Raw genomic sequence first — 72,089 nt, 5'->3', positions numbered from 1 at the left:
TAAAGGATGGAAAGGAAACATGCAAAAGTGGACAGTCATACGTTGCTCTATCGGATGTTCTATCGGATGAATCTTGGCGTGAAAAGAACTTTACTGATCAAGAAAAAGATGATCAACTTGTGCCTGCTACTGACCCAGTTAAATTTGTAAATCTTTACTGTGAACTCAATTTTCCGGTCTTTGCGGAGAAATGACACCTCTACTTGGAAAGGACGCTCAAAATACCAACCGAATTAAGGAAGTACAGTGAAGATCAGATCAAACAGAGTGGTTGGGTATTTCCGGATAGAGATCTGACAGAGGTAAACGCATCATGGGTCCGTGAGTTCTATTGTAACTATTACAAGACGACCTTTGATGCAATGCAGCTTAGGGGAAAGCAGATCTTAGTCACAGAGGAGGTGATAGAGGATATCCTCCACTTTCAGCCTAAAACAGATGATACAGATGGTTTTCAGAAGGCCGAGGAGTCTATTAGATTCATGAGTTTTGATTAGGATGCTGTCTGGCGTACCATAGCCATTGATCCTGATGTTCCGTGGGCTATGGGAAAGTCAAAGTTAACTCCACGGGGTATAAAGATTATTTATCTCAATGATGAGGCTAGGCTGTGGCAACAGATACTGAGTAATTATGTTATGCCTAGTACTCACGAGTCAGAAGTGCTAGCTGCCATGATCATCTTTATTTGGTGCGTCATGGAAGGAAAGGACCTATACCTTCCACGGCTCATCAGAAAGTACATGTCTAGAGTTCATGTCAGAGGCACCCTGCCATTTTCTTATTTGATCACCCAGATGGCTCGTCGAGCTGAGGTGCCTTTGGAGCTAGAGGATGAGAGACCACCGATTGCCGATTGCAAGAAGGTTATTCCGCACGGCAAGCGGTTCGGACCTCTAGGCCACAGACCACCTACTACTACTACCTCTACTGATGCAGCCACATCCTCAGCAGCACCTTCAGCACCACCTGCTTCCACAGCACCATCATCCGCTTCTCAGCCAGTCTACCATCTTGCGCACCACCTTTTTGAGCGCCTTGATTAGATGGAGCGCCGTAATCAGCGGCATTATGAGCAGTCTGAGCGTCGCAATAAGCGACGCTATTCACATCTGAAGCTGATTGTGACGTCGGGGCGTATTGACATCCCCTCTGAGCCTGACACACCCTTGGTGCACTCTGAGGAGGAGGAGGATGAGCAGGAGGCGACTCAGACTGAGCACCCTACAGAGCCACAGGCACCTGCACAGCCAGAGCCGATGGAGCCAGCGGCACATCCTTCGACAGGAGACCATAGAGATGCAGGCGATGATCCTTCACACCCAACTTGACTGAGAGCATCGAGGATGATCCTGCGCTTTAAGTGTGGGGAGGTCGCCGTCTCCGGCAGATTTTATTTTGGTGAACCATTTCAGACTTTTGTTCTATTTTGCTTTATTTTGTATGTTGCTTTATTTTATTTTTTTTTCTTTTAGTACTTGCACATTTCTATTTTATTGTACTTCTGTTTATTTTTACTTTGTTGCATTTTGCACTTTTGGCTTGTATATATCTTAGATATTTAGCTTGAATTGCACTTTTAGTCTATTAGTTGTGATGTGGAAAGACATGGATTATTAATTTTAGTTTACCCTTTTGGCATATGAGAAATTGATTTGATTGGAAATAGGGATAAAACTAAAAACTTTTAGCTTTTCATAATCACAACATCTCATTTAGTATATATATATATATAATAATAAATGTTGGTCAATTGATGAAATTTTCAAGGAATGTATCTTTTTCTTAGAAAAGGCATTTAAGATTCACATTGATTTGAGTTAAAACTTTTTTTTGTAACTTGCATGATATATATATAATTGGAATATGGTTTTTGAGCTAAGAACACACAACCCGTGAGTTTTTGAGCTTAATTGCATGGTTACATTATTTAACCATGATTTTTTTTCTTGTGTGTTTCTTCTCTATGATTGTAATCTTTGGTTTGTTCCATTCTATATGTCCATTATTTAGTGTATTTGCATGCATACATATGATTGAGGCCATCATTTGTTATTAGCTCACTTATCCCAAATAGCCTACCATTTCAATTACCTTTGTTTGCCACTTTGAGCCTTTTAATCTCCATTTGTTCTATATTTTACCACATCACTAGCCTTAAGCGAAAAAATAATTAATTACCTCAATTGAATCTTTGGTTAGCTTAAGATAGAGATTGTGTGTTAACTAAGTGTGGGGAATTGTGGAAACTTAGGTTGATGAGAAAGTGTTGAGTTTTATTGACAAGATATTGGGAATTTGGGTGCTTACTCATGTGAAACCAGAAAAACTATATGCATTGAAATGTTATGTTTGCTTTCATGTGCATAAAAAAAAAATTATTACAGTATAAATAAATAAATAAATAGGGGACAAAATTACCCCAATGTTAAGTTTAATAAAAGATCAATGCATATGTGGTGAAATTAAAGAAAATTTGATACATGAGTATGTGATGCAAAAGTGGGAATTTTGGGTAGCTAGGCATGATTTTAGAATTACATAGAGTGTGTGTGTGTGTTAGGTGAGAGCTAAGGTTAGTCAAAGATTCATATTATAGCTCACTTGGCCATACATATATCCTCACCCTCACCTTAGCCCCATTACAACCTTGAAAAGACCTCATGATGTTTGCATTTGTATACTAAATATTTGTTGATTGGTTAGATGAAGAACAAAGTTTTAGAAAGCATGACTAGAGAAGAGTAGAGTGATTGACCCTAGACACTTGAGAGATTAGAGTGCATATACAAATCCAGTGAGGGTTCAATGGCTCATTTCCATATGTCCATATTTGATCATTGCTTGTCTTGCAAGTTTGTGAACTCTTTTGATTAACTCAACTCAATTGTAAATGTGTTTCGATATGATTGATTTAATCCCTGATTGTGCATATATGATTTCTTAGAAATTTGACTCAATTTGACCACACACACACACACACACACACACACACACACACACACACACATATATATATATATGTATATAGTAAGTAGAATAGCATGATGCATGTAGGTGGCTCACATCTAAATAGGTTGCATTGCATAAGTCCCACCATTTTGCCTTCACTCTTTTGGTTCTCTTGAGCTTAGCATGAGGACATGCTAACGTTTAAGTATTGGGAGATTGATAAACCGCTATTTTACGGTTTATCTTGTATTGAATTGAGCGGATTTTATCTATTATTCTCACATTTATGCATATAAATTGCGTGTTTTACATTTTTCTTCCTAATTCTGTGACATAGTTGAAAACATGTTTCCTAGGCCTATAAACTGTCAATTTTAATTATCCTTTATTACCATTCGATACCGTGATCTGTGTGTTAAGTGTTTTCAAGCTTTATAGGGCAGGAATGGCTTAAAGGATGGAAAGGAAACATGCAAAAGTGGAAGGAACGTGAGAAAATGAAGTTTTGAGAAGCTGGCAGTGACGCGTATACGTAAACGACGCGTACGCGTGACATGCGCCACGTGCAAAAATTGCAGAAAATGCTGGGAGCGATTTCTGGGCTCCATTTGGGCCCAGTTCCAAGCCCGAGAACACAGAGTAGAGGCTGTAGAGTGGGGGAATCAATGAACATTCATTCACACAACTTTCATTCACATAATTTTAGGTTTTAGATATAGTTTTCTAGGGAGAGGCTCTCTCCTCTCTCTAGGTTTTGGGTCTTAGGTTTATTTCTTCTCTATTTCAGATTTCTATCTTAGTTTAATTTAGTTTCTCTTCTACTTTTATTTACTTTTGCATTCTAGTTTATTTATTTTTCTTGTTGATTATTCTTTGTTGCCAATTTAGTTTATGAATTCTCATGTTAGATTTGATATTCTATTTAATGAAATTTGAGGTATTTCATATTTATGATTGCTTTCTTCAATTTATGTTATTGATGCTTTCAATTGGTTGTTTGGATTTTATTATCTCTTATTGTTTGTCTATGCTGTTATGTTGTGCCTTCCAAGTATTTGATAGAATGCTTGGTTGGATTTTAGAGTAGGTTTTTCTCCTTTTGGCTTTGGTAGAGTAATTGGAGACTCTTGAGTTATCAAACTCCTTGTTGATTGATAATTGAAAGTTGCTAGTTGATTTGGATCCCTCTAAAGGTAGTCTTTCCTTAGGAGTTGACTAGGACTTGAGGAATCAAATTGATTCATCCACTTGAATTTCCTCCATAGTTAGAGTTAACTAAGTGAGAGCAATGGACAATTGATGTCACAATTGATAAGGATAGCTAGGATAGGACTTCTAATTCTCACACCTTGCCAAGAGCTTTCTTAGCTATTAGTTTACTTTCTTGTCATTTACTTTCCTTGTTCCTTATTTCAAAAACCCAAAAAGATACAATCTCATAACCAATTATAAGTAACACACCTCCCTGCAATTCCTTGAGAGACAACCCGAGGTTTAAATACTTCGGTTTAATTTTATTGGGTTTGTTTTAGTGACAACCAAATTTTTGTATGAAAGGATTATTGTTGGCTTAGAAACTATACTTGCAATGGGAATTTATTGTGAATTCTTTACCAGCAAAAACCCGTTCATCACTCATTAACAGAAAATATCTAATTAAGTTACTTAACCCTTCCTCACTAGTCTCATAGCCTAATTACTAGCTAAAAGTCTTAAATAGTAATTAAAGAAGTTTAGAAAGCTAGAGGAACTGTTAAACTTTCGAAAAAAAATAAGTTTTCAGTAAAACAGGGGGTCATGCATATGCATGCTCCCGTCCGCGTACTTATGGGTTAAAATGTGACAAAGTCGCGTACGCATACTGATATACCACTATTTTATGGTTTATCTTGTGCTAAATTGAGTGGTTTTTATCAATTCTTGGCACACTTATTCATATAATTTGCATGATTTTACAAATCCTTTCTAATTTTTTGATATAGTTGAAACATGTTTCCTGGGCCTTTAAACTGTCAATTTTAATTACCCTTTATTACCATTCGATGCCGTGATCTGTGTGTTAAGTGTTTTCAGGCTTTATAGGACAGGAATGACTTAGAGGATGGAAAGGAAACATGCAAAAGGTGGAAGAAACGCAAGAAAATGAAGTTTTAAGAAGCTGGCAGCGACGCATACGCGTGGGCGACGCATACGCGTGACTAGCGCAGAAGACAAGCGACGCGTACGTGTGATTGACGCGTACGCGTGACAAGGATCTTTCTCAAGCGACGCGTATGCGTGGACGACGCATACGCGTGACATGCGCCACGTGCAGAAATTGCAGAAAGCGCTGGGGGCAATTTCTGGGCTCCTTTTTGGCCCAGTTCCAAGCCCGAGAACATAGAATAGAGGCTACAGAGTGGGGGAATAATTCATTCATCCCACACAACTTTCATACAGATAATTTTTGGGTTTTAGATGTAGTTTTCTAGACAGAAAGGCTCTCTTCTCTCTCTAGGTTTTAGGGTTTTTAGCTTTAATTCTTCTCAAATTCAGATTTCTATTTTACTTTCATTTAGTTTTCTTCTACTCTTATTAGTTCTAGTACTTTAGTTTATCTATTTCTCTTGTTGACCTCTTTATGTTGCTATTTTATTTTATGAATTCTCATGTTAGATTTGATTTTCTATTTAATGCAATTTGAGGTATTTCATATTTATGATTGCTCTCTTCAATTTATGTTATTTGTTCTTTCAATTGGTTGTTTGAATTTTATTATCTCTTATTAGTTTCCTATGTTTTTATGTTATGCCTTCCAAGTGTTTGACAAAATACTTGGTTGGGTTTTAGAGTAGATTTTCCTCCTCTTGGCTATGGTTGAGTAATTGGAGACTCTTGAGTTATCAAACTCCTTTGTTGATTGATAATTGAAAGTTGCTAGTTGATTTGGATTCCTCTAAAGCTAGTCTTTCCGTAGGAGTTGACTAGGACTTGAGGAATCAAATTGATTCATCCACTTGACTTTTCTTCATAGTTAGATGTTAACTAAGTGGGAGCAATAGACAATTGATGTCACAATTGATAAGGATACCTAGGATAGGACTTCTAATTTTCATACCTTGCCAAGAGTTTTCTTAGTTATTAATTTAATTTCTTGTTATCTACATTCCTTGTTCCACATTTCAAAAACCCAAAAAGATACAATCCCATAACCAATAGTAACATACTTCCCTGCAATTCCTTGAGAGACGACCCGAGGTTTAAATACTTCGGTTTATTTTATTGGGTTTGCTTTAGTGACAACCACATTTTTGTATGAAAGGATTCTTTGTTAGTTTAGAAACTATACTAGCAATAAGAGTTTATTGTGAATTCTTCACTAGCAAAAATCTGTTCATCAAAATGGCGCTGTTGCCGGGGATTTGCAAACGTGTGCCTTATTATTGGTTATTGTGAATATTGTGAATAATTTTGCTTTTTTGTTTCTTTGTTAGTTGTTTCTAATTTTAGGAATTTATTCTCATTATTTTCTTATTAGTTTTTGTTTTTACTTTCTTTTGTTACTATGAATTTTCACCACTTTGGTTATGAGTTTGATTCAAATTATGTTGTAGGGAATGGAAGCTATAATGAAAACATGCATCAAGGTTGGAACAATCAAAGATGGGAGGAGCCACAAGGATTTGATCAACCCTTTCAGCAACAACCTCCTCCAATGTGCCAAGAGCAACAACCATTCTACGATGCAACCCAAGAAAATGGTTATGGTGGACCTTTTCGTGACAACCAACCTCCACCAAATTACTATGGTCAAAACAGCCATTCCAAGGTGCGTACCAAGACAATAGATATGGTGGATCCCCTTGTAGTTACTAACAAGCCCCACCATCTGCCTATGAACCCCCTCCTCAACATAGCTTTGAACCACCATACTCACAAGTCCCTTACCACCAAACACCCTCATATGATCCTAACCTATATCCACCATATCAACCACCCTATGAGCCATATGAATCATACATAGAACGACTACAATTCCAACCCAATTACTCCCAAGAACCAACACCTCCATATACACCATGTCCATATCCGTCAACCAAGAGCCATATGATCCTAATCATGCAATCCGAGCAGAACAAGAATCAAAGGATCGTTTCAAGGAAACAATGGATTGATTTCAAGCAACCATTCATCAATTGGAGCGAGTGGTATGCCGAAGAGCACACGAAGCTCTTATAGCTAAAGAATCTCAACTTGAGAACAAGGAACTGAAGTGCGTTGTGCAACAAGTGGAAAAGATGGAGAGTGATGAACCACCACATCCTTATTATGATAAACCACCCTCTTATCATGAACCTTTCCTCCCAAGTAATGAGCCCTCATATCCACCTCAATCTTCAATGCATGACACTCTAAGTGTTCTTCTTCAAGGGCAAAGAGAGATACAAAGGACGACACAAGAGTTCATAGCTACCTTGACCGAGGTAGTAGGTAATTTAGCCTCCCTGCGCTTCGATACTCAAAGTACTCCCATGGCTACATGTGGAGAATCAATAGAAGAGCCTAGCATGAAGGAGACACTAGAAACTCTGTTGGACAATAAGGAACATGACTTTGTATTGGAACAAGTGGAGGAAGCCATAATAGTTGAAGAGAAAGAAGTGGTTGAAGACTTAGGAGATGCTGAACCTCCATGGGAATCTAGATTTGCAGAGTATTCCTCCAAGAAGATTGAAATTGATGTCAAGAAGGCCAGTGCACAACCTCCATGGCATATTCCTTATGAAGACTTGGATGGGATAGATCAAGAAGCAAGTTCTCTTCGTGATGAGGATCATGAATCAAGTCATCCTAATGATGAATCTACATCCGTAAATGAACTCCTTGAATATGAAGACCCTTCCCTGATTGAGTCTGAGAATGATGTGGAAGCAGAAACCCTTCGGAAAGGGTAGACGGGAGTTGAGTACGCTTTGTCAAGAACATTGGAGACTTCTCTACCTAGGTGGCCATCTACTCCTTCATTTGAGTGGGTAAGACTTATCTCTATTCACTTTACTGTCCCACTTGAATATGGTATTCTTAAAACGGATGGCCAACTTAGGAGTCTTTGTGGCATTAAGCGTAAGAGAAGGATGTTCAGTGGTTGGAGTTGCAAATCAAGGCTCATCAAGGTCGATACTTCAAGAGCTAGATACAAGAGTAGAGATAGTAAAGATTTGGTTGGGGATCTAAGAAAAGAGTTTGGTATTGCATTGGGAATTCGGATTGCTTGCCACTCGATTGGGACAATAGTGACCTACTTCAAGACGGGTGTAGAAACAAGATTTGGGATCCGGGAAAATATGAGGATCAACTTTGGGAGCTCAAAGCTTGTGAAGAACTCCATCAAAGCTTGGGGAATTTACGTGGAATAGATAGAGCTTATTGGAAGTCCAAGCACTGGTGGCAGTTTCAAAATGATTTCAAGCACAAGCCACCATGACAAGGAGCCCACCAAATGTCCAACTTAAGGACAATAACTAAAAGTGCTAGGTGGGAGACAACCCACCATGGTACGATCTTTCATTTTTATTAGTCATTTTATTTTATTTTATTTTTATCAGTGTTCATTCATAATTTCTACATAATTACCTGCATTCTGTATAAATATATAAAAAAGGGGCAACCCACGCGAACGCGTACGCGACGCGTGGGCGTCAATGCAAATCTCGCTCTCCTATCTAACGAACAGAAAGTTGTGATGGAATCGTGTGGTTGGTGTGCAAAAAGCATAATTTGACCCACGTGCACGCGTCCACGACGCGTCTGCGTCATGTTCAATTCTGGCACACCACGCGTGGGCGTGCCTGATGCGTACGCGTCGCACCTAAATTTAGCCCCCTTCAATCTGAACAGAGAGTTGCATGAAAATGATGCTGGAATTGTACGTTTCGCACAATTTTGGTCGACACATACGCATGCGTCACGCGTACGTGTCATCTTCATTAAGCTATCTTCGTCTATGACGCTTATGCGTCGATGCATTATTGTCTCGTCCATGCTCAAGCGTGATCCACGCGTACGCGTGGATTTGATTTCATTAACCCCAGACGCGAGAACCCTACTCATTCGCATGCCCTCTCTTCTCCTCTTCCCTCCAACGTCTCCTTCTATTCTCTCTCTTCCATCCATGCAACATTCACTACTCACCACCATCACCCTCATACTTCCGCTCAGTTCCGGCAACCCCGAACCGCCGCCGACCACCCCTCCCTCTCCTTCCTCTCTTCTTCTCCTTCTTCTCTATTCTCTTAACCCTTCCCGCCTTCACCAAGCACCGCCGCGGACAGCCACTGCGCCGCTGTGCTGCCGCCATCTCTGGGTGGCACTACCCTTTCCCTTCCTTTCCAATTCTGTTACTACACCACCCAGGTTCCCCTGTCTTCCTTTGTATTTCTTTTCTTGCTTTATCATTCTATTTAGGTAGTTTTGTTAGCTTTTTTAAATTCTGCTTAGTTTAGTTAGATTAGAGATGCATGTTCTTAGTTGATTTTAGGTGGTTATGTAGCTAGGATGTGGTTAGTGAATTTAGGTCTGATAATTGCTCTATTCTTGCTATCTGGGAATGGTTAATTCTTCTTTGTTTGTGCTGCTGATTTGACCCTGTGCTTAATCGATTTATTGACGCTACTGGCTGCTCTTTGGAATACACAAAGTCTGAATTGTGTTTGTAGTGACGATGATGATCTGTAATGATTTCCATGCTGCATATGTAGTGCACGAAATTACAATCACACTTTTGCAACTTCGCACAACTAACTAGCAAGTGCACTGGGTCATCCAAGTAATACCTTACGTGAGTAAGGGTCGATCCCACGGAAATTGTCGGCTTGAAGCAAGCTATGGTTATCTTGTAACTCTTAGTCAGGATATCAATAATTCTCAGATTTAATTGTAAAAAATAAAAGAACATGAAATAAATACTTGTTATGCAGTAATGGAGAACAGGTTGAGGTTTTGGAGATGCTTTGTCTTCCGAATCTCTGCTTTCCTACTGTCTTCTTCTTCATGCATGCAAGGCCCCTTCCATGGCAAGCTTTATGTTGGGCATCACCGTTGTCAATGGCTACTTCCCGTCCTCTCAGTGAAAATGTTCCAAATGCGCTGTCACCGCACGGTTAATCATCTGTCGGTTCTCGATCATGTCGGAATAGGATCCATTGATCCTTTTGCGTCTGTCACTACGCCTAACACTCGCGAGTTTGAAGCTCGTCACAGTCATCCCTTCCCAGATCCTACTCAGAATACCACAGACAAGGTTTAGACGTTCCGGATCTCAGGAATGGCCGCCAATAATTCTAGCCTATACCACGAAGGTTCCAATCTTAGATTAGAAACCCAAGGGATACACATTCAAGCTTGATTGCATGTAGAACGGAGGTGATTGTCAGGCACGCGCTCATAGGTGAGAATGATGATGATTGTCATGGATCATCACATTCATCAGGTTGAAGTGCGAATGAATATCTTAGAATAGAAGCAAGCGTGATAGAATGGAAAACAATAGTAATTGCATTAATTCATGAAGAACAGCAGAGCTCCTCACCCCCAACAATGGGGTTTAGACACTCATGCCATAGAAGATACAATATGAAACGTGTAAAGTGTCATGAGGTCCAAGATGAATCACTAAAAGCAGTTTTTATAGTAAACTGGTGACCTAGGGTTACAGAAAATAAGTAAGCTAGGGTGTTTAGTGTAAAAATCCACTTTCGGGGCCCACTTGGTGTGTGCTTGGGCTGAGCATTGAAGCTTTCATGTGTAGAGACTTTTCTTGGAGTTAAATGCCAGCTTTTGTGCCAGTTTGGGCATTTAACTCCAGTTTTTATGCCAGTTCTGGCGTTAAACGCCAGAATTCTTGAGCTTACTTGGAATGCCTATTTGGGCCATCAAATCTCGAGCAAAGTATGGACTATTATATATTTCTGGAAAGCCTAGGATGTCTACTTTCCAACGCAATTAAGAGAGCATCAATTAGGCTTTTATAGCTCCAGAAAATCTACTTTGAGTGCAGGAAGGTCAGAATCCAACAACATCTGCAGTCCTTTTTCAGCCTCTGAATCAGATATTTGCTCAGGCCCCTCAATTTCAGACAGAAAATACCTGAAATCAAAGAAAAACATACAAACTCATAGTAAAGTCCAGAAAAGTGAATTTTAAATAAAAACTAACAAAAATATAATAAAAACTAATTAAAATATACTAAAAACATACTAAAAATAATGCCAAAAAGCATCATCCAAGCTCTTTAGTTCTCTATTAGAGACTTCAGCCTGCCCATTTGTCTGTGGATGATACGGAGTTGCTACTTTGTGGCTAATTCCATATCGAACCATAGCAGAGTAAAGCTGTTTATTGCAGAAATGGGTGCCCCATCACTGATTAGTACTCTGGGAACACCAAATCTGCTGAAAATATGTTTCTGGAGGAACTTTAGCACAGTCTTGGTATCATTAGTGGGTATGGCAATTGCCTCCACCCATTTAGATACATAGTCTACTGCCACCAGAATGTAAGTGTTTGAGTATGATGGTGGGAAAGGACCCATGAAGTCAATACCCCATACATCAAACAACTCAATCTCTAAGATCCCTTGTTGAGGCATGGCATAACCATGAGGCAAGTTACCAGCTCTTTGGAAACTGTCACAGTTACGTACAAACTCTCGGGCATCTCTATAGAGAGTAGGCCAATAGAAGCCACATTGGAGGACTTTAGTGGCTGTTCGCTCACTTCCGAAATGTCCTCCATACTGTGATTCATGGCAATGCCATAGGATCTTCTGTGCCTCCTCTCTAGGGACGCATCTGCGGATCATTCCGTCTGCGCATCTCTTAAAGAGATATGGTTCATCCCATATGTAGTACTTTGCATCAGAAATTAGTTTTTTCTTTTGCACCCTGCTATACTCCTGGGGTATGAACCTCACAGCTTTATAATTTGCAATGTCTGCAAACCATGGTGCTTCCTGAATGGCAAAGAGTTGCTCATCCGGAAAGGTTTCAGAAATTTCAGTAGAAGGGAGGGACGCCCCAGCTACTGGTTCTATCCGGGACAGGTGATCAGCTACCTGGTTCTCTGTCCCTTTTCTGTCTCTTATTTCTATATCAAACTCTTGCAGAAGCAACACCCATCTTATGAGTCTGGGTTTTGAATCCTGCTTTGTGAGTAGATATTTAAGAGCAGCATGGTCAGTGTACACAATCACTTTTGATCCTACTAAATATGATCTAAATTTGTCAATGGCATAAACCACTGCAAGTAACTCCTTTTCTGTGGTTGTGTAATTCTTCAGTGCGTCATTTAGAACACGAATGGCATAGTAAATGACGTGCAAAAGCTTGTTGTGCTTTTGTCCCAACACTGCACCAATGGCATGGTCACTGGCATCACACATTAATTTGACTGGTAATGTCCAGTCAGGTGCAGAGATGACTAGTGCTGTGACTAGCTTGGCTTTCAGGGTCTCAAACGCCTGCAGACACTCTGTGTCAAACACAAATGGCATGTCAGCAGCTAGCAGGTTGCTTAGAGGTTTTGTAATTTTTGAAAAATCCTTTATGAACCTCCTATAGAATCCTGCATGCCCCAGAAAGCTTCTGATTGCCTTAACATTGGCAGGTGGTGGTAATTTCTCAATTACCTCTACCTTGGCTTGATCCACCTCTATTCCCTTGCTTGAAATTTTGTGCCCAAGGACAATTCCTTCAGTCACCATAAAGTGACATTTTTTTCCCAGTTTAAGACCAAGTTAGTCTCTTGGCACCTTTTCAAGACAAGCGCTAGATGATCAAGACAAGAGCTGAATGAGTCTCCAAATATTGAGAAGTCATCCATGAAGACTTCCAGGAACTTCTCTTCCATATCAGAGAAGATAGAGAGCATGCACCTCTGAAAGGTTGCAGGTGCATTGCACAGACCAAAAGGCATTCTTCTGTAAGCAAATACTCCAGATGGACATGTGAATGCTGTTTTCTCTTGGTCTTGAGGATCCACTGCAATTTGGTTGTAGCCTGAATAGCCATCCAAAAAGCAGTAGTATTCATGGCCTGCTAGTCTCTCTAGCATCTGGTCTATGAATGGTAAAGGAAAATGATCCTTTCTGGTGGCTGTATTGAGCCTTCTGTAGTCAATACACATACGCCACCCTGTAACTGTTCTTGTAGGAACCAGTTCATTCTTTTCATTATGAACCACTGTCATGCCTCCCTTCTTGGGGACAACTTGGACAGGGCTCACCCAGGCGCTATCAGAAATAGGATAAATAATCCCAGCCTCTAGTAACTTAGTGACCTCTTTTTGAACCACTTCCTTCATGGCTGGATTTAGCCGCCTCTGTGGTTGAACTACTGGCTTGGCATCATCCTCCAATAGGATTTTGTGCATGCATCTTGCTGGGCTAATGCCCTTAAGGTCACTTATGGACCACCAAAGAGCTGTCTTGTGTGTCCTTAGCACTTGAATTAGTGCTTTCTCTTCTTGTGGATTTAAAGCAGAGCTTATGATCACTGGAAAAGTGTCACCCTCTCCCAGAAATGCATATTTCAGGGATGGTGTTAGTGGTTTGAGCTCTGATTTAGGAGGTTTCTCCTCTTTCTGAGAGATTTTTAGAGGTTCTTTTATTTCCTCTGGTTCCTCCAAATCAGGCTGAACATCTTTAAAGATGTCCTCTAGCTCTGATTCAAGACTCTCAGTCATATTGATCTCTTCCACCAAAGAGTCAATAATATCAGTGCTCATGCAGTCATTTGATATGTCTGGATGCTGCATAGCTTTGACAGCATTTAACTTGAACTCATCCTCATTGACTCTCAGGGTCACTTCCCCTTTTTGTACATCAATAAGAGTTTGTCCAGTTGCTAGGAAAGGTCTTCCTAGAATGAGAGTTGCACTCTTGTGCTCCTCTATTTCCAGCACTACAAAGTCAGTGGGAAAGGCAAATGGCCCAACCTTGACAATCATGTCCTCAATTATGCCTGATGGATATTTAATGGAGCCATCAGCAAGTTGAAGACATATCCGGGTTGGTTTGACTTCTTCAGTCAAGCCAAGCTTTCTGATAGTGGATGCAGGTATTAGGTTGATACTTGCTCCAAGGTCACATAGAGCTGTCTTGGTACAAGCACCCTCTAATGTGCATGGTATCACAAAGCTTCATGGATCTTGAAGCTTTTCTGGTAAACTTTTCAGAATGACTGCACTGCATTCTTCAGTGAGAAACACTCTTTCAGTTTCTCTCCAATCCTTCTTATGACTTAAGATCTCTTTCATGAACTTAGCATAAGAGGGTATTTTCTCAAGTGCCTCTACAAACTGGATCTTTATTTCAGGAGTCCTGAGATAGTCTGCAAAGCGGGAAAATTGTTTATCCTGTTCTGCTTGGTGGAGCTTCTGAGGATAAGGCATCTTGGCTTTATATTCTTCAACCTTAGTTGCTGCAGGTTTATTCCCTGCAGAAGTGGTTGGAGAAGCCTTCTTAGAGGGGTTACTATCAGCACTTGCAGGTGTCTGATCCCTTTTTGGCGTTTGAACGCCAGGATTGGGTGCTGGATGGGCGTTCAACGCCAGCTTCTCACCCTTTTCTGTCGATTGAACGCCAGAACTGGACAAGGAATGGGCGTTTAACGCCAACTTTTTCGCTTTTCTGGCGTTTGAACGCCAGAATTATTCCTCTTTGGGCTCTTAATGTCCTCAGAGGGATTTTGGGCAGTGGTTTGGTCATCCTCTGTCATTTGTTCCTTTCTTAACTTTTTGCTACTTTGAGCTGAGTTATTCAATGTCTTCCCGCTCCTTAGTTGGACAGCTTGACATTTTTCTGTTATCTGTTTAGATAGCTGCTGTCTTGTCTGATTCAATTGTGCTTCTATATTCTTGTTAGCATTTTTAGTGTCTTGGAGCATCTCTTTGAATTCTGCTAATTATTTTGTCATAAGGAGTAATTGATGATTAAGTTCAACAATCTGTTCTTGAGGATTAGGATCAGTAGTTACTGCCATAGCCTCTTCTTTTATGGAGGACTCACTGTTTGAGTACAGATGTTGATTTCTAGCAACTGTATCTATGAGTTCTTGAGCCTCTTCAATTGTTTTTCTCATGTGTATAGATCCACCAGCTGAGTGGTCTAGAGACATTTGAGCTCTTTCTGTAATTCCATAGTAAAAGATGTCTAACTGTACCCACTCTGAAAATATTTCAGAGGGGCATTTCCTTAGCATCCCTCTATACCTCTCCCAGGCATTATAAAGGGATTCATGATCCTCTTGTTTAAAGCCTTGGATGTCCAGCCTTAGCTGCGTCATCCTTTTTGGAGGGTAAAATTGATTCAGGAATTTGTCTGATAAGTGTCTCCATGTTTTTATGCTTGCTGTGGGTTGGTTATTTAACCACCTCTTAGCTTGATCTTTTACAGCAAATAGAAACAGTAATAATCTATAGACATCCTGATCCACTTCTTTATCACGTACTGTGTCAGCAATTTGTAAGAACTGTGCCAGAAACTCAGTAGGTTCTTCTTGTGGAAGACCGGAATACTGACAATTTTGCTGCACCATGATAATGAGCTGAGGATTTAGCTCAAAACTGCTTGCTTTGATGGGAGGCATACAGATGCTACTCCCATATGCAGCTGTAATGGGGTTAGCATATGACCTCAGAGTCCTTCTGGACTGTCCACTTCCACTTATGTCCATGATGGAGAAAAGGGAATTGATATGAAATTTTTTTTATTTAATTAAAAGTAACCGAAAAAAATAAAACAAAATAAATGAAAAATAAAATAAAATTTTCGAAAATTTAAGAAAAAGTAAAAAGATAAATAATTAATTCGAATGCTAAAATGGCTAATTAATTAAAAAAATTTGAAAAATTTTGGATATGGTTCTCGAAAATTAGAGGAAAATGAAATAAAAGCAAATTGAAAACTAAATTAATTAATTAATTAGAAAGATTTTGGAATTAGCAATAAAAAAGATATGATTGAAAATTATTTTGAAAAAGATATGATTGAGAAGATATGATTGCAATTTATAAAAAAGATATGATTGAAAAGATATGATTGAAGAAATTAAAAAGATTTGATTTTTGAAAAAGATTTGAAAAGATCAATTTTTGAAATTAGAATATTGACTTGACTAAAAAAAAGATATGATTTTGAAAATCTTTGACTAAATTAATGCAAAATTTCGAAATTTATGAGTAAAATAAGGAAAAGATATTTTTTTAATTTTTGAATTTTAATGAGGAAAGAGAAAAACAACAAAATGATACTAAACTTAGAAATTTTAGATCAAAACAAAGAGAATAAACAAGAAAACTTTGAATGTCAAGATGAACACCAAGAACACTTTGAAGATCAAGATGAACACCAAGAACAAATTTTTGAAAAATTTTGAAGTAAATAAAAGCACAAAAATACCAAACTTAAAATTTTTTAGAAAATCAAACACAAATTTTCGAAAATTTAAGGGAAAACACAAAGAAGACATCAAACTTAGAATTTTTAAAGATCATGAAAGAACTAGGAACATGCAAATTCGAAAAAAATTAAAAGAAAATAAAAGCATGCAATTGACACAAAACTTAAAATATGAAACTAAACTCAAATAAAAGACTCTAAACCAACAAAAATAAAATATTCCTAATCTAAGCAACAAGATAAATCGTCAGTTGTCCAAACTCGAACAATCCCCGGCAACGGCGCCGAAAACTTGGTGCACAAAATTATAATCAGACTTTTGCAACTCCGCACAACTAACCAGCAAGTGCACTGGGTCGTCTAAGTAATACCTTACGTGAGTAAGGGTCGATCCCACGGAGATTGTCGGCTTGAAGCAAGCTATGATTATCTTGTAACTCTTAGTCAGGATATCAATAATTCTCAGATTTAATTGTAAAAATAAAAGAACATGAAATAAATACTTGTTATGCAGTAATGGAGAACAGGTTGAGGTTTTGGAGATGCTTTGTCTTCCGAATCTCTGCTTTCCTACTGTCTTCTTCTTCATGCACGCAAGGCCCCTTCCATGGCAAGCTTTATGTTGGGCATCACCGTTGTCAATGGCTACTTCCCGTCCTCTCAGTGAAAATGTTCCAAATGCGCTGTCACCGCACGGCTAATCATCTGTCGGTTCTCGATCATGTCGGAATAGGATCCATTGATCCTTTTGCGTCTGTCACTACGCCCAACACTCGCGAGTTTGAAGCTCGTCACAGTCATCCCTTCCCAGATCCTACTCAGAATACCACAGACAAGGTTTAGACGTTCCGAATCTCAGGAATGGCCGCCAATAATTCTAGCCTATACCACGAAGGTTCCAATCTTAGATTAGAAACCCAAGAGATACACATTCAAGCTTGATTGCATGTAGAATGGAGGTGGTTGTCAGGCACGCGTTCATAGGTGAGAATGATGATGATTGTCATGGATCATCACATTCATCAGGTTGAAGTGCGAATGAATATCTTAGAATAGAAGCAAGCGTGATAGAATGGAAAACAGTAGTAATTGCATTAATTCATGAAGAACAGCAGAGCTCCTCACCCCCAACAATGGGGTTTAGAGACTCATGCCATAGAAGATACAATATGAAACGTGTAAAGTGTCATGGGGTCCAAGATGAATCACTAAAAGTAGTTTTTATAGTAAACTGGTGACCTAGGGTTACAGAAAATGAGTAAGCTAGGGTGTTTAGTGTAAAAATCCACTTCCGGGGACCACTTGGTGTGTGCTTGGGCTGAGTATTGAAGCTTTCATGTGTAGAGACTTTTCTTGGAGTTAAACGCCAGCTTTTGTGCCAGTTTGGGCGTTTAACTCCAGTTTTTATGCCAGTTCTGGCGTTAAACGCCAGAATTCTTGAGCTGACTTGGAACGCCTGTTTGAGCCATCAAATCGCGGGAAAAGTATGGACTATTATATATTTCTGGAGAGCCCAGGATGTCTACTTTCCAACGCAATTGAGAGCGCATCAATTCGGCTTCTGTAGCTCCAGAAAATCTACTTTGAGTGCAGGGAGGTCAGAATCCAACAGCATCTGCAGTCCTTTTTCAGCCTCTGAATAAGATTTTTGCTCAGGTCCCTCAATTTCAGCCAGAAAAGTCCAGAAAAGTGAATTTTAAATAAAAACTAACAAAAATATAATAAAAACTAATTAAAATATACTAAAAACATACTAAAAACAATGCCAAAAAGCGTATAAATTATCCGTTCATCAATATTCTTGATTGGTTATGGAATAAATGCTTATTGCTGTCTTGTTTGCTCATTTGCTTAATTTTTATGAATTTACATATGGTTTTGGTGTTTTTAATTATTAATGAATTCATAGGAAATTCGAATTGATTAATCGAGTTTGGGAAATAGCCAATTCGTTGCTATGCTGATCTGGGCTGTTTTATTCTGCTTAATGATGCCTGAGTCACATGAATTTCCTTGTTCTTCATGCTAATTGACATATATTGAAATTCATGAGTTTGAAATTGCTGCTGCTGATTGAAATTGCTAGCTTATTGAATGGTTTATGTTGTTGTTTTTCTGAAATTTACTTTGAATCATCAATTGCTCTATTTCAATTTCCATTTCAATTCTGCACTTCAGTGTTTGAACTCAACTGTGCTTGCTATTGATTAACTCAGTGTTTTAATGCTGTTTTGGTTTATAATCTGCCTTGAGTTTATATTGATTGAATGGTCTGCTCATGTTTAAAAATACACCCATTGCTTATCTGATAGTATAGTTACTGGTTTTGCATGAATCGTTCTGAGATTCATATGAGTTGCTGATTCTATTTGAAATCGAGCTTAAATTGTTGATTTGATGCTGTTTATTTACTTCGGGAACGCTCACATTACTACCAGAATGCTACCCAATTTTTCTGAAAACTGTTTTACTCAACTTTCACTCATGAATTGACTTTAGTACTTTTGAATTGTGATTTATTTGGTTCCAACCAAAGCCAATTCATGGGATGATGGGTTAGTATTTCCATTCCTTTTGGTTCCCTTTCTATTTGAAATGCATTGTTGATGATTTTAATTCTTTTTATGCTTCTTTCATTACATGTTTTATCATCAATGACTTGCATTGTATGCTTGAATGTGAGCTTGCTTGTTCTTAAACCTTTTAAACTTCTTTTAGTTAGGAACTACATTACCATGCCACTAATTCTAACTTAATTCTCTAACTTTTTACTAAATTAACTTTCCCACTTTTCTTTTTTGTTTTCACCCTTTTCAAACTAACTCTTTTAATTCCTTTCAAGGCATGATACCTGTTGTTTCTTAACAAACAAGCATTCTGAATTTCATTGTATAAAGTCTTGGATTGTGATTTCTGATTAATTTCTCTGAATCCTATTTTTCATTCATTCCAAGGATTTATCTCTTTATGCCTCATTTCATTCTTTGGCCTTCACTCCTCTGTTGCCTATCTCCTGTTTGTTTTGCTTACATATTGCCTAGCTACATGATTTAGCTTTATTTGATAATCTATATCCTGGGAATTCTATTTTTTAGGATGTCTGACAGGAAAGGATAAGGCAAGGCTACGGCCAGCTCCGGTAAGAGGAAGAGAGGACAGTCATCCGTCGCTCTGTCGGATGTTCTATCGGATGAATCTTGGCGTGAAAAGAACTTTACTGATAAAGAAAAAGCTGATCAACTTGTGCCTGCTAATGACCCAGTCAAATTTGCCGATATTTACTGTGAACTCAAGTTTTCGGTCTTTACGAAAAAATGGCACCTCTACTTGGAAAGGACGTTCAAAATACCAACCGAGAGGTTGGATATTTTTGGATAGAGATCTGGCAAAGGTAAACGCATTATGGGTCTGTGAGTTTTATTGTAACTATTATAGGACGACCCTTGATGCAGTGCAGCTTAGGGGAAAGCAGATCTTAGTCACAGAGGAGGCGATAGAGGATATCCTCCACTTCTAGCCTAAAACAGATGATACAGATAGTTTTCAGAAGGCCGAGGAATCTATTAGATTCATGAGTTTTGATTGGGATGCTGTCCGACGTACCATAGCCATTGATCCTGATGTTCCGTGGGATATGGGAAAGTCAAAGGTAACTCTACGGGATATAAAGATTATTTATCTCAATGATGAGGCTAGGCTGTGGCAACAGATACTGAGCAATTATGTTATGCCTAGTACTCACGAGTCAGAAGTGCCAGCTGCCATGATCATCCTTATTTGGTGTGTCATAGAAGGAAAGGACCTATACCTTCCACAGCTCATCAGAAAGTACATGTCTAGAGTTCATGTCAGAGGCACCCTGCCATTTCCTTATTTGATCACCCAGATGGCTCGTCGAGCTGAGGTGCCTTGGGAGCTAGAAGATGAGAGACCACCGATTGCCGACTGCAAGAAGGTTATTCTGCACGGCAAGCGGTTCGGACCTCTAGGCCACAGACTACCTACTACTACTACCTCTACTGATGTAGCCTGGTGTGGAAAATTGTGATTCACACTTTTCACAACTTCGCACAACTAACCAGCAAGTGCATTGGGTCGTCCAAGTAATACCTTACGTGAGTAAGGGTCGATCCCACGGAGATTGTCGGCTTGAAGCATGCTATGGTCATCTTGTAAATCTCAGTCAGGCGGATTCAAATGGTTATGAGGTTTTGATTATTAAAATATAAATAAAACATAAAATAAAATAAAGTTTCTTATGTAATTCATTGGTGGGAATTTCAGATAAGCGTGTGAAGATGCTTTGTTGCTTCTGAACTTATGCTTTCCTATTGTCTTCTTCCAACCATGCGTGCTCCCTTCCATGGCAAGCTGTAAGATCCTCTCAGTGAAAATGGTCCTCTACGGTTTCTGCACGGCTAATCAACTGTCAAATTTATCGTCTCGGATGAAAAATACCAGGCACAGCTACCGCATGGCTAATCATCTGTCGGTTTCCGCTAGCATCGGAATAGAATCCATTGATCCTTTTGCACACTGTCACTGCGCCCAACATTCGCAGGTTTGATGCTCGTTACAGTCGTCCCTTCCCGGATCCTACTCGGAATACCACATACAAGGTTTAGACTTTCTGGATCCCAGGAATGCTGCCAATGATTCTAGCCTATACCACGAAGATACTAATCTCACGGACTCAGTCCGTATATTAGATATCCAATAGATACGCACTCAAGCTGTCACCCAATGACTACGTTGAGCTCAGATAGAACGGAAGTGGTTGTCAGGCACGCGTTCATAAAATTGAGAATAATGATGAGTGTCACGGATCATATCATTCCCCAGATTGAAGTACGAGTGAGTATCTTAGAATAGAATCAAGCGTGATTGAATAGAAAATAGTAGTAATTGCATTAATTCATGAAGAACAGCAGAGCTCCACGCCTTAATCTATGGGGTGTAGAAACTCCACCGTAGAAAATACATAAGTGAAAAAGGTCTAGACATGGCCGAATGGCCAGCCCCCAAAATGTGAACAATGGTCTCAGCTTCAAAGTATGAAAACTGGATATGAATACAATAGTAAAAAGTGCTATTTATACTAAACCAGTTACTAGGGATTACAGAAAATGAGTAACTAAGTACAGATAGTGCAGAAATCCACTTCCGGGGCCCACTTGTTATGTGCTTGGGCTGAGCCTTGAGCTTTACATGTGCATAGGCTGTTCTTGGAGTTAAACGCCAGCTTGGGTGCCAGTTTGGGCATTTAACTCCAATTCTGGTGCCAGTTTGGTCGTTTTACGCCAGAAAGTTTTACGCTGGCTTTGAACGGCAGTTTGGGCCATCAAATCTCGAGTAAAGTATAGACTATTATATATTTCTGGAAAGCCCAAGATGTCTAATTTCCAACGCAACTGAGACTGCGCCAATTGGGCTTCTGTAGCTTCAGAAAATTCACTTCGAGTGCAAGAGGGTCAGAATCCAAAAACATCTGCAGTCCTTTTTCAGCCTCTGTCAGATTTTTGCTCAGGTCTCTCAATTTTAGCCAGAAAATACCCGAAATTACAAAAAAATACACAAACTCATAGTAAAGTCCAGAAATGTGATTTTTTGAATAAAAACTAATAAAAATATAATAAAAAGTAACTAAAACATACTAAAAACTATGTAAAAACAATGCCAAAAAGGGTATAAATTATCCGCTCATCACAACACCAAACTTAAATTGTTGCTTGTCCCCAAGCAACTAAAAACAAAATAGGATGAAAAGAAGAGAAAATACAATAAATTCCAAACTTATCAATGAACTTAGTTCCAATTAGATGAGCGGGGCCAGTAGCCTTTTTGCTTCTGAACAGTTTTGGCATCTCACTTTATCCTTTGAAGTTCAGAATGATTGGCATCCATAGGAACTTAGAATTCAAATAGTGTTATTGATTCTCTTAGTTCATTTTGTTGATTCTTGAACATAGCTACTTTATGAGTCTTGGCCGTGACCCTAAGCATTTTGTTTTCCAGTATTACCACCGGATACATAAATGCCACAGACACATAACTGGGTGAACCTTTTCAGATTGTGACTCAGCTTTGCTAGAGTCCCCAGTTAGAGGTGTCCAGAGCTCTTAAGCACACTCTTTTTTGCTTTGGACCACGACTTTAACCGCTCAGTCTCAAGCTTTTCACTTGACACCTTCACGCCACAAGCACATGGTTAGGGACAGCTTGATTTAGCCACTTAGGCTAGGATTTTATTCCCTTGGGCCCTCCTATCCATTAATGCTCAAAGTCTTGTATCCTTTTTTTTACCCTTGCCTTTTAGTTTAAAGTGTTATTGGCTTTTTCTGCTTGCTTATTCTTTTTTTTTCTTTTTTTTTCTCCTATTTTTTTTCGCAAGCTTTTTCTATTCACTGCTTTTTCTTGCTTCAAGAATCAATTTTATGGTTTTTTAGATTATCAATAACATTTCTCTTTTTTCATTATTCTTTCAAGAGCCAACAATTTTAACATTCATAAACAACAAATTCAAAAATATGCACGGTTCAAGCATTCATTCAGAAAATTAAAAGTATTGCCACCACATCAAAATAATTAAGCTAATTTCAAGATAAAATTTGAAATCATGCACTTCTTATTCTTTTGCAATTAAAAATATTTTTCATTTAAGAAAGGTGAAGGATTCATAGGACATTCATAGCTTTAAGACATATAGACTAGACACTAATGATCATGTAATAAAGACACAAACATAGACAAAACATAAAGCATAGAAATCGAAAAACAGAAAAATAAGAACAACAAAATTAAAGAACGGGTCCACCTTAGTGATGGCGGCTAGTTCTTCCTCTTGATGATCTTATGGAGTGCTTGAGCTCCTCTATGTCTCTTCCCTGCCTTTATTGCTCCTCCCTCATGGCCTTTTGGTCCTATCTGATTTCATTGAGGATAATGGAGTGCTCTTGGTGCTCCATCCTTAGTTGCCCCATGTTAGAACTCAGTTTTCCTAAGGAGATGTTAATTTGCTCCCAGTAATTTTATGGAGGAAAGTGCATCCCTTGAGGCATCTCAGGGATTTCTTGATGAGGAATTTCCTCATGCTCTTGTTGAGGTCCATGAGTGGGCTCTCTTGTTTGCTCCATCCTCTTCTTAGTGATGGTCTTGTCCTCATCAATGAGGATGTCTTCCTCTATGACAATTCTGACTAAATTGCATAGGTTACAGATGAGATGAGGGAAGGCTAATCTTGCCAAAGTAGAGGACTTGTCCGCCACCTTGTAGAGTTCTAGAGGTATGATCTCATGAACTTCTACTTCCTCTCCATTCATGATGCTATGGATCATGACAGCTCGGTCTATTGTAACTTCAGACTGTTGCTAGTGGGAATGATAGAGCGTTGGATGAACTCCAACCATCTCCTAGCCACGGGCTTGAGGTCAAGCCTTCTTAGTTGAACTGGCTTACCTCTTGAGTCTCCCTTCCATTGAGCTCCTTCCACACAAATGTCCCTAAGGACTTGGTCCAACCTTTGATCAAAGTTGACGCTTCTAGTGAAAGGATGAGGATCTCCTCTCATCATTGGCAAGTTAAATGGCAACCTCACATTTTTCGGACTAAAATCCAAGTAATTTTCCCGAACCATTGTGAGACAATTCTTTGGGTTTGGGTTCATACTTTGATCATGGTTCTTAGTGATCCATGCATTGGCATAGAACTCTTGAACCATTAAGATTCTGACTTGTTGGATGGGGTTGGTGAGAGCTTCCTAACCTCTTCTTCGAATCTCATGTCGGATCTCCAGATATTCACCCTTTTTGAGCATAAAGGGGACTTCAGGAATCACTTTTTTCTTGGCCACAACTTCATAGAAGTGGTCTTGATGGACCTTTGAGATGAATCTCTCCATCTCCCATGACTCGGAGGTGGAAGCAATTGCCTTTCCTTTCCTCTTTCTAGAGGTTTCTCCGGCCTTAGGTGCCATTGATGGTTATAGAAAAACAAAAAGCAGAGCTTTTTCCACACCAAACTTAAAAGGTTTGCTCGTCCTCGAGCAAAAGAAGAAAGAAAGGAGTAGAAGAAGAAGAAATAGAGGAGATGGAGGGTAATAGTGGTTTCGGCCAAGGGGGTAGTAGTGTGTATGATGTGTGAAAATGAAGGTAGTGAGGAGGGGTATTTATAGGGTAGGAGAGAGAGGGAATTCGATCATGAAGGGGTGGGTTTGAGAGGGAAATGGTTTGAATTTGAATGGTGAGGTAGGTGGGGTTTATGATGGATGGATGTGAGTGGTGAAGAGAATACGGGAAGAGGGTAGGATTTGATAGGTGAAGGGTATTTGGGGAAGAGTTATTGATGGGATTGGTCAAGGGTATTTGGGGAAGAGTGTTATGGAAAGGTGTGAAGAGGAGAGAAGAAGAGGTGGGGTAGGTGAGGATCCTGTGGGGTCCACAGATCCTGAGGTGTCAAGAAATTATGCTTCCTGCACCATTCTGGCATTCAAACACCCTCTGTGTGCTAATTCTGGCGTTAAACGCCAGCTCTGCTACTTTTCCTGGCGTTAAACGCCAGTCTGCTGCCCCTTTCTAGCATTTAACGCCAGCCAGACACCCTTTTCTGGCGTTAAACGCCAGTCTGTCTGTCATTTCTGGTGTTTAACGCCAGCCAGACGCCAGACACCCTTTCCTGGCGTTTAATGCCCAGAATGCTGCCAGGTTGGGCGTTAAACGCCCATTTTGCTATCCTTACTGGCGTTTAAACGCCAGTAAGCCTGTCCTCCAGGGTGTGTTGTTTTTTATGCTATTTTTTATTTTGTTTTAATTCTGCAGTTGTTTTTATGACTTCACATGATCATCAACCTAAAGAAAACATAAAATGACAATGGAATATAAATAAATATAATTAAATAACATTGGGTTGCCTCCCAACAAGCGCTTCTTTAATGTCAATAGCTTGACAGTGAGCTCTTAGAGAGCTTCACAGAGACTCAGAGCTTGATGGTGGCCTCCCAACACCAAACTTAGAAGTTGAGTATGGGGGATCTGCTTGACTCTGTATTGAGAGAAGCCTTTCATGCTTCCTCTCCATGGTTACAGAAGAAGATCCTTGAGCCTGAAATGCAAGGTAGTCCTCATTCAATTTAGGGACTAACTCTACTCTGTCCACATCAATCACAGCTCTTGTTGTGGCTAGGAAGGGTCTTCCAAGGATGATAAATTCATCCTCTTCCTTCCCAATGTCTAGGATTGTGAAATCAGCAGGGATGTAAAAGCCTTCAACCTTCATTAAGACATCCTCTACAAGTCCATAAGCCTGTTTCCTTGAATTATCTGCCATCTCTAGTGAGATTCTTGCAGCTTGTACCTCAAAGATCCCTAGTTTTTCCATTACAGAGAGTGGCATGAGGTTTATACTTGAACCAAGGTCACACAGAGCCTTCTTAAAGGTCATGGTGCCTATGATGCAAGGTATTAAGAACTTTTCGGGATCCAATTTCTTCTGAGGTAATTTCTGTTGAACTAAGATATTTAGTTCATTGATGAGCAATGGAGGTTCATCCTCCCAAGTCTCATTACCAGATAACTTGACATTCAGCTTCATGATTGCTCCTAGATACTGAGCAACTTGCTCTTCAATAATATCTTCATCCTCTTCAGAGGAAGAATACTCATCAAAGCTCATGAATTGCAACAGTAAGTTTAGTGGAATCTCTATGGTCTCTATACGAGCCTCAGATTCTTTTGGTTCCTCAATGGGGAACTCCTTAGGGGTCAGTGGACGTCCATTGAGGTCTTCCTCACTGGAAATCACTACCTCTTCCTCCTCTATAGGTTCGGCCATGTTGGTTATATTGATGGCCTTGCACTCTCTTTTTGGATTCTCTTTTGTATTGCTTGGGAGAGTACTAGGAGGGATTTCAGTAACTCTTTTACTCAGTTGAAGAACTTGTGCCTCCAAATTTCTAATGGAGGACCTTGTTTTAGTCATGAAACTGAGAGTGCTCTTAGATAGATCAGAGACTATGGTTGCTAAGTCAGAGAGGCTCTACTTAGAATTCTGTGTCTGTTGCTCAGAAGATGATGGAAAAGGTTTGCTATTGCCAAACCTATTTCTCCCACCATTATTATTATTGAAGCCTTGTTGAGGCTTCTGCTGATCCTTCCATAAGAAATTAGGATGATTCCTCCATGAAGGATTATAGGTGGTTCCATGGGATTCTCCCATGTAATTCACCTCTTCCATTGCAGGATTCTCAGGGTCATAAGCTTCTTCTTCAGAGGAAGCTTCTTTAGTACTTCCGGATGCAGGTTGCATTCTAATTAGACCCTGGGAAATCATATTGACTTGTTGAGTCAATATTTTGTTCTGAGCCAATATGGCATTCAGAGTATCAATCTTAAGAACTCCTTTCTTCTGAGTCATCCCATTATTCACAGGATTTCTTTCAGAAGTGTACATGAACTGGTTATTTGCAACCATGTCAATGAGTTCCTGGGCTTCTGCAGACGTCTTCTTCAGATGAAGAGATCCACCAGCAGAGTGATCCAATGACATCTTGGACAATTCAGACAGACCATCATAGAATATACATAGGATGCTCCATTCTGAAAGCATGTCAAAAGGACACCTTCTGATCAATTGCTTGTATCTTTTCCAAGCTTCATAGAGGGATTTACCTTCCTTATATCTGAAGGTTTGGACTTCCACTCTAAGCTTGCTCAACTTTTGAGGTGGAAAGAATTTGGCCAAGAAAGCGTTGACCAACTTTTTCCAAGAGTTCAGGCTTTCTTTAGGTTGTGAGTCCAACCACATCCTAGCTCTATCTCTTACAGCAAAGGAGAAAAGCATAAGTCTGTAGACCTCAGGATTAACCCCATTGGTCTTGACAGTGTCACAGATTTGCAAGAATTCAGCTAAGAACTGATGAGGATCTTCCAATGGAAGTCCATGAAACTTGCAATTCTGCTGCATTAGAGAAACTAATTGAGGCTTAAGCTCAAAGTTGTTTGTTCCAATTGCAGGAATTGAGATGCTTCTTTCATAGAAGTCAGAAGTTGGTGCAGTAAAGTCACCAAGCATCTTCCTTGCATCTCCACCATTGTTGTTATTTTCGGCTGCCATCTCTACTTCTTTTTCAAAAATTTATGTAAGGTCCTCTCCAGAGTGTTGTGCTTTAGCTTCTCTTAGCTTCCTCTTCAGAGTCCTTTCAGGTTCAGGATTAGCTTCAACAAGAATGTTCTTATCCTTGTTCCTGCTCATATGAAAAAGAAGAGAACCGAAAAGAAGAGGAATCCTCTATGTCATAGTATAGAGATTCCTTTATGTGAGTAGAAGAAGAGAAGAACAAAATGAAAAAGGGGGAAGAAGAAGAATTCGAACACAGAGAGAGGGAGAGGGTTCGAATTTTAAGAAGAAGAGTGTGTTAGAAAATAAATAAAATAAATAGAAAGAGACGAGAGAGAGAGAGAGAGAGTATTCGAATACTAATTAAAATAAAAGAAAAATATTTTTATTTTTATTTTAATTATTAGTTAGAATTCAAAATTTAAGAAAAGAAATAAAATAAAATTAAAATTAAAATTTAAAACAATTAGTTAAATAAAAAGAATTTTGAAAAAAAAGGTTAGTAATTTTCAAAAATTAGAGAGAGAAAAGTAGTTTGGTGGAAAAAGATAAGAAATAGTAAACTTTTAAAATCAAACAAAAAGTCAAGTAGTTAATTGAAAAAGATTTGAAAATCAATTTTGAAAAGATAAGAAGTTAGAAAAAGATTTTGAAATTAAGTTTTGAAAAAGATATGATTGAAATCTATTTTGAAAAAGATTTAAAAAGGAAATTAAAAAGGTTTGATTTTTGAAATTAAAGTTGATTACTTGACTAACAAGAAACTAAAAGATATGATTCTAGAATTTAAAGATTGATCATTTCTTAATAGGCAAGTAACAACTTAAAAATTTTTAAATCTAAACATTAATTGTTAGCATTAATTTCAAAATTATGAAATAAAAATAAGAAAATTATTTTTGAAAAATTTAATTTGAAGAATTTTCGAAAAACAGGAAATAAAAATGAAAAAGATTTGATTTTGAAAAAGATTTGAAAAGATAGAATTTTTAAATTGAAATTTTGACTTGACTAACAAGAAACAACCAAATTTTAAAAGTTTTTACTAAATCAACTCAAAATTTCGAAAATTATGAGCAAAATAAGGGAAATATATTATTTTTTTGATTTTTGAATTAATGAAGGAAGAGAAAAAAAAAAGATATCATTTTGTTGTTTTTCTCTTTTTTTTTTTTAAACAGCAAAAATGAAACAAAACATAAAAATTTAAGATCAAAACAATAAATGCATGCAAGAACACTTTGAATGTCAAGATGAATACCAAGAACACTTTGAAGATCATGATGAACATCAAGAACATATTTTTGAAAATTTTAAGAAAAGAAAAATATACAAGATACCAAACTTAAAAATTTTTAAACTTTAGACACTAATAATTCGAAAATGCATATGAAAAATAAGAAAAGACACAAAACAAGAAAATTCAAAGATCAAAAACAAGGAAAATCATCAAGAACAACTTGAAGATCAATGAAGAACACAATGCATATATTTTCGAAGATTTAAGAAAAATTAAAAACAGGCAATTGACACCAAACTTAAAATTTGACACTAGACTCAAACAAGAAACGAAAAATTTTTGGTTTTTTTATGATTTTATAAAATTTTTTGTATTTTTTTGAAAATTATTTTGGAAAAAGAAAATAAAGAGATACAAAATTTTTAATAAGAATTCCAGGATTCGTGCAATGCTAGTCTAAAGCTTCGGTCCAAAAGAATTAGACATGGCCAAATGGCCAGCCAAGCCTTAGCAGAGTATTACATACAACAACCAAATTGATGGGAATCAAAAGGCTCTTGCAAAGATAAGTGGAAACCTCGGTCCAAAAGATTAGACATGGTTTAACAGCCAGCCAGGTTTCAACATATCTCATGAAACTCTAGAATTCATTCTTAAAAATTCTGAAGAACATATTTTTTAATTTTTTTTGAATTTTTCAAAAATAAAAATAAAAAGCTTAAACATAAAATAAAATTACCCAATCTAAGCAACAAGATGAACCGTCAGTTGTCCAAACTCGAACAATCCCCGGCAACGGCGCCAAAAACTTGGTGTGGGAAATCGTGATTCACACTTTTCACAACTCCGCACAACTAACCAGCAAGTGCACTAGGTCGTCCAAGTAATAGCTTACGTGAGTAAGGGTCGATCCCACGGAGATTGTCGGCTTGAAGCAAGCTATGGTCATCTTGTAAATCTCAGTCAGGCGGATTCAAATGGTTATGAGGTTTTGATTATTAAAATATAAATAAAACATAAAATAAAATAAAGTTACTTATGTAATTGATTGGTGGGAATTTCAGATAAGCGTGTGAAGATGCTTTGTTGCTTCTGAACCTCTGCTTTCCAACCATGCGTGCTTCCTTTCATCGCAAGCTGTAAGATCCTCTCAGTGAAAATGGTCCTCTACGGTTTCTGCACGGCTAGTCAACTGTCGAATTTTTCATCTCAGATGAAAAATACCAGGCACAGCTACCGCATGGCTAATCATCTGTCGATTCCCACTAGCGTCGGAATAGAATCCATTGATCCTTTTGCACACTGTCACTGTGCCCAACTTTCGCAGGTTTGAAGCTCGTCACAGTCATCCCTTCCCGGATCCTACTCGGAATACCGCAGACAAGGTTTAGACTTTCCGGATCCCAGGAATGCTGCCAATGATTCTTGTAACAACCCTAGTCTTTGAAAATCAAATGATTAGCTATTTGTAATTTATTATATTTGTTGACAATTATTTGGTATAATTGAAATTATAATTTTGGTAATTAAAAAATAAGAAAGAATTGTATAATTTAATTTAAATAAATTCTATTTTGAATGAATTATGTTATTAATTTGAACTCTTAGGAATTAATTTACTAGAAATGATTAGATTATTTTTTATAAATACTTTAAGTTTAAGTCAATTAATATTTATGTATAATTTTTATTATAATTAGTTATTTTATAAATTGAAATTAAAGTTTCGGTGATAGAAAAATAAGGGAAAGTTATATCATTCAATTTGAATAATTAATATTGAGTTTCAACTATATTTTATGAAAATGTGATTAATATGCTTATTTTATAATTTATATTAGAAATAATTAATTTAACTTAGCAATATGATGATAAATAATGTTCCTAAATATTTTTAATAGAGTATATTTGATTTTAAAATTACTCTACCCTTCAATTTTATCAAAATATCTATTCATACCTATCCTTATTCTTTTATAAAATCCAAATTTCTAACCCTAAATTCCCAAATTGGAAATCAGAAACCCTAACCTACCCATTTTCTTCTCCCTTCAGCCGCCGAACCCCACCCCCCTTTCTTCCTAAACACAACACACAAACAAAAGAAAGAAACGCAGAGAGAAAAAGTACGAAGAGCAGAGAAAAGAGAGACGGAAGGGATGCTGCTCCGCTGCCGCCGTGATGTGACCGCCGGACCGCCGTGCGCGAGAATCTCGTGCCACCATCGTCAGCATTCCCCAACCTTGCCCGGACTGCAGTGCCTCCCATCGGCCGTTCGTGGAGCTGCGAAGAGTATCGCCGTCGAAGTCACACCATCGCAGAAGGAACAAGGGGAGGGAGACGAGCCCAAACCAGAAGCGGGAGGAAGAAGGCGTTGCTGTGGCTCCCGTCGCCGTCGCCGTTCGTGCTCCGTCGTTGCTGCCGTTCCATGGAGATGCATCGCCATCGCTGAGTGATGGAGGAGGAAGTTGCTCTGCCACCATCCGAGTTTGCTGTTGCAGTTGCCTATACCGCTGCCGTAGCTTCTTCGTTCTGTTATTACTTTCTAATTGTTGTAAGACATTCTTGCTGTTATATCAATTTGAATTAGCCTTGAATTTCCATAATTGTTCCTTTTATCCGTTTTGAATTCAACGTTCTTGCTTGCTGCCGTGGCCACCTCACGTTGCTGCTGCCTCTATTTCTGCCGTAGATGCCCTCGGCGCTGCCACTAGAAGGTCATCGGGGTTAGTTAGAGCTGCCGTTCTGATTCTGCCGCAGCTTGTCCGGATTCCTGCTCGTTCCTGTTCTCTGTTCAGCCTTCGCCAGAGCACTGTCATCAGAGAAACACTACTGAAACCGGGCCAGATTCACTGGTAATGCTACTTATTGTGGTTGCTGCTGTTCTGATCTCTGTGGGTTTCGACATTGAGGTAGGGGATTTATTTTTAAAATTAAACGTTTTTAATTTAGAATGCCTACAAAGTTAATTGGATAATTGCAAATAGTTAATGATGGTTAAGAATTGATTAATTGATGTGAATTACTTGAAATGTGTTTGAGAATCGTTAACGGTTGTGATTACTGTGAATGTCACTGGGTTTTGTTATTGTGAGTAATTAATTTGACAAGATTAACTTTGGTTAATGCTGTGACTGATATTGGTTTTTCTAATTTTGATGGATTTGTTGGAAATTCTGATCTTATGTGTCATTGCTGAATTGGTGGAAATCTGGTTGTGAATTGTATTTGGAATTACTGATTTTTGTGATGAGTTGACTGAGATTCTGATCTTGAATGAGTTATTTTGAATTGTTTGATATTGAATTGGAATTTTAATATACTGGAATGGCTGTGAAATGGACTCGTGACGGGTTGGAACTGGTTGAAATGTGGCTGCAAGTGGTGATTCATTTAATGTTATATGATGAGTTAATTATTGAATGAAATGTATTTGAGAAAAGTCAGTTGTGGTGATTATTCTGAGTTATGATTAAAGTTGGATGCAGATGTGAATTAAGTTTAGGTTATGGCTATGATATTGAATGGCTTCGTTGTCGTGAGTAATTAACTGATAAGATTTACTTTGTTTTGAGGCTGTGATTGTTATTGGTTTTCTGATTATTTTAGAATTGCCGGAAATTCCGAATTTAGTCGATTGTGCCAAGTTGGTAATTATTGTTGATTTACGTTTAATTAGAGTTGATTTTGAGAATGGTTAAGGAATTAAAGGTTGACCACTGAACTATTTTCTTAAAACAAGATCTTTAGAATAAAATGGTAACTTTGCTAATAACTAAATTACTTTAAGAATAACTAGGAATATGAAAAAGTTTGTGTTTCAAATATTAGTTATGAATTCTTGAAGCTGAACTAGTTTACCTTTAAAAGAATGGTTTATGGAAACTCTGATTTTAATTAATGTTAGGATGTTGGTTGTTAAACTGATTTATGATGAGATGGTTATTGAGATTCTGTTGTCGTGATAATTGCTGATAAAAGAACTGGAGATTTGTTGAGAAAGAAGGAACCCGTAAGGGTGGCTAAGTCCGAGTTTTAGGGAAGGTGTTGCTGAAATGTTGTAAAATTTGAGATTTTACTTGGAAACGTTATTTTATAAGAATTGGATTTGGAAAGTTATATTATTTAAGTTTTATCTATTGATTAAAGTATTATGTATGGGCAGAATTTATTACGAAAACAATTTTATTTAGAGTTGATTCATTAATAATAGAACGAATTATGTCTTGAATCTTATTTAGGTAAGAAAAGAATTATACTATTTTGAATTTGAATTACTAAGGAAAGGCTTATGTCTCAAGTTTGATTTATTTAAGAAAGGAATTATATTTTTAATTCAATTTAATATGAAAAGAATTATGTTTTGGGCTTGAAGTAGAGGATTACTTTTCAGAAGTTTGGTGAATTTTATAATATTTGCATCCGAATGATAAAGAGAAATGGTTTGAGCTAAGATGTTGTAGAAGTGAAAGATGTAAAGTTTGTATATTATGATGGAATTTGTATAGTATAATTGAACAGAGACAGAAAGAGGTAATGCATAAGAATGTGAAAGTGATAATGAATAATGAGAATGATAATGAATGATGATAATGAGAATGATTATGTGATGATCTGCTGCGTAAAGGCAGTCAGATAGATGGTGGTGCAACCACCGAGAGCGCTTCCCTGGGATACTTAGCCATAATGCTATTCTGTAAGTTAGAGGACTCTTACAGAGGTATCGAGAAAACACATAACTAGCATATGCTCCTGTAAGTCAAAGGACTCTTACAGTGAGTGTGTGTGTGTGCTCCTGTAAGTCAAAGGACTCTTACAGTGAGTGTGTTGGGCAGTTATAAGTTAACTAGCTCCGCCATGCAAGTCAAAGGACTCTTGCAGTGGTTTGCCTCACAAGTCAAAGGACTCTTGCGAGGGACATTGCCAACAGGGAAGCCTTACCTGGTCAAAGGACTCCGGGTAACATCGGGAGCGGGTATGTAACCGACAAATGAGCTCATTACCTGCACTAGGGCTAGACATGCATCATTCTTGTTTGCGCATTTGCTTTTGATTGGGTTTGCTCATTGTACTTCCCTGTGATTGTGCTGTTTGTCTTGCTGTGACTTGTTTGTATGTTGAACTGAATCTCTTGCTTGTACTATTAGTTGTGAATGTATTAAATTGATTAAGAATTGATGTTTTGATTAAGAATTAATTATGTGACTAATAGATGGTTAATGTGACTAGTTTCATATTTAGAATTTGTTTTGAGTTTAGAGATTTTGAAGGAGGTAATTAATTAGCTAAAGTAAAACCAAAAGTATTTTCAAAAAGGTTTGATAAAAATATAGTTTCCTTGAGTATGTTAATTATTTGCATGTTAATCATTACTTTTATGGCATTCCCATTCCCTACTGAGAACGTGTGGTTTGTTCTCACCCCAAAATCTTCCACCCTTTCAGTGACACAGGTTCGAAGACTCAGTTTGAAGCTGCGGGCGATTGTTAGACCTTATTTATGAGTTAAGTTTTTGAATTGAGTTGCTTTCATAGAATTCCCTCGCCTTTGTTGCTTAAGATTTTATTTTATAAAGAGGGATAGGAGTTGTATCTAAGTTACACTTGAATTTTGTTTGTATAATATTTAATAATAATTATATGATTATTATTATTTGGTGATGCTTGATATATGATTTGATAAATAAAAACAAAATTTTCGGGCATTTTCTACTAAAACTGAAACACGATATCGAACTAAAGGCTCAATATTAAATAGTTAATAAGGAAAACATGTCAGTAACGCCTTACTTTTGGTACGATCATGACGTATTAGAAGTTAGGTCATTACAATTCTAGCCTATACCACGAAGATACTAATCTCACAGACTCGGTCCGTGTATTAGATATCCAAGAGATACGCACTCAAGCTGTCGCCCAATGACTACGTTGAGCTCAGATAGAACGGAAGTGGTTGTCAGGCACGAATTCATAGAATTGAGAATAATGATGAGTGTCACGGATCATATCATTCTCTAGATCAAAGTACGAGTGAGTATCTTAGAATAGAATCAAGCGTAATTGAATAGAAAACAGTAGTAATTGCATTAATTCATGAAGAACAGCAGAGCTCCACACCTTAATCTATGGGGTGTAGAAACTCCACCGTAGAAAATACATAAGTGAAAAAGGTCTAGGCATGGCCGAATAGCCAGCCCCCAAAACGTGAACAATGGTCTCAGCTTCAAAGTATGAAAACTGGATACGAATACAATAGTAAAAAGTGCTATTTATACTAAACTAGTTTCTAGGGATTACAGAAAATGAGTAATTAAGTGCAGATAGTGCAGAAATCCACTTCTGGGGCCCACTTGGTGTGTGCTTGGGCTGAGCCTTGAGCTTTACACGTGCATAGGCTGTTCCTGGAGTTACACGCCAGCTTGGGTGCCAGTTTGGGCGTTTAACTCCAATTCTGGTGCCAGTTTGGGCGTTTTACGCCAGAAAGTTTTAGGCTGGCTTTGAACGCCAGTTTGGGCTATCAAATCTCGGGCAAAGTATGGACTATTATATATTTCTGGAAAGCCCACGATGTCTACCTTCTAACGCAATTGAGACCGTGCCAATTGGGCTTCTGTAGCTCCAGAAAATCCACTTCGAGTGTAAGAGGGTCAGAATCCAACAGCATCTGCAGTCCTTTTTCAGCCTCTGAATCAGATTTTTGCTTAGGTCCCTCAATTTCAGCCAAAAAATACCTGAAATCACAGAAAAACACACAAACTCATAGTAAAGTCCAGAAATGTGATTTTTGAATAAAAACTAATAAAAATATAATAAAAAGTAACTAAAACATACTAAAAACTATGTAAAAACAATGCCAAAAAGGGTATAAATTATCCGCTCATCACAGCCACATCCTCAGGAGCACCTTTAGCACCTGCAGCACCACCTGCTTTCACAGCACCATCATCTTGTGCACCACCTTTTTTAGCGCCTTGATCAGATGGAGCGCCGCAATCAGCAGCGTTATGAGCAGTCTGAGCGTCGCAATATGTGACGCTATTCACATCTGAAGCTGATTGTGACGTCGGGGCGTACTGACATCCCCTCTGAGCTTGACACACCCTCGGAGCACTCTGAGGAGGAGGAGGATGAGCAGGAGGAGGATGAGCAGGAGGGGACCCAGCAGGAGGCGACTCAGCCTGAGCACCCCACAGAGCCTGCGGCACATCCTTCGACAGGAGACGATAGAGATGCAGGCAATGATCCTTCACACCCAGCTTGACTGAGAGCATCGAGGACAATGCTGTGATCTAAGTGTCGGGAGGTCGCCGTTTCCGACGGATTATATTTTGGTGAACCATTTCAGACTTCTATTCTATTGTGCTTTATTTTATATTTTGCTTTATTTTATTTTATTTTTCTTTTAGTACTTGCACATTTCTATTTTATTATACTTCTGTTTATTTTTACTTTGTTGTATTTTGCACTTTGGGCTTGTATATACCGTGGATATTTAGCTTGAATTGCACTTTTAGTTTATGAGTTGGGGTGTAGAAAAACATGGATTATTAAGTTTAGTTTACCCTTTTGGCATAGGAGAAATTGATTTGATTGAAAATAAGGAGTAAACTAAAAAAAAAATTAAGTTTTTCATAATCACAACATTTCACTTAGTATATAATAATAATAATAATAATAATAATAATAATAATAATAATAATAATAATAATAATAATAATAATAATAATAATAATAATAATAATAAATGTTGGTCAATTTGTTGAAATTTTCAAGAAATTCATTTTTCTTAGAAAATGCATTTAAGATTCACATTGATTTGAGTTAAAACTTTTTGTAACTTGCACGATATATATATAATTGGAATATGATTTTTGAGCTAAGAACACACAACCCGTGAGTTTTTGAGCTTAATTGTATGGTAACATTATTTAACCATGATTTTTATTCTTGTGTGTTTCTTCTCTATGATTGCAATCTTTGGTTTGTTCCATTCTATATGTCCATTATTTAGTGTATGTTCATGCTTATATGTGATTGTGGCCATCATTTGATATTAGCTCACTTATCCCAAACAGCCTACCATTTCATTTACCTTTGTTTGCCACTTTGAGCCTTCTTAACCCCCTTTTTGTTATTTATATTACCACATCACTAGTCTTAAGCGGAAAAATAATTAATTACCCTATTTTGAATCTTTGGTTAGCTTAAGATAGAGATTGTGTGTCAACTAAGTGTGGGGAAATGTGGGACCTATGGTTAATGAGAATGTGTCTTTGCTTATATTGACAATTATTGGGAATCTGGGTGCCTACTCATGTGAAATTAGAAAAACATATGCATTGATATATTATGCTTTCATGTTTAATATATATATATATAGAAGGGAATAAATGAAACGGGGAGAAAATCACTCCAATATTAAGTTCAATAAAAAGATCAATGCATATGTGATGAAATTAAAAATTGATACATGAGTGTGTGAAAATATGTAAAAGTGAGATTTTGGATAGCTAAGCTTAATTTTAGAATTGTATAGAGTGTGTGTATGTGTTAGGTGAGAACTTAGGTTAGTCAAAGATTTATATGATAGCTCAGTTGGCCATACATATATCCTCACCCTTACCTTAGCCCCATTACAACCTTGAAAAGCCCTCATGATATTTGCATTTGTACACTTGATAATTGTTGATTGGTTAGATGAAGAACAAAGTTCTAGAAAGCATGGTTAGAGGAGATTTGAGTTGTTTAACCCCAAACACTTGAATAATTAGAGTGCATATACAAATCCAGTGAGGGTTCAATTGCTCATTTCCATATGTCCATATTTGATCTTTGCTTGTCTTGCAAGTTTGTGAACTCTTTTGATTAACTCAACTCAATTGTGAATGTGTTTTGATATGATTGATTTAGCCCTTGATTGTGCATATATGATTTCTTAGAAATTTGACTCAATTTGACCACATATATGCTTATATATATAGATAGATAGTAATTAGAATAGCATGATGCATGTAGGTGGCTCACATCTAAATAGGTTGCATTGCATAAGTCCCACCACTCTGCCTTCACTCTTTTGGTTCTCTTGAGCTTAGCATGAGGACATGCTAATGTTTAAGTGTGGGGAGATTGATAAACCACTATTTTATGGTTTATCTTGTGATAAATTGAGTGGTTTTTATCAATTCTTGGCACACTTATTCATATAATTTGCATGGTTTTACAAATCCTTCCTAATTTTGTGATATAGTTGAAAACATGTTTCCTGGGCCTTTAAACTGTCAATTTTAATTACCCTTTATTACCATTCGATGCCGTGATCTGTGTGTTAAGTGTTTTTAGGCTTTATAGGGCAGGAATGGCTTAGAGGATGGAAAGGAAACATGCAAAAAGTGGAAGGAACGCAAGAAAATGAAGTTTTGAAAAGCTGGCAGCGGCGCGTACCGTGGGCAACGCGTACGCGTGACTAGCGCAGAAGACAAGCGACACGTACGCGTGACAAGGATTTTTCTCAAGTGACGCGTACGCGTGACAGGCGCCACGTATAGAAATTGCAGAAAGCGCTGGAGGCGATTTCTGGGCTCCTTTTTGGCCCAGTTCCAAGCACGAGAACACAGAATAGAGGCTGCAGAGTGGGGGAATAATTCATTCATCCCACACAAATTTTATACAGATAATTTTTGGGTTTTAGATGTAGTTTTCTAGAGAGAGAGGCTCTCTCCTCTCTCCAGGTTTTAGGGTTTTTAGCTTTAATTCTTCTCAAATTCAGATTTCTATTTTACTTTAATTTAGTTTTCTTCTACTCTTATTAGTTCTAGTACTTTAGTTTATCTATTTCTCTTGTTGACCTCTTTATGTTGCTATTTTATTTTATGAATTCTCATGTTAGATTTGATTTTCTATTTAATGCAATTTGAGGTATTTCATATTTATGATTGCTCTCTTCAATTTATGTTATTAATGCTTTCAATTGGTTGTTTGGATTTTATTATCTCTTATTAGTTTCCTATGTTTTTATGTTATGCCTTCCAAGTGTTTGACAAAATGCTTGGTTGGATTTTAGAGTAGATTTTCCTCCTCTTGGCTATGGTTGAGTAATTGGAGACTTTTGAGTTATTAAACTCCTTTGTTGATTGATAATTGAAAGTTGCTAGTTGATTTGGATCCCTCTAAAGCTAGTCTTTCCGTAGGAGTTGACTAGGACTTGAGGAATCAAATTGATTCATCCACTTGACTTTCCTTCATAGTTAGAGGTTAACTAAGTGGGAGCAATAGAAAATTGATGTCACAATTGATAAGGATAACTAGGATAGGACTTCTAATTTTCATACCTTGCCAAGAGTTTTCTTAGTTATTAATTTAATTTCTTGTTATCTACATTCCTTGTTCCACATTTCAAAAACCCAAAAAGATACAATCCCATAACCAATAGTAACATACTTTTCTGCAATTCCTTGAGAGACGACCCGAGGTTTAAATACTTTGGTTTATTTTATTGGGTTTGCTTTAGTGACAACCACATTTTTGTATGAAAGGATTCTTTGTTGGTTTAGAAACTATACTAGCAACGAGAATTTATTGTGAATTCTTCACTAGCAAAAATCCGTTCATCACATACTCCATCCACGTACGCGAGTTTTCAAAACCGAATGGGTGGCTCGCGTCGTGTGCAACATGCCGCGTATGCACACCTACAAAATTGATAATTCCGTGTACGCATGTTACAAGTCGCGTACGCATGCCAGTAAAAATGCCATTTCTCGTGTATGCATGCAAATGTCGCATACGTGAGAGTACTTGGCAGCGGCCAATTCTGGCGTCGCGTGCACTGTCTGCATATGCATGCTCCGAAAAATCCTTAAAAGTGTTGTTTGCTGCAGAATTTAGATTTTTGTACCAAACTTCAAATGCACATAACTTTTTTTTTAAACATTTTTCATCCGTTCTTTGAACATCTTAAACCTCTCGAACTCAAATTTTATTTAAATCAAGTTTCATCAAAATTGATGTCCGGAGCACAAGTTATGGCTCGTTGAAAACTTGCAAAGTTCTCTAGTTTTCTAAAACTCCAAACCAACCAAACTCAAACACACTCTAATCAATACCAAAACCTATCATTCAATATCAACACTCCTATATATATGATCAATTACTCCCCAACCACTTTCTCAACCATTTCACACCTAATATTATTCAATTCACCAATCCAACAATCCATTGAATCTGCAATTTTCCAAATTTAACAACATCATCCCTTTTTAAGTACCATGCGTACAATCATTATAAATCATCAATCATCATCATATTATAATCACCTCAATCATATCCCAACGCATACAACTCATTCAATCTTCATCACAATTCATATGCCACATACACAATTCAATCAACCATTTATTCAATTTAATCCTATCTTAATGTCTACTAGCCTAAGTTTTACGAAACATTACATATTAACTAAAAAAAATTGAAACCATACCTCGGCCGATTTTTGCACAACTCAAAATACCAAAACAATCTCCAAACAAGTTCACAATTCCAAGCAATTCCAATCCACCAACTTTACTCCAATCACAAGAATTCAAGCTATATACATTCAATTTACCATAATTAATAACTAGGGCTCACAATTACACGAAATCACAATGCTTTTGAAGTGGCTTACCTTACCCAATGGTGACTGAGACAAAACCTAATATTTTCCAATGCTAAATACCACCTAAACAACCAAAAACACAAAATCCACTTAATAACTAAACCCAAAATTTCGAAATTTTTAGGGCAGAGAATTGAACAAGAAATTAAAAGTTTCTTACCATGTTGTTTAGCTAAAAATGATGGGATTAGCGAGAACTTTGCATGGCTGCAAACGTCATGCACATCGGAGTTCCGTAGCTCAAGTTATGAGCGATTGAAGAGAAGAGTGAATAGTAACCCTTCTTCCTCTCCTCTCAACTCAGCAGCTGTGTTTTGTGTTGTTATGTGGTCAATAAGGCTGAATTGGCTTCATTAACACACTTATATATGTTGGGCTTGGGTCCAATTTGGACCCGGTCCAACCGGTTAGCGTTTTTAGTTCGTTTGGCCCAACTTTGGGCCAAAACTTTTAGAATTAGGGCTCGGTTTTTAATTCTAAATATTTTTCTAAGCATCTTTATAGTTTTTATTACTCTTACACAGTACTGGACATACATAAGCCGGTACTGCCGGCTAATTTACCGGTATGCATTTTTACGCAATTTTCCACCAAAAATTACATTTTTCCACTCAAAAAAACTACCAGATTCAAATTTCACCTTTAAATTTTAATTAATACTTCTAAATTTTTGAACCTATTCTGGGCAATTAAATTGTTATTTTATTTTAATTAAACATGTAATTAAATTTCGGTTCTTACAAATATTACTACAAATTCTTTTGGGTAATGCTAGAGAATTAATATTGTATCAGCTATTTTCAGTCAATATTATAATAGACTACCAAGCAAGTCTAGTATGAAGTCTACAAAAATTGAATTTTTACTGAGTTTAGATTTTGAATGTTTTCTTCAATTGAGTTTTGGATGTTATTATTTAACAATTTCAAAATATTTTTTTCTTATATTAATATGGACTACAATATTGACTATACAATATTGATTTCCAAAACTTTCTCTATTCTTTACTTATTTTTATCATTTTCTATAACATTTTGAAAATATTTTTGTGGTTATAAAAAGTGAAAGAGATTTTTGTCGATATCTCTATAAATTAAGGACGATTTTAGTAGTTTCTCCTCTTAATAAACTTATGTCTTCCAAAAACAAAACCTTCACACCTTTCCTCTCTTCTAAGATGATCTATTTTTTATTTTTTCTTTTATCGAAAAAAGAGTATCGCTGATCTGAAATAAGTAGTTTTTTTAGGGAAAAGAATATATAGGTCCATGATATTTCAAATTGATGACAAATTCATCCCTCATGATTGGAAAATACAAAATCATCCATCATCATTTCATACGTAAGACATTTCGGACGTCCCATGCAATCTCCTTTACTAAACATAATGGAGACAGTAGATGTGGCATTGATACAACTTTAATGGTGCTATGTATTTATTACGGTGCCAATGTGTCAACATTCTAGAATGTATGAGGACAAATAGGTCCTTGATGCACAATACGACACTATTTTTGGAGCTACCCTAACTCTTCACTTTGAAGGCAAACTCTATATGACGCCATAGTAGTCATTTTCTATGAGAATTTGTTTGAGTTGTTGCATTATTTTCCATGACCAGTGAAGGAGTATCATCGAGCTCACAACGAGGTCTAGTGTCATCCACCGTTCATTGTGTGCAAGCTTGACCGAGAGAGATGGTATTGCTCCAGGTGTTTCTACGGAGTCTATGCCATACTCTACAAGTCCAAGATGTAAACAAACCCAAATAGATTATTCCTTGGCTACCCATTCTACAAGGTAATATAACATTGTTGTTGATTTTGATTGAATTGGTTTTGGTTATCTTTTTGTTTTCTATAGTTGAGGCTTCAATATCACTGCAAATTCTTTTGGGTAATACTAGACAATCAATACTGTCTAGTATGAAGTCCATTAAAATTGAATTTTTACTGAGTTTAGATTTTGAATAATTCTTTTAATTGAGTTTTGGATGTTCTTGTTTAAGAATTTCAAATTTTTTTTCTTATCTTAATATTGACTATACAATGTTGATTTCCAAAACATTCTTTATTCGTTGTTCTTATTTTTATCCCTTTTTATAACATTTTAAAAATATTTTTATGGTTATAAAAAATGAAAGAAATTTTTGTTGATATCTCTATAAATTAGGAATGATTTTAGTAGTTTCTCCTCTCAATAAACTTATTTCTTCCAAAAATAAAACCTTCAGTCCATCACTCTCCCTCTTAGATTATCCATGTTTTTAACAGAGAAAAGGGTAACTTTGCTATGAAATAAGTGTTTTTTTAGAAAAAATAACATATAGATCCATGATCTTTTAAATCGAAGACAAATTCATCCCTCATGATTGGAAAATACAAAATCATCCGTCATCATTTTATACGTAGGACATTTGCGTCTTTCCATGCAATCTTCTTTATAAAACGTAATAGAAATAGGTGATGTGGCATTTATATGATTTTAACGATGATATGTATCCATTACGTTGCCAAGATGTCAACTTTCTAGAATGTATGAGGACAAATAGGTCCCCAGAGCACAATGCGACACCATTTTCGGAGCGACCCTAACTTTTTAAATTGAAGGCGAACTCCATATGACGCCATAGTAGTCATTTTTGTGAGAGTTTGTTTAGGTGTTGCATTATTTTCCAAGGCCAATGAAGGAGTATCATCGAGCTCACAACGAGGCCTATTGTCATCCACTATTTATTATGTGCAAGATTGACCGAGAGAGATGGCATTACTCTTAGGTGTTTCTACGGTGTCTATGCCATACTCTACAAGTTGAAGACATAGACAAATCCAAATAGATTGTTCCTTGGCTACCTAATCTACAAGGTAATTGATAGGGAAAAAATCGTCGGTAAATAATTTCACCAAAAATAATCGCGTTGCAAGTATAGATCTAAATCGAAAATTAAACCTCAATCAAATTTAATTTGTTTGTCACTAAAGTAAACCCAATAAAAATAAACCGAAGTATTTAAACCTTGGGTCATCTCGCAAGAAATTGCAGGGATGTATGTTACTATTGGTTATGAGATAATATATTTTTGGATTTTTAAATGTTGAACAAGGAATTTAAATGACACGGAAATAAACTAACAATTAAGAAAAATTCTAGCAAGGATTGATAATTAGAAGTCCTATCCCATTATCATACTCACTTGTGATGGTAATTGTAAATTGCACTCACTTAGTTAACCTCTAATAAATGAAGGTAAGTCAAGTGAGAAAATCAACCTGAATTCACAAGTCCTAATCAAAGACTAGAGTTAGTGAAGTTCAAGCCAACTAACTAGTTTCAATCACCAACCAACAAGAGACTTTGATGATTCAATAGTCTCCAATTAATCAATTCAAGCTAAGAATATAAAAATCTAACTTAAAACCCTCCCAAGCATTTTATCAAACATTTGGAAGGCACAACAGAAAAATATAAAAAACTAGCAAGGAATATTAAATCCAAACAACTAATTGCAAAAATCAATAATAACAAACGAAGAAAGGAGCAATAAATATGAAATACCTCAAATTACATTAAAAAGAAAATTGAATCTAACATGAGAATTCATAAACTAAAATAGAAACATAAAATAATCAACAAGGGAAATAAATAAGCTAGAAAGCTAGAACAATTAAAAGTAGAAGAGAAACTAAATTGAAATAAGATAGAATTCAGAAATTGAAAAGGAATAAAACTAAGAACCTTAAAACCTAAAATTATGTGAATGAAAGTTGTTTCCCTGATTTCCCCACTCTGCAGCCTCTAATCTATGTTTTAAGGCTTGGAACTGGGTTGAAAATAGCCCAGAAATCACCTCCAGCATTTTCTGATACGTGCAACACGTGGCTCAGTCACGCGTACGCGTCACCCACGCGTACGCGTGATCTACGCGTGCACGTCGCCTAACAGCATGGCAACTATGGCAAATTGCATATTATTTCGAAGCCCCGGATGTTACCTTTCCAACGCATCTAGAACCACCTCATTCGGACCTCTGTAGCTCAAGTTATGATCGATTTAGTACGAAGAGGTCAGGCTTGACAGCTTAGCAATTCCTTCAATTTATTGTTTTCCTTCCATTTTTGCATGCTTCCTTTCCATCCTCTAAGCCTTCCTACCTTATAAACCCTGAAAACACTTAACAAACATATCACAGCATCGAATGGTAATAAGAGGGGATTAAAATTGTAAATTTAAGGCCAAAGAAGCATATTTTCAATCATAGCACAAAATTAAGAAGGAAAATGTAAAACATGCGAATTATATGAATAAGTGTGAGTTTAGTGGATAAAATCCACTCAATAAGCACAAGATAAACCCTAAAAATGGGGTTTATCAATCTTTCCACACATAAACATTAGCATGTCCTCATGCTAAGCTCAAGAGAACTGAAAGAGTGAAGAGGAATGGTAGGATTTATGAAATGCGACCTATCTATATGAACGCAACTAAATGTAAAATGCTATTGCCTACTTGGTTAAAAGTAAACAAATCCTTCAAGAAGAAATATGAACTGGATCTCACTAATTCAAATCATGAAATAAGGTACAAGTAAACTTGCAAAAGAAGATAGCTCATGAAAGTTGGGAACAAGAAATCGAGCATCGAACCCTCACTGGAAGTGTATACACTCTAATTACTCAAGTATTTAAGGTTCGATTCTCTACTAACCTTGCTTTCTAAGACTTTCTCTTCTTCTACTAATCAACAGAGATTTAATGCACAAATGCACATATCAAGAGGTCTTTTAAGGGTTATAATGTGGTTAAGGTCAAGATAGGATTGTATTTGGTCAAGTGGATTGAAATCTGAATCCTTAATTAGCCTAAACTTCCCACCTAACTCAAGACAATCCATATATTCACATGCAAAATCTAACTACCCATTAATTATGTTTTCCACATATTCATGCATCCCAATTTTGAGTACAACTCACATGCATTGCTACCAACACTTACTTTGGGGTATTTTGTCCCCTTTTTATTATTTGCTCTTTTTTTTCTTTTCTTTTCTTTTCATTGGTTTTTCTCAATGTATATGATTAAATTATTGAATGCAATAATATGTGCTCAACTATTGTTTTGCACATTTTCACAAGAGTATACAACACCCAATTCTCAAACCAAATATTGGCAAACCCAACTTCCCCACACTTAAATCATTAACACTTTCACTAGTCTAAGCTAACCAAGGATTCAAATTAAGGACATTATTGTTTTTTGCTTAGAGTTAGTAATGAGCTAGAGTAAAGAATAAATGGGATAAGTAGGCTCAACATTGGTTTACAAAGGATAATGAAAAGGTTAAGGCCATATGGGTATGTAAGCTCAGTGAAACAAGGTCTTAATCATATAAGTGCATGCATACATCAAATAAAAATATAGAATTAATCAAGACAAAGATCACAATTATAGAGAGAACAACACACACCAAAATAGAATATTGGTTGATAAAATGCAACCAATCAAATAGGCTCAAAATCTCACTGGTTTTGTGTGTTCGAGCTCTAAACCATGTTCCAAAATAAATTCTTCAAACAAGTTTAACAAAAAATTTAATTCAAATTAGTGAAACGCTATCAAAAGTTTCTTGAAAAAGAAATTACCACTTCAACCAAGCAGTAGTAGAATATGCACAAAATCAAACAAACATGCAGAGAAACATGCAAATGCAACAACTAATTTAATAAAGAAAATTAAACATTGGCGTTGAGACAGGAAAGTAACTAACCCATGGAGATCGGTATCGACCTCCCCACACTTAAAGATTACACTGTCCTCGGTGCATGATAAGATGTGCAAGTGGACGAGTTGCTCCAACTGATGCTTTTCTCCAAAGACTGTGCAAATGGACTTGTCAGTTGCCCCATGTAAAAGTCTTCCGTTTCCCTTCTTGATGGCCATTCTGAAAGAAGAGAAAAAGGAAGGAAGTTAACCAGAAACAAAGATAGAAAACAAATAAAATATGGGTGGGTAAATGCCAAATAATGAGGGTCTCAACTACATGGTAGCTACAACATGCAAGTGAGAAAATAATAGAAGCAAATGGCATATCAATAGTGCAAAAATTGCAACAATGGGGGAGAGAGTCTGGGTAATGCAAGATAGTATAAGTGCATGTCAATGCAAAGGGAATACAAGTGTCATAAAATTAGCATTAATGTATAATTAATAATACCCAACAATTTAAAACAAGTTACGAAGCACCAAAATAATTCAAAAAAAGATGTAACAGTTGAATAAGAAAATTTAACACCAATAGAAAAATAATAAACTGAGAAAAGAAAATAAAAGTATGCACAAGATTAAAATGTAGTCAATGAAAGTATGCAAATAAATTAAGTAAAATAGAATGAAAGGGAATAAGGATGAGAAGGGAGGAGAAGAAAGTGAGAAAGGAAGAAGAAAGAAGGAGAAAGGAGAGAAGAAAGAAGTAAAAAATTAAAAGAAGAACGTGACGCGCGCGCGCAGGCCACGCATGCGCGTGAAAACAGAAATGGCCATGTGACGCGTAAGTGTCACCCACGCGTACATGTGGATGGCCAAAAATGCATTCTGACGCGTGAGCGTCGGTCACGCGTACGCGTGACTACTCACACGCTTCCAGCACAGTGGCTGCACAACTTTCTGTCCAACTCGCTCATTTACGCCGATTTTCATGTCCACGCGTATGCATGAGGCACGCGTATGCGTGGGGTGGCTTGTGTGCCACGCACCCCTCCCGCGCGTCTCCATCGTAACTCTCTGTTCAATTTATTCTGTGAACTTGCATGTGACGCGTGCGCGTCATCGACGCTTACGCGTCATCGACGCTTACGCGTCAATTGCAGATTTTTTTAGACAACTAAACCATGAATTAAACAAAATAAACATATCTAAAAACAAAAATAAAAATCTAACTTATTACTAATATGAAAAAAGGGAAATTAGAAAGAATTTACCATGGTGGGGTGTCTCCCACCTAGCACTTTTAGTTAAAGTCCTTAAGTTGGAAATTTGGTGAGCTTCTTGTCATGGTGGCTTGTGCATAAACTCATCCTGAAACCCCTACCAGTGCTTGGACATCCTGTAAGCTTTAACATCTCCAAATAAATTTACCAAGCCGTGATGAAGTTCTCCACAAGTTTTGAGCTCCCAAAGTTGATCCTCTTGTATGTCCGGATCCCAAATCTTGTTTCTACACCCGTCTGTAAGTTGATCATCATGATTCCATCCGGGTGGATTTGCCTTAGAATTCTCATGTAAGCACCCAAACATCCTCCTAGACCTAATCAATTGAGAATTATACCAACCCTTGCAATTAGGCCTTGAGCTTCCAACCATAACGAACCTAGGATGGTGTTGCCAATCGCTAACCATCTCCCTTTTACTCTTAAAACCGCAGATAGCTCTAAGTTGTCCATCCATTTCAAGCAGACCATATTCAAGTGGGAAGGTAGAGTTTAAGGATAAGATTTTTACCCACTGGAATGTTGTGTTGGATGGTAATGGCTTGGGGGCAGGTATCTCCAGTGGCGGCCTTGCCAATGTATGCTTCAATCTCTTGGGCTCCTCTTTGATGATCTCCACCTTTTGACAAGCTTTTGCAACTTTAACCTCTTCTTCTAGTTCAATGGGAGAGGATTCAATTGTAGGTAAAAACTCATTAATTATTGAACCCATCTCATGATCAACCTCCTCAAAATCTTCAACCATGATATGTCTTGGAGGTTGTACACCCTCCTCAACATCAAATTCAAACGTCTTGGAAGGAGGCTCTATGACTTGAGTTTCCCATAGAGGTTCCGCATCTACTAAGTCCTCAACCACTTTCTCTTCTTTGATAATTTTGGTTTTCTCTACTTGCTCTAGTACAAAATCTAACTCCTCCTTGATAACTTCCACTTCTTGACAACTTTCTTCAATTCTCCCTAATTCTTCAACTACTCCTTCATCTTCAAGGGTCTCTCCTACCTCCACTTTTTGGGCCTCCTCTTGCTTCTCTTGAAGTATGGATACGTGACCCCGATCCATTACGTCCCTAAGACGATCCCTTCTCTTTTGTTCCATGTTAATAGCATAATTGGGATCATGTTGCTCTTGGATTGATGGATATGGGTGAAAAGTAAGTGCACCAGAGCTTGAGGGTTGAGTTTTGGGGGTAAAGGATGGATCTACACGGGATATAAGAGCTTGGAGAGTAGAGGTGAGACCGGTGAGAGTAGAGGTGAGTATGGCTTGAAGCTCTCTTTGCCCTTGGCGAATAGCACTAAAGGTATCATCTATGGGGGCTTGGGGTGGATAGGAGGGTTCATTTGTTGGGAGAAAAGGTTCATAATACAGAGGTGGTTCTTCTTGATAAGGGTATGGAGATGGTGTATATTGAGGTGGTGGTTCTGGGTATGGTTCATATGGTTCGTATGGTGGTTGGTGTCGTGAATAAGGGTTAGGGTCATATAGAGGTGAATGGTGGAAAGGGGCTTGTGAGTATGGTGGTTCAAATGTATGTTGAGGAGGGGGTTCATAGGCATATGGTGGGGCTTGTTGGTAACTACAAGGGGGTCCACCATATCCATTGTCTTGGTATGCACCTTGGAATGACTCTTTCTCATAGTAAGTTGGAGGAGGTTGTTGCCAAGAGGGTTGATCAAATCCTCATGGCTCCTCCCATCTCTAATTATTCCAACCTTGATGCATGTTCTCATTATAGCTTCCATTCCCTACAACATAATTTGAACCAAACTCATAGCCAAAGGGGTGAGAATTCATAGTAGCAAATAAAAATAAAAGCTAATAGAAAATACGCAATAAAATCCTAAAACTAATAGAAAACTAACAAATAAGTAAAAGGCAAATATGTACAATAACCAATAATAAGGCACACGTTTGCAATTCCCTGGCAACGGCGCCAAAAATTGACAGGTGGAAAATTGCCGATTAAGAATTTATAATAAGAACAGCATTGCAAGTACAGTTCTTAACTGACGAAAATTCCGCTTATCAATTTAAAAAGAGTTGTCACAATTTAAGAACAAAATACTAGGAGTAGAATTCCCAGGTTATCTCCCAACGAGTTGACAAAAGAGTGCAATTTATTGGTCAGGAATTTGCTGAGAATTTTTAAAGTTGGAGAACGGAAAAATAAAATAATTATTAATAAAAGCAATAAAAACTAACAAGAGGTTTTATATATTTGAAATAGAAAGCCTTGACTGGGAGAAGATTAATCGGAATTTCTATCCTTGTTGAAATTCTTCAAGTATAATAGTAAGAGGTTGTTATTCTACTTAGTTATCCTTTACTTAATAAAGGAAAGTCAAGTAACTAACCAACTCTATTTCACAAGTCCTAATCCTCTCCTAGGGAAGGATTAGAGTAAGTGATGACAAGTCATCTTAGCCTAGTTTTACTAGTCTTTTTCTTTGTTTTTATTAGGTTTTATGCACTTTCTTGCATTGTAAGTAAGTAATTTGGAATGGAATTGTATGGTTTCTTTGAATCAATCAACCACCATTTAATTGATACTAAATCATGAGGTTTAAGCTAAATTTAATTGATATTTAAATGATTTATAAACCTTGTGAATTTGGTGATACTTTGATTGGTTGTTTTGATTATTTACAGGTGAAGAAAAGAAGAAAACAAGAAAGCGTAGCCTAAGAAGCGTGGCCCAAGGAAGAGAAAAGTGCAACAATGAACCAAGGAAGCAAGGTTTGGATGCTACGCTCCCCTTGAGAGCATAGCACAATTTTGAACCAAGGGAGAAAGGGGAGAAGAATGATGCTCCGCTCTTGTCAAGAGCATTATCGGGCTTCACTCAAAAATAAATTCAAGGAAATAGCTCACCAATTCTTGCCACAAGGTTTGAACTCATGAGCAAGGGGGAGTGGGGGAGCGCTACTCACAACGGAAATAAGCCAAAAATGGCTAAAATGCTATCCCCAAGGATCGAACGAAGCACCTTAAGGAAGCAAGGAGCAAGGTGCCACTTTGTGCACAAAAGAAATTGGCCAGTGCATGCCTTCCCAGGGTTTGGAACTTGGGACCTCACCCAAGCAAAAGGAGTGCTACGCTCTTGCCAAGAGTAGAGTGCTACTCTCCTCATTCCTTGCACAATTGTGACACGGCCAAGGGTGCTTGAGGCACAACTTGACACGGCCAAGAGGATGTGATGCGCACAAGACATGCCAACACAAGCCATGATGCTACACTCTCCACAAGAGCGGAGCGCTATCCTGAGGCACCCAACCTTGGCACGTAACAAAGAGGCCAAAGACAAGCATTGATGCTCCGCTCCCCACAAGAGCAGAGCACTCCACTGGGAGCAAGCAACATATGGGCTGAAAATTTAATTAAAAATCCAATTTAATTCAATTCTTCACCAAATTAAAAAGTCCATCCAAATTCTAAAATCCAAGAATAGAAAGTGTATAAATAGAAGCTAGTTTGATTTAGAGAGGACCTTTTTGCTTCTTTGAGAATTTTCATCTTTTAATTTTGAGAGTTTTACTTTGAATTTGGATCTTGGAGAATTTGGAAGGAGAATTGATCTCTCTTCTTCCTTGTTCTTGCTTGAGAACTCTTTATTTCTTGTCTTGGATCTTGGGTGAAGAATTGAAGAAATTCTGTTTCAATCTCACCTTGGGATCTCTTGTTTATCTTTCTACAAAATTTTAGAAACTGTGATTTGATTGCAAATTCTGTTTACTACTTTCATTATTCTCTTTTCTTCTGCAATTTACTTTTCCATTTCTTTTGCAATTGTTCTTGTTGGATCAAGGAAGGATTTGAGATCTAGACTTATTTTCTAGTCTCTTCCACTCCTGAGATCTTCAATTTCCCTTTTAACTTCTGCAATTAAGCTACATTTACTTTCTGTTTTAATTCTTCAAGCATTTTTACTTTTCTGTTTGAGATCTACTTTAATTCAATTCATCTTTTGCTCTTCTGCTTGTTGCAATTCACTTGTGATTGTTAAATTTCTGCAATCCCAGCTCCCTGAACCCTTTTACAATTCAAGCAATTTATATTTCTTGCACTTTAAGATTCAGTCATTTCCATTTCTTGCAATCTAAGCTTCTGAAATTTAATTTACTTGTTCTTTAAGATTCAACATTTTTACTTTCTGTTCTCTTTAATTTACTGCAATTCTTCCCTCTCCCTTTACATTCCATGTAATTTAGCTTCTGTCAATTACAAACCACTCAAACCAATACTTGATTCGCTTGACTAAATCAACCACTAAACTAAAATTGCTCAATTCTTCAATCCCTGTGGGATCGACCTCACTCATGTGAGTTATTATTACTTGATGCGACCCGGTATATTTGTCGGTTAGATTTGTGTGCTTGGAATTTGTTTTCCAAAAATACACATCAGTAAGTAACTAGAGAGTCAGCCAACAACTTCTAATTACAAATTAATACTTGAGTATTCCAACTCAAGGGTCTCCTATTAATCAACTCCCAAGTCAAGTTGGGAGTCTACTTCATTGACATGAATGCCATTTTCATAAACATATAAAGGGAACGCAAAGAAGACATGGTAATTCAAATAAAGTAATAACAGAAAATTAATTAAAGGTAAAAATAATTCTTTACATTAATAAATTCCAAAATCGAAGATATCCATATGTAACTCTGAACAAACTGAATGGAAAGAAAAAGAGTAAGGAAAGAAGAAAGCAAACTGTAATGGCAAAGACTTCAAACGGAGGTAGTAACTCTTCTCAATATCCAAATCAAAAGAATAAAACTAGAAATCTATGAATGTGAAGAACACTAAAGGAAGTAGTAATTTTCTCTCCAAGATTCAAAACTAAAACTAAAATTGTGTCAAAGTGAATGTGTCTTGAGTCTCTGCTTGTCCCCTGGCTCTAGTCTGTGTCTCTAGACCGAAAACTGGGTCCAAAACTAGCCCATAATTGCCTCCAGCGTCTTCTGCAATTTTTGCACGTGGCGCACGTCATGCGTACGCCTAAGTCACACGTACGCGTCGATTGTCTTCTGCGCGTGTCAAGCGTTCGCGTCAGTCACGCATGCGCGTCGATATTCGACTTCGCTAGTCACGCATACGCGTCAGTCACACGTACGCGTCGCTGTGAAAAGCTCCAAGTCACGCGTACGCGTGAGCCATGCGTGTGCGTCGATCCTCGCTGGTCATCTCCTTCGTTTCTTGTGTTCCTTCCATTTTTGCAAGCTTCTTCTCCATCCTTTAAGCCATTCCTGCCCTACACAGCCTGAAAACACTTAACGCACGGATCACTGCATCAAATGGTATAAAGGGGAATTAAAAATACACACTTTAAAGGATTAGGAAGCAAGTTTTCAATCATAGAACAAAATTGGGAAGGATTTGTAAAACCATGTAAATTATATGAATAAGTGTGCAAAGAATTGATAAAAACCACTCAATTTAGCACAAGATAAACCATAAAATAGTGGTTTATCAATAATATAAAATTGTCGTTGATTTCAATTGAATTGGTTTTGGCTATCAATTTTTGTTTTCTGTAGTTAAGACTTGAGTATCATTACAAATACTTTTGGGTAATGCTAGAGAATCAATATTATATCAGTTATTTTTAGTTAACATTATAACAGGTTACCTAACAAGTCTAGTATGAAGGCCACTAAAATTTAGTTTTTACTGAGTTTAGATTTTGAATGCTTCTTTTAATTGAATTTTGGATTTTCCTGTTTAAGAATTTCTAAATATTTTGTTTTCTTACGTTAATATTTACTACAATATTGACTATACAATGTTGATTTCCAAAACTTTCTCTATTCTTTTACTTATTTTTATCACTTTTTATTGCATTTTGAAAATATTTTTCTGGTTATAAAAAAATGAAAGATATTTTTGTCAATATCTCTATAAATTTGGGACGATTTTTAGTAGTTTTTCCGCTGAACAAACTTATTTCTTCCAAAATCAAAACCTTCACTCCTTCTCTCTCTCCTTATAAGATGATGAATTTTTTATTTTTTATTTTCTTAATAGAGAAAAGAGTAACTCTGCTCTAAAATAAGTGGTTGTTTTAGGAAAAAACACATACAGCTCTATAATCTTTTAAATCGAGGACAAATTCATCCCTTGTGATTGAAAAATACAAAAACATCTGTCATCATTTCATACGCACTACAAGAAACATCGTTAAAATCGACGGCTAAGCCATTGATAATATTAAAAATAGATGGCAAAATGGACGGTGGAGGTGGTCGCTATTAAACTTGTCGATTTTTCAAAATTCGAATAAAATCGACGGCTTACCTAGCCGTCGATAATAATTTAATAAAAATCGATACCATTTTCGTCTATAATATGAGTTTGATAACTTTACCTTCTTACTAAAATCGAGCCGTCGATATTATTATGTAAAATCGACACTTTTTTTGTCGATATTTGATTCAATAAAATTGACAACGTTGCCGTCGATATTATTATATAAAATCGACGCTATTTCTGTCGATATTTGATTCAATAAAATCGACACAATTACCGTCGATTTAATTATTGAGATACCAACAAATTCTTTGTCTATATTTTATTTTTTTTGTCTATTTTAAATTTAAAAAGCGACAACGTTACCATCGATTTTATTAGCTATATTTTTTAATTATTTTTTTATTTGAAAAAATAGTAAACAATTAATGCAAATAAACTCTTAAATATAGAAATAAAATTTATATAGAATATTAAATAACAAGACAAATAAACTTTTAAATATAAAAATAAAATTTATACTAAATATTAGATAATGAGTTTACAAACTTATTAAAATAATAAATAATCCTCTAACATAAAGACTTAAGACAAGATAAATTTTCATAGTAATCCTGTTTTTAGTCAACTTAATTCTTAACAAAAGCACTAATATATTAAACTACAAAACTTTAAAAGAATCATTATTACAAAAATTAACTATTATAGTTGAAGGATCAAATTCCAACCATGAAAAACTACCATTCCATTGCAAGAAAATTGGTACAAACTAGAAACTGTTACCCTCCATAAAAATGATCTTATCAAACCATGTTGGGCCTCTGTGGTAGAAGGAGATTATAAAAGTTATCATGCAAGAAGAAATTCTTTCCCTTGCTATCAACAGCTTTCTTCCAGCCACACCATCCACCATTAACGATCTTTTTCAGATCATCTGTGCCTGTATAGTGTGGATCGAGTATTAGATTGAATCAAATGCAAAAGCCTCACCTTCCTCCATATATAAGGAACCCTAATGCAGCCATAAATGACACAGGTGCACAGAAGAAAAATAATCTCATAAGAGAAAAGGCCACACATTTAGCAAGATATTGTATTCTGGTGGCAAAAACACATTCTTAATGTGGGTATGAAATACAAATTGATATTTGCTTTAAAAACTAACCTACAATGAATATATTTCCAACGAGCTCAATAACACTATTGTGATCTATCCAGAGGTACAGCCAAATACAAACCTGAATCCAAATCACGCTTTAATCATTGCGATAATCGATATCATCTATCAAAGGAGAAATTTGTTTTCTTCTATTTAGCTCTGGGAGAAACTTATGCCATCTTGAAATGCTTCTTGTGGCAACTAAATACAAGTATAACTCAAATAGTAGAAATCTATAATTGGATTTTTGCAAAGCAATTAAAATTCTTAACTAGTCTAGTAGCTTGTGATTGAAGTAAAGGTAGCAGGAAAGCACACTACCTGGATGAAATAGACGGCAGCATTGATAGAGATATAAACAAGCCTGAAATTATAAGTGGACAAACTCCTTGCCTGCTCAGTGAGTCAGTTAGAATGGATTGTAAGAGTAATTGTAAAAGAGAGCGCAGTGAAGAAATGGGGGAGGCATACCTGACGATAAATTTCAGCCCAGAAAAGGACTAGAAGTGTACAAGTAGAGAAAAACAGGATGCCAGGAAGGTCCAAGAGCACCAAAATCAACACCTTGGGATGGAGGAGGAAGACTTGGGAGTGAAATCCAAAGACGAGGGCGCGTAGAGTGTTGACGAGGAAGTTCATGAGATAGAAGATCTTCTGGGTGGTCCAACCATATTGGGGGACTCTCAGCTCGATTCTAATCAATTGAATCTTAAGAAATCAAAGATGGTGAGGGAATTTATTTCGAAATAGTAATCCACTCCCAAGAGTGTATATGCAAGTACACCACCACCTGCATTTGGATGCTAGAGGGTTAAGAGCAACTCATTCTGAAAATATCACAGAGCAAAAGACAAAATCATTGAAGCAAATATGCAACTGAAAAAATATATACTTTTGAATTTAAGCCCATCATTTTGGAAAATGTTGTAGATGAATGACAGATGGAAGTATAAAAGTATATCATTGACTAACCAATCATAATAGGTGTTCCTTGGGTCTCAAAGTGCAATGCTAGCTCTCGACATTTTTCCGGAAGCTCAGCTCCGGATCTAACATTGATCACTTTGCATGTGACCTATTTCAGAAAGAAAACAACCGAGTCAAGTCAAATCATTTATCTAGAACCCAAATAGGTGATTTAGAAAGAGGAAACAAAAAAAAAGGTTTGCACTCTGTTTAGATCAGATCAAGTATCTAAATTCCAGCCTTCTTTGCCTAGGGCTCAGCATATGTTGTCCAGTTGGAACAAAAAAAACCAAAGGTTGATGTTTAATCAATTGGCATTTAATTAACCTAAAGGTTAATGTTATCAAATACTGTAATAAGGAGAATACTTACTGTAATAAGGAGAATACTTACGCCAAGAAGTTTGTCCAAAACAAAGCTCAACTCAATAGTAATAAGAGATGAGTGTTTGCTCTTCATCGATGAGCTTATACTCAATAAATGTTGTTATGCTCAAAGGCCATGCTCATCAGATTCTTATGAGTAGCAGCATCTGTGGAGTAAATTAACATAACACAAAGTAAATTCAATACAAGTATCACAAAATTGTGACAAAAAGACAATTTTTTTTAAAAGAATAAAACTTACAAACAAGAATTGTTCCCAATACAGTTGAGATTTTCCCTTGGATTGTCACCAAACCAGCTTTTTCGACATCTTGCAAGTCCTTGGATCCCATAGAATCAAATGTACCTATAGGATGGGAATATTTCACCACTTAACAAAATAATTTAATTTTATTTAACAACAAATTTAGTTTTAAAAGTCAGTGAATTGCTAAACCTAGTTTTACAGTTTGAAGGCCAGATGTTATGCATGCTACATTTGAGAAACCGGCCTGCTCTAGTTTATTTGCAGCTGCAGCAGACCTTGACAACAAAGTAGAATGAAAATTTCAAATGCTTATATTAGCATTAGCATAATAAAACTCAATGCAGGTACACCAAAAAATCAAACTATGCAAATTTATACATGTACAATGTTTCTTTTGCCAAGGCTTCTAAAAGTGTCAAGAAGTTGGCTACATAATTTATACAAGTAAACTCTTAATTCACATAGTTGGTTCAAGTGGGTGAACATTTGTTCTCTTTAAGAAAAGTCTTGGGTTTATAACAAAAATGGATTCGACTTGGTGAATGGTAAACCAAAGAACAACCCAGAGAAATTATTGTGCAGAGTCCTTTTTACAATGGTACCTACTACAACAAATAAGGGTTTTCGCAACAAATAAGGGTTTCTCACACACTATTTAAAAAAAGAAAGAAAAAAAAGGAATAGCGGGGAAGAAAAGGGGTATTTTCCTCCAGGAAGGACCAGAGAGATTGGTATACCCGAATAGAATCTAAAGGTTCTGAACCGGATATAGCAGCTTTCCTCGCCGCAGCAAGGCTTTCAACTTCATCTGCATGACCACACACTTAACCCAAAGCACATGACAAGCATATAGCATTAAGTTAAATTTTGTTCTGCCTCACCAATCAAAATAAATACTAGATTGCTTTCTTCTTTACCATTTCTTGAATCTTTTGGAAAAGTTTTGCAACCTAAACAACAAGGAAACACAATTGTGCATTCAGTGCAACAATACAACATAATAACATTTCATCTATCAATAACCTCTGAAGTGATAACAAATTATAAATTCATCAACTACAAAGCATTGGTACTTCTAATAACTATTGTACATGCATACCAACTTGCCATTTTCAGAAAACCATTTACTGAATAAAGAATGTGCATTCACTTTAATAACCTGGCACTGTGGGAATCTGAGAATGTGGAATTCACTTTAATTATATTTTTCTAGATAGAACTCATTATTGTTTGTTAAGAATCTATCCAATAATTTTACTTGCATTAGTAAAACTAGATTCAAATGAATAAAGGTAAACATGATTAGCGTAAAACACATTCAAAATGATATTATTTGTGCGAGTTCTATGCTATTAGCTTTTAGTTCAATTCTAATCCGTTGCTTCTAAATTTTGGTGAGATTACATTCAACATCCCTAAGTTTCAAAATCTACAAGTTTCAGGTTCATATCACTTCATTTGATTAATTAATTATCAATTGGAAGTGGAGCCCTGTTTTCATAAATCAGTTCAGAGTTTTCAGCAAACAACTGACCTTCCAAGTGACTTATCTAAGTCTAAAAAATAGATATGAACATAAAACTTGTACTCACTTAAAATAGACTGATAGATCTTTAAAATCCTTTTGAAATCAACTCAAAATTATGTTTAAATTAAAAGTTATAGCGTCTGCAAGTTGGTACTGCAGAACCAAAAAACCAGAAAAATCTACAGCAACCACTAAACTTCAAAAAATCATATCTTCCAAACCACTTGGCCAAATTCCCTGAAATTTTTATGGAATTTTCAAGACACACTAAAGTTTTACAAAAAATAATTTCATCTAAAAATTTGGTCTGGACTGCTCACAAAAAGTCATTTGTTCTGCTACAAATTATGCAGATTTCTGCAGAAATTCTGCACAAAGTATTTCTAACAACCTCACATACCAAATCCTATATTCAAGCCTAGGATTCATCTAAAACTACATTCTAACTTTCTTTTCACTAACCAAAGTTGTCCAAGAACTCTTAATTCAATATATCACAATTTCATATCATAGGTGCAACGTAACCATATTATCATAGCATCCATTCTTCAACATCTCATCTATAACAACATATCTCATGTTCTGATTCATCAAATGAATTTCCAGCAACCATAGCAATATTCCATACACAAAATCATCATCAACAAGTACTAGCAACAAGTATAACTTTAAAATACACAACATCGTCAATAATCACTACATTAAATCATTAAACCAATCACCAACTACAGCCATGATTCAACTCAATTCCAACAATTATTCACACAAAGCAACCATAAACCATTTGCAGTTACTCGTTTAATTTTATTGGCATTCATAACTTAAAACATTTATTTTTAAAACAAATCCCCTACCTCAATTAGTCGAGACCGCAGAATTTAAACGTGACAAACCCTCTTATTCTAAATTCACAATAGCAGCGGCTTAGACCCAGCAGTAGCAACAGCAGTAACATTATCAATAATCATAGCTATAAGGGCTAAAATAAAATAAAACGAGAATAGGGTAACCAATGAAATAGCAGCAGAGCAAGAATGGAAACAGAGCAAATTAGAGGAAGGGATCTAGACCATATTAGAGGTACTTCGACGGCATTCCCCTTTTTTTTGAAACCGCAACGGTGATCATGGCAGCAGCGGTGGCGGCTGAACAGCCCTCTGCCTCTCGGCACAAGCCTCACACGACTCCTTTCCTTGTTCTCAAGGCTCCTCTCTCCTTTCGCACATGCAACAGATGATGGCGGCCATAGAAGTAGCGGCAGCGCTAGAGCCTTCGGTGGTGACGACGGGGTCACGACGTGGTGGCGGTGACGGAACACAACAGCAGTGACGGTTTTAACGGCGACTGGTCCCTCAGCGGTGGTAGAACGCGAAGGCTCTTCTCCTCCGACGCGAGCTCCTCTCCTCCTCGCGACAACGCCAGCGATGACTCCCCATGGACGGCGACTGGGCGGTGCGATTCCTTCCTCCATCGCGGTCCCCTCTCTCGCCTCAGTTCTGATCCGTAATGAAGATGACTTCACGGACAGTAGCGGCGGCAAGGTGCGGCTTCCCCTCCTCTCCTCTTCTCCCTTCGGTTCTCACTCTCAGATCTCTTTGTCCCTCTATGTATGTTTATATGTCTGTGCATGTTTGTTTATTTGGTGTGTGGTGAGTTCTGTGAGTGAGTAGCGGTGAGAAAGGGTGAAGTGGCTCAGTGGAGAATGAACAGGTGGTAGGGGGGTACATGTGTGTGTGGGTTGGGTAGAAAGGGGTTAGGGTTAATGAATTAGAAATTAGGGTTTAGAATTGAGAATTTAGGATTTGAGTAGAGTTTTGAGTTAAAACTCAATTTAATCATTTTAATCAATATAATTAATTTTAAGAATACTATTTTATTCTTCAAATTACAAATTATTTGTAATTAAATATTTTAATTTAAAATTATAGATAAATAAATAAATTTTTTTTAGTTCATAATATTAATCAAAATTTTAAATTATTTCAATTTAATTTATATACAAAACTCTCTTTCATCTCCAATTACTAAAACTCTGAATTTTAATTAAGCAAAAATCATTAATTTTAGTAAATCAAAAATATCTAATTTATAATTAAAATTTATATAAAACCAAATTAATTTAAAACATGAAGTCTCATAACTTTTCTAAAAAAAATTATATATATAATTATAAATAATTCATTATTTATTTTCTAAAAATCTGGGACTTAGAAAAATTATCAACAAATATGATAAATTATAAATAAATTATTATTTAATTTTCCAAAAATTTGGGTTGTTACAAGTTTGGCATTGTTCGATGATGGCTCTAATGATGAGTGGTGTCGGTTATGGAGCGCTAGGGCTAATAGAGGAAGGAAAAATTAACAAGTCTCTATGTTTTATTTTGAAGAGAGGTTGTTGAAATTTTTTTGAAGTGTTAAAAAAATATTAACTTAAATTTTAGAGCGGGAATGAAACCAAAAATATATTATTGTTATAAATTTATTTTAAATTTATTTCTTCTATAAATAATATTTGTAATATATTTATAACAATAATTTTGAGTGTTCTAAAAATAATATTTATAGAGAAAATTATTTAAATTTGTATAATTATTTAAATAATATAAGAAAATTATTGTTTGATAAAAAATTGTTGTAATGGTTATAAAACCGTTCTTTAAAATAGTCAAAGAGAACGGTTTTATTTTGTTGCTATAACGTAATGAAAAATTGACCTTCAACAGTAACACTGCAAAAACCGTTGTCTAAGACCATCTAATAGAACGGTTTTAAAGTGTAGCATTTTGACAACGGTTTTTATGCGTTTCTTTTGTACAATTATTTAAACAACAACAAAAAACCGTTGCTTAAAACCAAATCATGGTAACGGTTATAAAACCGTTCTTTAAAATAGTCAAAGAGAACGGTTTTAATTTGTTGCTGTAAAATAATAAAAAATTGAATTCAATAGTAACACTATAAAAAACCGTTGTCTAAAACTATCTAAGAGAACAGTTTTAAGGCGTTGCAAAATTTGGCGTTGCTAAAACCCATATTTGTTGTAGTATACAGAAAGATGATATCATGAAGTAAGACGGCCAAAAGAAAAAAAATTCATGAATAAATTAATCTGAAAGGATGAACTCCTTAGTCCTTACTAGGATCATTGTCTTGATTTTCAACAAAGAGAGGCACATGATAGCAGGATTTTATGTGAGCTCTCTCAAACTGAATTTTGTCGCGTACATCTAAAACAGTATATCCAGCAACTGTTACAAGCTCCTTTGCTTGTTCAGCATTAACAAACTTCACTTCTGCTTTTATTGTAAGACTGCTCCTCCAGCGTAGTTTCCCTGGCACGGCCCTTGCATTGTGAGTTTTTAATACCAACCAAGATGTCCCCAAATTGAGAAAAAAATTACATTGAGACACAGAGCAAAATAGCACTTACCTCCACTGTTTGGAATCCCAATGTGTACATCCCTGAGTAAAGTTGAACCTAATATTACAAAAAGAATATTAAGTAACTGAAGGCATAAATAAAACAGAGGAAAGTATATGAGTTATTACTAAAAAATAAATAATGGTTGAAGTAATACAAATCCATATCTACTCCACCTTGCTTGGCTGCCATGTGCAATTTCTCTCTGTTGATGTCATCAAATCTGTGTGTCCAAATCAAATAAAAAATTATATTTATATATAAGAAGCAAGAAATAAATATAACAATATTGCGGGTACTTACATGCCAATGAAGAACAAGTAGGGCCTGTAAAGTTGAACCAAATGCTTAACAATAGAGATCTTCTTGTTGATATCTAAATAGGTTCCCTCAAAGTAGTGGCAAAATGCTACGTTCACTAGCTCTAACCCCTTTAATGGAACCAAGTAGCGAATGAACAAGTATCTCTGGAAGCTAGCCATGCTCTCCAATACCATAAACTTGCCAACTCTTATGGCATTTCCCTCCTTGTCTAAGCATGGTTTTGCGTTGAAATATCTGAATCCATAGTCACGCAGATCATGGTATTTCACTGGATTTGCCATCGACGACCCTACATGATATATCATCTCATCACATGCTTTATTATTGCTCACATGACCCACCATATCTGCAAGGATTGCATTCACTACCATATCTGCTGGTATCTGCTCCTCCATGCATTTTGATGAGCGGATAATTTATACCCTTTTTGGCATTGTTTTTACATAGTTTTTAGTATGTTTTAGTTGTTTTTTATTATATTTTTATTAGTTTTTACGCAAAAATCACATTTCTAAACTTTACTATGAGTTTGTGTATTTTTCTATAATTTCAGGTATTTTCTGGCTGAAATTGAGGGACCTGAGCAAAAATCTGATTCAGAGGCTGAGAAAGGACTGCAGATGCTGTTGGAGTCTGACCCTCCTGCACTCGAAGTGGATTTTCTGGAGCTACAGAAGCCCAATTGGTGCGCTCTTAATTGCGTTGGAAAGTAGACATCTTGGGATTTCCAGAAATATATAATAGTCTATTCTTTGCCCGAGATTTTATGGCCCAAACTGGCGTCTAAACACCCACCAGTGACCCTTTTCTAGAGTAAAACGCTAGAACTGGCACCAGAACTGGAGTTAAATGCCAAAACTGGCACCCAAGCTGGCATTTAACTCCAAGAATGGCCTATGCACGTGAAAGCTTCAATGCTCAGCCCAAGCACACACCAAGTGGGCCCCGGAAGTGGATGTCTGCACTATCTGCACTTAGTTACTTATTTTTGTAATCCCTAGTAACTAGTTTAGTATAAATAGCACTTTTTACTATTGTATTAGAGAGCTTATGCCATTATTCATGTTTGGAGGCTGGTCACACGGCCATGCCTAGACTATTTTCACTTATGTATTTTCTACGGTAGAGTTTCTACACCCCATATATTAAGGTGTGGAGCTCTGCTGTTCTTCATAAATTAATGCAATTACTACTGTTTTCTATTCAATCACGCTTGATTCTATTCTAAGATACTCACTCGTACTTCAATATGGAGAATATGATGATCCGTGACACTCATTATTATTCTCAAATCTATGAACGCGTGCCTGACAACCACTCCCGTTCTATCTGAGCTCAACGTAGTCATTGGGCGACAGCTTGAGTGCGTATCTCTTGGGTCTCTAATACACAGACCGAGTCCGTGAGATTAGTATCTTCGTGGTAGAGGCTAGAACCAATTGGCAGCCATTCCTGAGATCCGGAAAGTCTAAACCTTGTCTGTGGTATTTCGAGTAGGATCTGGGAAGGGATGACTATGACGAGCTTCAAACTTGCGAATGTTGGGCGCAGTGACAGTGTGCAAAAGGAAAAAGGGTCCTATTCCGACGCTAGCAGAAACTGACAGACGATTAGCCGTGCGGTAGCTGTACCTGGTATTTTTCATCCGAGACGAAAAATCTGACAGTTGATTAGTCGTGCAAAGATCATACCTGGTATTTTTTATCCGAGAGGATCATACAGCTTGCCATGGAAGGGAGCACGCATGATTGGAAGAAGACAATAGGAAAGCAGAGGTTCAGAAGCAACAAAGCATCTCCAATCGCTTATCTGAAATTCCAACCAATGAATCACATAAGTATCTCTATTTTATTTTATGTTTTATTTATCTTTTAATTATCAAAAACTCATAACCATTTGAATCCGCCTGACTGAGATTTACAAGATGACCATAGCTTGCTTCAAACCGACAATCTCCGTGGGATCAACCCTTACTTAGTAAGGTATTACTTGGACGACCCAATGCACTTGCTGGTTAGTTGTGCGGAGTTGTGAAAAGTGTGAATCACAATTTCGTGCACCAAGTTTTTGGCGCCGTTGCTGGGGATTGTTTGAGTTTGGACAACTGACGGTTCATCTTGTTGCTTATATTCGGTAATTTTATTTTATGTTTAAGATTTTTTATTTTTATTTTCAAAAAATTCAAAATAAAATAAAATAAAATAAAATTTGTTCTTCAGAGTTTTTAAGAACGAATTCTAGAGTTTCATGAGATATGTTGAATCCTGGCTGGCTGTTAAGCCATGTCTAATCTTTTGGACCGAGGTTTCCACTTATCTTTGCAAGAGCCTTTTGGTTCCCATCAATTTGGCTATTGTATATAATGCTCTGCTAAAGCTTGGCTGGCCATTTGGCCATGTCTAATTCTTTTGGACCGAAGCTTTAGACTAGCATTGCATGAATCTTGGAATTCTTATTAAAAATTTTGAATTTTTTTATTTTCTTTTACCAAAATATTTTCGAAAAAAAATACAAAAAAATTAATAAATCATAAAAACCAAAAATTTTGTGTTTCTTGTTTGAGTCTAGTGTCAAATTTTAAGTTTGGTGTCGATTGCATATTTTTCTTTTTCTTTAATTTTCAAAAATATATGCATTGTGTTCTTCATTGATCTTCAAGTTGTTCTTGATGATTTTCCTTGTTTGATCTTTGAATTTTCTTGTTTTGTGTCTTTTGTTGTTTTTCATATGCATTTTCGAAGTCATAGTGTCAAATCATTGAAAATTTCTAAGTTTAGTGTCTTGCATGTGTTTTTTTTCTTAAAAATTTTCAAAAATATGTTCTTGATGTTCATCTTGATTTTCAAAGTGTTCTTGGTATTCATCTTGACATTCAAAGTGTTCTTGCATGCATTATTTGTTTTGATCTTAAATTTTTATGCTTTGTTTCATTTTATTATTTTTCTCTCTCGTCATTAAAAATTCAAAAATAAAAAATAATATCTTTCCCTTATCTTACTCATAAATTTCGAAATTTTGGATTGATTTAGTCAAAACTTTTAAAATTTAGTTCTTTCTTGTGAGTCAAGTCAAAATTTTAATTTAAAAATTCTATCTTTTCAAATCCTTTTCAAAATCAAATCTTTTTCATTTTTCTGTCATGCTTTTCGAAAATTCTTCAAAATTGATTTTCAAAATCTTTTTCTTAATTTTATTTCATAGTTTTCGAAATCTTTGCTAACAATTAATGTTTTGATTCAAAAATTTCAAGTTTGTTACTTTCCTGTGAAGAAAGGTTCAATCTTTAAATTCTAAAATCATATCTTTTAGTTTCTTGTTAGTCAAGTAATCAACTTTAATTTCAAAAATTAAATCTTTTTAATTTCCTTTTCAAATCTTTTTCAAAATAGATTTCAATCATATCTTTTTCAAAATTTAATTTCAAAATCTTTTTCTAACCTCTTATCTTTTCAAAATTTGTTTTCAAATATTTTTCAATTAACTACTTGATTTTTTTGTTTGATTTAAAAAAGTTTACTATTTCTTATCTTTTTCAAAACCACCTAATTACTTTTCTCTCTAATTTTCGAAAACCACTAACTACTTTTTCAAAATTCTTTTTAATTAACTAATTATTTTAAATTCTAATTTTATTTTATTTTCCTTCTTAATTTTCAAATTTTAACTAATAATTAAAATAAAAACAAAAATATTTTTCTTTTCTTTTAATTAAAAATTCGAATACTCTCTCCCTTTCATCTCTTTCTATTTATTTATTTAATTACTAACACTTCTCTTCTTCTTAAAATTTGAACTCTCTCCCTCTCTCTGTGTTCGAATTCCCTTTATTTTCTCTCTACCTCATTCTTCTATTCTTCTCTTCGTCTACTCATATAAAGGAATCCCTATACTATGACATAGAGGATTCCTCTTCTTTTCCGTTCTCTTCTTTTTCATATGAGTAGGAACAAGGATAAGAACATTCTTGTTGAAGCTGATCCTGAACCTGAAAGGACTCTGAAGAGGAAGCTAAGAGAAGCTAAAGCACAAAACTCTGGAGAGGACCTAACATAAATTTTTGAAAAAGAAGAAGATATGGCAGCCGAAAATAACAACAATGGTGGAGATGCAAGGAAGATGCTTGGTGACTTTACTGCACCAACTTCTGACTTATATGAAAGAAGCATCTCAATCCCTGCAAATGGAGCAAACAACTTTGAGCTTAAGCCTCAATTAGTTTCTCTAATGCAGCAGAATTGCAAGTTTCATGGACTTCCATTGGAAGATCCTCATCAGTTCTTAGCTGAATTCTTGCAAATCTGTGACACTGTTAAGACCAATAGGGTTAATCTTGAGGTCTACAGACTTATGCTTTTCCCTTTGCTGTAAGAGACAAAGCTAGGATATGGTTGGACTCACAACCTAAAGAAAGCCTGAACTCTTGGGAAAAGTTAGTCAATGCTTTCTTGGCCAAATTCTTTCCACCTCAAAAGTTGAGGAAGCTTAAAGTAGAAGTCCAAACCTTCAAACAGAAAGAAGGTGAATCCCTCTATGAAGCTTGGGAAAGATACAAGCAATTGATCAGAAGGTGTCCTTCTGACATGCTTTCAGAATGGAGCATCTTATGTATATTCTATGATGGTCTGTCTGAATTATCCAAGATATCTTTGGATCACTCTGCTGGTGGATCTTTTCATCTGAAGAAGACGCCTGCAGAAGCCCAGGAACTCATTGAAATGGTTGCAAATAACCAGTTCATGTATACTTCTAAAAGAAATCCTGTGAATAATGGGATGACTCAGAAGAAAGAAGTTCTTGAGATTGATACTCTGAATGCAATATTGGCTCAAAGTAAAATATTAACTCAGCAAGTCAATATGATTTCTCAGAATCTGACTGGAATGCAAGCTGCATCCGGCAGTACTAAAGAAGCTTCTTCTGAAGAAGAAGCTTATGACCTTGAGAATCCTGCAATGGAAGAGGTGAATTACATGGGAGAATCCTATGGAAACACCTATAATCCTTCATGAAAAAATCATCCTAATTTTTCATGGAAGGATCAGCAGAAGCCTAATCAAGGCTTTAATAATAATAATGGTGGAAGAAATAGGTTTGGCAATAGCAAGCCTTTTCCATCATCTTTTGAGCAACAGACAGAGAATAGCCTCTCTGACTTAGCAACCATAGTCTCTGATCTATCTAAGACCACTTTCAGTTTCACAACTGAAACAAGGTCCTCCATCAAAAATTTGGAGGCACAAGTGGGTCAACTGAGTAAAAGAGTGACTAAAACTCCTCCTAGTACTCTCCCAAGCAATACAGAAGAGAATCCAAAAAGAGAGTGCAAGGCCATCAATATACCCAACAAGGCCGAACCTAGAGAGATTCAAAAGGCAGTGATTTCCAATGAGGAAGACCTCAATAGATGTCCACTAGCCAATAAGGAGCTCCCCATTGAGGAACCAAAGGAATCTGAGGCTCATATAGAGACCATAGAGATTCTACTGAACTTACTGTTGCCATTCATGAGCTCTGATGAGTATTCTTCCTCTGAAGAGGATGAAGATATTATTGAAGAGTAAGTTGCTCAGTATTTAGGAGCAATCATGAAGCTGAATTCCAAGTTATTTGGTAATGAGACTTGGGAGGATGAACCTCCATTGCTCATCAATGAACTGAATGCTTTGGTTCAACTGAAATTACCTCCGAAGAAATCGGATCCTGAAAAGTTCTTAATACCCTGTATCATAGGCACCATGACCTTTGAGAAGGCTTTGTGTGACCTGGGGTCAGGTATAAACCTTATGCCACTCTCTGTAATGGAGAAACTAGGGATCTTTGAGGTACAAGCTGCAAGAAGCTCACTAGAGATGGCAGACAAATCAATGAAACAGGCTTATAGACTTGTAGAGGATGTCTTAGTGAAGGTTGAAGGCATGTACATCCCTGCTGACTTCATAATCCTAGACACTGGGAAGGATGAAGATGAATCCATTATCCTTGGAAGACCCTTCCTAGCCACAGCAAGAGCTGTGATTGATGTGGACATAGGAGAGTTAGTCCTTCAATTGACTGAGGACTACCTTGTGTTTAAGGCTCAAGGATCTTCTTCTGTAACCATGGAGAGGAAGCATGAAAGGTTTCTCTCAATACAGAGTCAAACAGAGCCCCCACACTCAACTTCTAAGTTCGGTGTTGGGAGGCCATCATCAAGCTCTAAGTCTCTGTGAAGCTTGATGAGAGGACTTTTGTGTGGTTTAGAATTCACAAATGGATTCTCGTTGCAATATAGTTTCTAAACCAACAATAGTCCTTTCATACAAAAATTTGTTTGTCACTAAAATAAACCCCTAAATTTATAAACTGAAGTGTTGAACCTCGGGTCGTTCTCCCTAGGAATTACAATAAGGTGTTCTTGTTATTGGTTGAGGTATGTTTTGGGGTTTTGGGAATAAGGAACAAGAAATATAAATGGCAATGAAAATAAACTAACAACTAAAAAGGCCTTGGCAAGGGTTGGTGGTCAAGGATCTCTATCCTAATCACTAACCACAACATGAGAATTGGCAAGGATCAACCCCATTAAGTCATCCTTTAACTAATAAAGGAAAGTCAAATGAGCTATGTCAATCCAAGTCCATAAGTCCTAGTTCTCCACCAAATCAATTAGTGAGATCTAGAGTTAATGGCTCCCAATCATCAATCACTTGGACATTAGTAACTCAAGAGTTCCTAAGTTACGTTCCCAAGCCAACAGGAACAAAATCTACTCTAAAATCCAACCAAGCATTTCATCAAACACTTGGAAGGCAAAAAAGAAAAGCATAGTAAATTGCAAGAATTAAAGGAATCTACAACTACAAAAGTAAGAGATTAACAATAGAAAGGCAAAACAATAGAAAAATAAACTCATAACTAAAAGAAGCATTTTAACAAACACATAGAAGGCAACAAAAGCAAACAACATGAATTGTAAGAATTAAAGAGAGATCTAACTAGAATAGCAAGAGATCAATAATAGAAAAGGAAAACAATCATGAAACAACAAAGAACTTACCAATTACATTGAAGAAGAAATGTAGATCTACAAAAGAAAGTTCATAAACTACAACTAACAATACAAAGGACTTACAAGAGAAGAAGAATTCTACAACTACAAGAGAACAATTAGGGAAGAAAAAGGAAAATTAGAAGAGAGAAGAAGAGCTAGATCTAGATCTAAACCTAATCTTAATTCTAGAGAGAAGTGAGAGCTTCTCTCTCTAAAACTAACTAAAACTAATCCTAAAACTTAAACTAATGATCAAAAGTATGTAAAGTATGTAAATTATGTCAATTCCTCTTCAATCTTTGGCTTAAATAGTATCAGAAATGAGTTGGATTGGGCCTACAAGGCTTTAGAATTCGTTGGCCACGAATTTGCATTTAATGAATCACATGCAAATCGGCACGTACGTGTATCATGTGCGGGCGCACCTCTATCCGCGATGCAACTATGGGAAATCTTATATCATTTCGAAGCCCCGGATGTTAGCTTTTCAACGCAACTGGAACCGCATCATTTGGACCTCTGTAGCTCAAGTTATGGTCAATTGAGTACAAAGAGGTCGGCTTGACAGCGTTTGCGTTTCCTTCATTTCTTCATGAGTTCTCCATTGTTACATGCTTTTCCTTCATTCCCTTGATCCAATCTTTGCCTCCTAAATCTGAAATCACTTAACAAATATATCAAGGCACCTAATGGAATCAAGGTAAATTAAATTTAGCTATTGTAAGACCTAAAAAGCATGTTTTCACTCTTAAGCACAATTAAAGGAGAAGTTATAAAACCATGCTATTCCTTTAAATAAATGTGGAAAAAGGCGATAAAATCCTCTAAATTCAATACAAGATAAACCCTCCAAATGGGGTTTATCAACCTCCCCACACTTAAACCAAGCATGTCCTCATGCTTAAACCAAGAGAAAGCAAAGGATATCAACATTTATTCAATGAAGTCTAACTAAATGCACCCTACCTATATGCAATTATCTACATGAATGCAATTGCTTGGTCAAAATAAATCAATTTCCAAGAATCATATATGCACAAGGGCTAAAGGTATTAGCAACCATGCCAAACCACAATTGAATTGAGATATTAAATATTTTTACAAACTTGCATGAAGAATGATCATCATAGGTGAAAACATGTAATTGAGCATCAAACTCTCACCGGATGTGTTTGCACTCTATTCGCTCAAATGTTTAAGGTTGATTCACTCAATTCTCCCCTAATCATGCTTTCCAAGATTTATTTTTCTTCTAACAATCAACATTTATTTCATGCATTCATACAAGTATCATGAGTTCTTTTCATAGGTTGTAATGGGGCTAGGTCAAGGTAGGATGCATATATGGTTAAGTGAGCTTAAAATTTGAATCTTTGATAAGCTTAAACTTCCTACTAACCTATGACATCCTATACAATTCAAAACTAACCTAACTATCCATTTTTCACTTTTTAACATACTCATACATTTTCTTTTCATTTCACAACTCATATGCATTGATCTTTATTGAACTTTACTTTGCTTTGGGGCATTTTGTCCCCTTTTTATTTCTTTCTTTTCTTCTTTTTTTTTTCTATATATTTTTTTCTTTTATTTTCTCATTTTTTTATTTCTTTCTTTCAAACTATATTACAAGAACATTAATACATAAGGTCTATACATTTTATCAATACATGAGCATGTACCCAATTCCCAATAATTTCAATAAAAATACAAAACTATCCTTTTATTCAACCAATGTCCCAAGATTTTCCACACTTGAATGATACACACACTCTAGCCTAAGCTAATCAAAGATCCAAATAAGGACATTTATTATTTTCCGCTTTAAGGCTTGTAATGTGCTGAATTAAGAACAAGTGGGTTAATCGTAGGCTCAAATTGGCTAACAATGGAAGATAAAAGGTAAGGCTATTTAGGTAAGTGAGCTAAATGAAATGATGGCCTCAATCATATAAATTCATGAATACACAAAATAATGGACATAAAGAATCAAACAAATCAAAGATCACAATCATAGAAAGAGAATAATGCACACAAGAAGGAAAAATAAGTGGCTATATAATATAACCACACCATTAGGCTCAAGTCTCACTTGCTTGTGTTCTTAGCTCAAAACATGTTCAACAATATATATAATTCAAGCAATTTTAATGAAAAGTTTTCACTCAAATCAATTGAGGTTCCCTATAGATAATTTTCTTGAAAAATTTCATTATTTTGACTAAGCTTATTATGTATATATATGCAAAAATAAGAAAATGAAACAAAAATCCTAAAAGACCTAAAATGAAATGCAAAAGTGTTGAGATTAGAAACTTGTCACCCAAAATCGCCAACCGGTCGGACGACCTCCCCACACTTAAAAGTTTGCACCGTCCTCGGTGCACTCAAAGATGAGCAAGGGGGTATGGAGACTCTCTGGATTGCTACCTTCAGCTGGTAGGTCAACCGGTTGCTGCGTGTTCTTTCTTCCCCTTCCATTTTTCGCTTGTGATGCATCATTCATGAAAAACAAAAATATAACATCATAAGATGAGAAATCAAAAGCAAGGAAGCAAACATTGTTGGAATGAGGTAAATCACTAGGAATAAGTGAGTGAATTAGTTTGACATTTATGACAAAGAGATGTGTAAATTCTAAATTGTGTGCGGTTTAGAACACACATTAGCATAAAAAGTTATGTCACTAAAGAAGCATGCACTTTACTCATTCTAGTATGCTTGAGATGCTTTCAGTAAGCTTGTAAGATAAAACAAGCATTAAAGAAGCATGAAGGCATTCAAGCTATAAGCATATGGATGCATATGATCATGAAATACAATGCATTAAGGTAAATGCACACCATCCAATGTCAAGAGATTGCCTAATCAAAGAATAGGGTTCAAATCACATGGTGGCCAAATCATGCAATTCAAGAAGAGTTACAAGCTCGAAGGCAATTCTCATCACTTGGTATTCTTGAAAGGTAAGCATGAAAAATTCAAAACCAAGTAGCAAAATATAACCTCAACAATAGAATCCAACAAAGACTATAAACATAATAATGTTAAGATGACATCCCATTTGTACTTAGCAGCAATTAATGGTAAACAAGATTAACAATCCAACACTTACAATGAAAAAGAGAAAAAGAAATGAAAATTAAACTAACTAACTAATCAACTAACTAACTAACTAATTAACTAACTAACTAACTAACTAAAATAAATGGTTATCAATGGTGTTTGGAAGTGTTGGATGAGGGGTAGGAGAAGGGAAGAAGAAAGGAGAAGGAAAGAAATGGAAAGAGGGGAAGAAAAGAGATGTGTTGAAGGAAGGACATCCACGCGTACGCGTACATAGCGCGTCCGCGTCGATGACTTATTTCGAGAGTGGCGCGTACGCGTCATGTGCGCG

General features: G+C 36.5%; 2 protein-coding genes and 1 non-coding gene across 19 annotated transcripts; all 3 read right to left on the bottom strand.

The window, feature by feature from the left end:
* Positions 1-54,208: 54,208 nt before the first annotated feature.
* LOC112775410 (uncharacterized) lies at positions 54,209-59,634 on the bottom strand. 17 transcript variants are annotated; one of them, XM_072226897.1, is made up of 9 exons: positions 58,980-59,634; positions 56,571-56,656; positions 56,376-56,480; positions 56,142-56,280; positions 55,755-55,857; positions 55,254-55,572; positions 55,104-55,175; positions 54,862-54,983; positions 54,209-54,563 (listed from the first exon to the last, which is right to left on the bottom strand). In XM_072226897.1, exons 1-4 carry the CDS (start codon positions 59,378-59,380, stop codon positions 56,222-56,224), a joined length of 651 nt encoding a protein of 216 aa, XP_072082998.1. In that variant the 5' UTR covers positions 59,381-59,634; the 3' UTR covers positions 54,209-54,563; positions 54,862-54,983; positions 55,104-55,175; positions 55,254-55,572; positions 55,755-55,857; positions 56,142-56,221. The 17 variants fall into 17 exon arrangements, with proteins under 17 accessions (XP_072082998.1, XP_072082997.1, XP_072083000.1 ...); XM_072226896.1 differs by lacking the exon at positions 54,862-54,983 and adding an exon at positions 54,789-54,861; XM_072226899.1 differs by lacking the exon at positions 54,862-54,983 and adding an exon at positions 54,789-54,861 and having other exon boundaries at positions 55,104-55,572; positions 56,121-56,280.
* Positions 59,635-61,040: 1,406 nt separating this feature from the next.
* On the bottom strand, positions 61,041-62,054 carry LOC140182266 (fatty acyl-CoA reductase 3-like). The gene is made up of 4 exons (XM_072228412.1): positions 61,639-62,054; positions 61,493-61,558; positions 61,345-61,392; positions 61,041-61,257 (listed from the first exon to the last, which is right to left on the bottom strand). The coding sequence occupies exons 1-4, from the start codon at positions 62,052-62,054 to the stop codon at positions 61,041-61,043; spliced, it is 747 nt and encodes a 248-aa protein (XP_072084513.1).
* Positions 62,055-66,137: 4,083 nt separating this feature from the next.
* On the bottom strand, positions 66,138-66,245 carry LOC112781202 (small nucleolar RNA R71). Its single transcript, XR_003191993.1, has one exon. It is a non-coding gene; the product is annotated as a small nucleolar RNA R71 (small nucleolar RNA).
* Between the last annotated feature and the right edge of the window lie 5,844 nt (positions 66,246-72,089).

This window comes from Arachis hypogaea, chromosome 19 (genome assembly GCF_003086295.3).
Source record: "Arachis hypogaea cultivar Tifrunner chromosome 19, arahy.Tifrunner.gnm2.J5K5, whole genome shotgun sequence".
Classification (NCBI taxonomy): Eukaryota; Viridiplantae; Streptophyta; class Magnoliopsida; order Fabales; family Fabaceae; genus Arachis; species Arachis hypogaea.
Note: the sequence above shows the minus strand (reverse complement) of the source record. Positions and strands in the feature narration are given on the sequence as shown.

What these genes read in the sequence shown, in the direction of transcription:
- LOC140182266 (XM_072228412.1), bottom strand. Translation starts at nt 62,054, where the DNA reads ATGGAGGAGCAGATACCAGCAGATATGGTAGTGAATGCAATCCTTGCA. An exon ending in TACTTGTTCTTCATTGGCAT is followed by an intron (nt 61,559 to 61,638) that starts GTAAGTACCCGC and finishes TTGGACACACAG; the next exon opens with ATTTGATGACATCAACAGAG. An exon ending in GGTGGAGTAGATATGGATTT is followed by an intron (nt 61,393 to 61,492) that starts GTATTACTTCAA and finishes TTGTAATATTAG; the next exon opens with GTTCAACTTTACTCAGGGAT.
- LOC112775410 (XM_025819000.3), bottom strand. Translation starts at nt 59,380, where the DNA reads ATGGAGGAAGGAATCGCACCGCCCAGTCGCCGTCCATGGGGAGTCATC. An exon ending in GTCGAAGTACCTCTAATATG is followed by an intron (nt 56,657 to 58,979) that starts GTCTAGATCCCT and finishes TTTGTTGTCAAG; the next exon opens with GTCTGCTGCAGCTGCAAATA. An exon ending in ATTGGGAACAATTCTTGTTT is followed by an intron (nt 56,281 to 56,375) that starts GTAAGTTTTATT and finishes TTTACTCCACAG; the next exon opens with ATGCTGCTACTCATAAGAAT.